At 35.1% G+C, this 71196-nt stretch overlaps 6 protein-coding genes, 1 long non-coding RNA gene, 1 other non-coding gene and 1 pseudogene across 12 annotated transcripts; 5 read left to right on the top strand and 4 right to left on the bottom strand.

Moving 5' to 3' along the window:
• Positions 1–28224: 28224 nt before the first annotated feature.
• LOC126676008 (small nucleolar RNA R71) lies at positions 28225–28331 on the top strand. Its single transcript, XR_007640186.1, has one exon. It is a non-coding gene; the product is annotated as a small nucleolar RNA R71 (small nucleolar RNA).
• A 5907-nt stretch (positions 28332–34238) lies between these two features.
• LOC126675030 (auxin-responsive protein SAUR72-like) lies at positions 34239–35054 on the top strand. The gene has a single exon (XM_050369596.1). The coding sequence runs from the start codon at positions 34364–34366 to the stop codon at positions 34889–34891; it is 528 nt and encodes a 175-aa protein (XP_050225553.1). The 5' UTR covers positions 34239–34363; the 3' UTR covers positions 34892–35054.
• An 8072-nt stretch (positions 35055–43126) lies between these two features.
• Positions 43127–44164, top strand: LOC126671433 (protein SMALL AUXIN UP-REGULATED RNA 51-like). Its single transcript, XM_050365201.2, has one exon. It carries the CDS (start codon positions 43371–43373, stop codon positions 43848–43850), a length of 480 nt encoding a protein of 159 aa, XP_050221158.1. The 5' UTR covers positions 43127–43370; the 3' UTR covers positions 43851–44164.
• A 2893-nt stretch (positions 44165–47057) lies between these two features.
• On the top strand, positions 47058–48079 carry LOC126671432 (auxin-responsive protein SAUR50-like; annotated as a pseudogene).
• A 226-nt stretch (positions 48080–48305) lies between these two features.
• LOC126671431 (omega-hydroxypalmitate O-feruloyl transferase-like) lies at positions 48306–50401 on the bottom strand. The gene is made up of 3 exons (XM_050365200.2): positions 49981–50401; positions 49422–49883; positions 48306–49342 (listed from the first exon to the last, which is right to left on the bottom strand). The coding sequence occupies exons 2-3, from the start codon at positions 49860–49862 to the stop codon at positions 48485–48487; spliced, it is 1299 nt and encodes a 432-aa protein (XP_050221157.1). The 5' UTR covers positions 49863–49883; positions 49981–50401; the 3' UTR covers positions 48306–48484.
• A 1142-nt stretch (positions 50402–51543) lies between these two features.
• On the bottom strand, positions 51544–56946 carry LOC126671430 (DEK domain-containing chromatin-associated protein 1). 2 transcript variants are annotated; one of them, XM_050365197.2, is made up of 11 exons: positions 56204–56946; positions 56070–56103; positions 55142–55221; positions 54857–54916; positions 54587–54700; positions 54422–54502; positions 54254–54325; positions 53000–53540; positions 52248–52345; positions 52126–52156; positions 51544–52041 (listed from the first exon to the last, which is right to left on the bottom strand). In XM_050365197.2, exons 1-11 carry the CDS (start codon positions 56702–56704, stop codon positions 51872–51874), a joined length of 1782 nt encoding a protein of 593 aa, XP_050221154.1. In that variant the 5' UTR covers positions 56705–56946; the 3' UTR covers positions 51544–51871. The 2 variants fall into 2 exon arrangements, with proteins under 2 accessions (XP_050221154.1, XP_050221155.1); XM_050365198.2 differs by having other exon boundaries at positions 54587–54697; positions 56204–56945.
• Positions 56947–57683: 737 nt separating this feature from the next.
• Positions 57684–60797, top strand: LOC126675359 (SWI/SNF complex subunit SWI3A). The gene is made up of 7 exons (XM_050369992.2): positions 57684–57840; positions 57937–58463; positions 58554–59054; positions 59747–59916; positions 60016–60065; positions 60275–60438; positions 60551–60797. Exons 1-7 carry the CDS (start codon positions 57753–57755, stop codon positions 60746–60748), a joined length of 1698 nt encoding a protein of 565 aa, XP_050225949.1. The 5' UTR covers positions 57684–57752; the 3' UTR covers positions 60749–60797.
• Positions 60798–61391: 594 nt separating this feature from the next.
• On the bottom strand, positions 61392–64043 carry LOC126671336 (ACT domain-containing protein ACR4-like). 4 transcript variants are annotated; one of them, XM_050365106.2, is made up of 8 exons: positions 63961–64043; positions 63535–63633; positions 63306–63351; positions 63058–63172; positions 62834–62901; positions 62157–62759; positions 61977–62081; positions 61392–61909 (listed from the first exon to the last, which is right to left on the bottom strand). In XM_050365106.2, the coding sequence occupies exons 2-8, from the start codon at positions 63588–63590 to the stop codon at positions 61568–61570; spliced, it is 1335 nt and encodes a 444-aa protein (XP_050221063.1). In that variant the 5' UTR covers positions 63591–63633; positions 63961–64043; the 3' UTR covers positions 61392–61567. The 4 variants fall into 4 exon arrangements, with proteins under 4 accessions (XP_050221063.1, XP_050221061.1, XP_050221060.1 ...); XM_050365104.1 differs by having other exon boundaries at positions 63858–64007; XM_050365103.2 differs by having other exon boundaries at positions 63769–64005.
• Positions 64044–69730: 5687 nt separating this feature from the next.
• Positions 69731–70693, bottom strand: LOC126674307 (uncharacterized). The gene is made up of 2 exons (XR_007639503.2): positions 70386–70693; positions 69731–70273 (listed from the first exon to the last, which is right to left on the bottom strand). It is a non-coding gene; the product is annotated as an uncharacterized LOC126674307 (long non-coding RNA).
• Positions 70694–71196: the final 503 nt, after the last annotated feature.

Raw genomic sequence — 71196 nt, 5'->3', positions numbered from 1 at the left:
CCGGTGAGTGAACCTGCAAAACAGGGTAGAAGCTAACCGGACGGTGGTTGTCCGATTAACTCTCCGATGCTAAAGTCAGTTTAGAGCTTTGAGCAGCGTTTTGGTTATATGAATGTAATTGTGATTCTAGGCATACCTCGTGCTCTTTTTATAGTAGACGAATATACCTAGTAGAGTTGTATTAGGTAGGTGAATCCTACTTTGTAGGGATTCGGCCGTATCTTGAGGATTCTCCTGATTTGTCGAGATCTACCTTAATCTGATAAGAGTCCTATTTAGGAACGTCTTCCTAAATAGTCTTATCTTCCTAAAGTAGAGCTTATCCTTCCATATGTAGTGTTTGTGTCCAAATAGGACAAGGTTTCCATATTTAGTCGTTTATCCGAATCCCGGACCTGACGCGCTCTTGGCGGATCATGTGGGATTCGGTCTTTATTAGTGTATTACCGAATCTTAGAGATTCGGTATCTCCTTCCTAACTTTCCGTCTTCAGGGGGAGTCCGGTGTCGCCTGAGAGTGGATCTCCTGCAACTCGGCTCCATTATACTTACAGTAGGATTCGGTATCCATCATTAGCCCCCCCGCAAGTGAGCTGAAGTAGTTTGGCATTTATGCCTTAGTGGATTTTAGCTCTTTTGGAGCTGAGTTCTTTTATGCGGGCGAGTCGCTTTGCATTCCGGGCGAGTCGTTTCATATGTTTGTGGGTGACGTTTCTTCTTTAGTAAGATTCTGTGTTGCCACGTGTCGGCATTTAATGATTTAAACGGTTAATGATTCAAAAGCATTTTGTATTTAATCTCTTCGCATTTCTTCTTTTCCCTCTTACTTTGCTTTTCGAATTTACTCTCATTTCTTGTAGCTATTTCCTTTTCGTTCTTCGTTTGATTGTTTGATTCTTCGTGACTTGTTTTCTCCAGATTTTACAGGTATGTTTTCTTTCGTCGTTTGGATGTTAATATGGCTTTCTTCTTTGTATATTCTCCATGCTTTATATTCTGGAAATTTCTTCTGTACTTGTTGTTCTTTGATGTGTTCTTCAACGTGTTCTTCAATATATTTTTTGTTTGATCCTTATTTTGTGTTTATGTTTGTGATTCCCTGTTCTAGGATGCCTCTTAGTCGAGTGGAAGATGCTTGCGCTGCTATGGCTTTTACCCGATCGAAGCTTCGTAGGGATGAAGTCTTAGATATCTATTTTAAGTATAGTTTTCCTTTTGATTATAGGGTAATATTACCCGGTGCCGATATGGCTGCGTCTGACTCTCCCGGATCTTCTTGTAGGGCGGTTCTTTTTGAAGAGCAATTTGCTGCTGGTCTTAGGTTTCCTTTGGATCCCTTTTTAGTAGAAGTGTGTAGGGATTTAAAGGTTGCTCTAGGGCAACTTTACCCTGGTACGATTAGAGTAGTGCTCGCTTTTTCGGAGGCATGTAGGCTCCGGGGCTGTGCCCCTTCTCTCAAAGTGTTATATCATTTTGTAGACTTTAGGAAGTGTGATGGCTGCTTCGTTTTCGCCCTTGGTAGAGAAGGGCGATCTCGTATTTATCTTCCTTGCCTAACCAGTCGCTGGCGAAGGCGCTTCTTTATTGTCTATCATAAATTTGCTTTTCTTCATTTTTCGGATGGTTTTTCTTCTCATCCAGTTCGGAGCTATTCTTCTCCTTTAAGTTTATCCGAGTCAAAGCTTGCTTTTGACATATCTTCCTGTAGTATTGTGTCGCGTCCCCTTTTAGATGTCTTGGTTAATAGTCATCTTCGGAGTCGATGGTTTCCTTTGGAGGATCCTCCTCGAGGCTTGGCGGATCTTTGCTACTCTTTTGTTCAAGGTATATTAATTTGCTTAAGTTCTTTTTAATGTTTCTTTTGTAGGATGTCTTCTTCTTCTGACGATTTCCTTTCCGGATTTCAAGTAGATTTGGACGTTCCGATGGGTGGTTCTGACGTTCCTATCGCCGACGTTATTCCTGGCGACATTGTCGTGGATGGGGCTCCTGTTGATATCCCCCTAGCTCCCGCCGAGGTAGCGTTGCCTGAGGTTATTGTTATAAATGATGATGATGGTGATGACTCGGCTGTTCCAGTCGGCGACGAGGCGATTCCGTCACTACTCCCCCCTCTAGCATCATCTATCGTTTCGGGGGGAGTTGGGGGTGTGGCCTCAGAGGGGCCTGTTGTTGCTGATTCGGGGGAGATTTCTTTAGGTCGAGACCCGGATTCTCCGTCTAGAAAAAGACGTCGAGTTGTCGATGATTTTCCTACGAGGGAGAGTTTTCCTGGAAGCTCTTCTTCTGCTCCAGACTTGGTTCAATGGGTCGAAGGTCAGGATCCTGCCAGTTTGCTGAATCCGAGAGTGCTAGCGGAATATATCCGGACTTTGGCGATTCCTGATGATGTCACGTGGTTTTGTGGTAGGCCGGGTCAGGAGCTTTCCGATCTGGCTTGTTTTCATGGTTTCTCTGTAAGTGCTTTCTTTCTTGAGTATAATATGTTTTTTGTATTCAGTTGCTTTCTTATTTGTTTATTTCTGGTGTGTAGGCCCTTCAATCTGTTCTGGTATTGAACGACCGCCGACAGTGTGCCGAGGAGGAGGTCGAGCGTCTGTCTGCTCTTTTGGCGACTTCCGAGTCTGAAAGGGCGAAGTTGAAGGCCTCTTTGGAAGAGCATGATTCCCTTCTGGCGCAGCTCAAGGCGCAGGATGCGATTAATGATCGCCAAGTGAAAGTGATTGAGAAAAAGACCGATGTCTTGACTCAAGAGATCGAGGAGCTCATTCGGATCAATTCCCTTGTTGGTGGGGAGAGGGATAGTCTTAGAACGGAGGTTGAAGGTCTTCACATCCGTCTGCTAGATACGAAGGCTTTTTACTCTGCTCTGATAAGCGAGTATCGCCTTGCGATTGGGAAGAAGCTTCTGGAGCAGAATCCCAATATTGATCTTTCTGGGGTTAACGGGTTGGATCCCCAGGCCATCGCCCGTGATCTCCTCGTCAAGATTTCTAAAGACCGTGTTTAGTAGTTTTCTTTTGATTGTATTTGCTGATGTATTCGCAATTTTGCTTTTTGTAATTCGCAATTTATGAATATATTTTTTTTTCTTCGAAATGTGCTTTTGCCTTATCTTTATGTACTTGTCTTGCCTCGAGGGTTACTCTAAACCCTGTTCTTGGCGTTGCTTTTTGTAGAGTTAATCTAAACTCTATTTATTTTTGTTTTTGTTTCGAGTTAATCTAAACTCTTTTTTGGCGATTCGCCTTTTCTGAGTTAATCTAAACTCATTTTTAGCCTTTCGTGGCGATTTGCCTGGTTCGGCGATTTTGCTTTGAGTTAATTTAAACTCACTTTCTTGGCTTTTAGCCTTTCGTGGCGATTTGCCTGGTTCGGCGATTTTGCTTTGAGTTAATTTAAACTCATTTTCTTGGCTTTTAGCCTTTCGTGGCGATTTGCCTGGTTCGGCGATTTTGCTTTGAGTTAATTTAAACTCATTTTCTTGGCTTTTAGCTTTTCTTGAGTTTGATCTTTAATTTATTTTTTCTTCTTTCGTCTTTGATTTAATCATTCGTGGCTGTTCTTGATTTTTATTTCTTTATTGGTTCGTCTGGCTAATCAGATGGTAGCGAAATTGAATTTTTATTGATAAAAGATGGCATACAAAGCATTAAAGATAGATTTGACGCCATCTGGTAAGACGGAGAGTCGTTACCGATGATGGGTCGTTTTTCGTTCCTATTCTTCCTTCTTTTCGGTCTTGTTTTCTTGGAGATCCACCACTGATTCATCATAGCACTTCTTGGCTATTCCTTGGTCTCCTCTCAGCGTCACTACTCCCTTTTCAGTCGGTACCTTCATTGCCAGTGCTCTGATGCTGGTTACCGCTGCCGAGTCATGGAGGAAAGGTCTTCCTAGGATGGCATTATATGTCAATTCCATGTCCACTATGTTAAATAGTGACATGATTTTCTTGTTCATTCCTCTTTCCGGGCCGATTATTACTTCCAAGGTAACTGCTCCCAGCGGGGTGATGGAGGGTCCACCGAGTCCTGATAGCGGAATTGGGACTCGGCGTAACCTTGACGCTGTTCCTCCCAACATTTTGTATGCTGCATTCGTCATGAGGTTTACTGCACTTCCTTCGTCGATAAGGATCCGCTCCATGTTCCAATTTTCAATGATAGTAGTCACTACCAAAGCATCGTTGTGAGGTGCTTTGACATGTTCATAGTCTTCTACATCGAAGATCACTGGCGGCATGTGAGTTTCTCGTATGTTCATTACTTCCTTCCTTTGCTTCCTCCTGATCGTGGAGCTACTATGCCCTCCACCATTAATCATGTGTATGGTTCCCAGAATTTTGGATGGGCGCTCGTCTTCCTTTTCTTTTGGCTTGTCTTCTCTGTTTCTTTTTTCTCCCTTGTCATTGCTCTTCTCTTTTCGGGCCACAAATTTCCTCAGTTCGCCTGTGTCGATCATTCTTTCAATCTCGACCTTTAAGTCTCTGCAGCTATCCGTTTCGTGTCCGTAATCGTCGTGAAATTTGCAGTACTTTCTGGTGTCTCTTGCTTCTGCTTTCATTTTGGGTGGCCATACCACGTTTTTGATGTTTTCTTTGATCCACATGAGGACATTAGTTCGGCTGGTGTTTAATGGAGTGAAGTTATTCTCATCATCTCTGGGATCGTATCTCGATTCATATCTTGTCTGGGGGGCGAATCGTCTGCTTTCTTCGGGTCTTCCTCTTCTGTCATCAGGTTTGGACTTGGTTTTTTCTCTGGATCTCTCTTTTGATTCTTTTCCTTTTGCTTCCTTTCCGCGAATCGCCCTTCGCCCTTCGTCTAACTCGAAGTATTTCTGAGCTATGCCCATTAAGTTTGAGAAAGTTGTGGGTTTATTGACTAGCAGCTTGTCCACCAGCTTTCCGAATCGCGTCCCGTCTCGCAATGCTTCTGTCGCCATGTCGACGTTCAGGTTGTCTATCTTCATAGCTTGCTTGTTGAATCGTTCGATGTAGCTTCGCAGGGTTTCTCCTTCTTCTTGGATACAGGCTCTTAGGATACTGGTAGTAGTTTTAGCTGGGATGTTTGTGAGATATCTGTTGAGGAATTCTGTTGAAAGCGAAGCGAAGCTTTTGATCGAGCCTGGTTTTAATTTGTTATACCATCTCTGGGCTGTGCCCGTGAGCGTGGTAGGGAAAACCCTGCAGAGGATGGCGTCTGATACGCTGAGTAGCCCCATGGTTGCTGTGAACCTAGAGGTATGATCTCGGGGGTCTCCTTCCCCATTGAAAATTGGCAAGGTCGGCAGCTTCATGCTGTACGGGATGGTTTCCTCCATGATCTCGGGCGAGAGGGGTGATCCTTTCAACCTGAGGTCCTCTATATCCAATTCTTCAGATTTTAGTTTTTTGAGCGCTTTGGCGATCTTCTCTTCTAGATCTTCTTCCACCACATATGTGGCTTTGCTTTTTTGGGGTGTTTCTGACGATTCGCCCTCGCCTTCTTGGTGTTTTTTCTTATTTTGTTCTTTCCCTGCATCTCTTTCTTGTCGCTTACTCCTTGGTGGGGCATCTTCTTTTTCCTTCTCCCTTCGTTCGTCTCGTTTCGTATTCAGACCGCTTCGGGCGTCCTCCTGGTTGTGCTCATTTCTGGGTGCCTCTGGTGATTCCTCGTTAGATTTTTCTCTGTCAGGACTTTCCTCTTCGCTGGTTTCCTTTTCTCGCTGGTTTCTTGCTTCGTTCCTCTCTTCGTTTCCTCTGGTCCGAGGTTCCTTGCTTTTGTTGTTTTCTGCCCTTGTCTCCCGTCGGCCTGGGTTTGCGTTTCCTGTTCTTTCTCTTCTTCTGGGAGCTGTAGGGCTGAAGTTTTCCCTTAGCATTCTCATAGTTTCTTCGTGCCTGTCGTTTGTTCTTTTGGCCTCATTAGCCAATCTGTCAAGATTTGCCTGCACAGATTCTAGTATCTTTTTCAGCATTTCGCTGTGTGGATCTTGTGTCGCTGCATTTGGTGTTTGTTCTTCAGTGCTTAGGTTGAAAGCAATTGGGATGCTTCCTCTTATTGGATTAGTTTGGTACTGGGGTGTTGAGAAAGAGAGCCCTCCGGTGTTGCTTTTTTCCCCGGAGTTGAGAAGCCCATCTTCCGTCACGTTGATTATCTCCGGAGTGCTTTTTGGGTCCATTGGTTGTTTGTCTTTCAGGTTTACTCTTTCAGAAGTCATCTTCTTCAATGAGATTTGTTTTTGAGTTCAGAAAAGCTCCTTCTTTTGAAGTTTAGTTAAGCTTTTCCCACAGACGGCGCCAATTGATGGAGTCTGCCTTCTGAACCGGTGAGTGAACCTGCAAAACAGGGTAGAAGCTAACCGGACGGTGGTTGTCCGATTAACTCTCCGATGCTAAAGTCAGTTTAGAGCTTTGAGCAGCGTTTTGGTTATATGAATGTAATTGTGATTCTAGGCATACCTCGTGCTCTTTTTATAGTAGACGAATATACCTAGTAGAGTTGTATTAGGTAGGTGAATCCTACTTTGTAGGGATTCGGCCGTATCTTGAGGATTCTCCTGATTTGTCGAGATCTACCTTAATCTGATAAGAGTCCTATTTAGGAACGTCTTCCTAAATAGTCTTATCTTCCTAAAGTAGAGCTTATCCTTCCATATGTAGTGTTTGTGTCCAAATAGGACAAGGTTTCCATATTTAGTCGTTTATCCGAATCCCGGACCTGACGCGCTCTTGGCGGATCATGTGGGATTCGGTCTTTATTAGTGTATTACCGAATCTTAGAGATTCGGTATCTCCTTCCTAACTTTCCGTCTTCAGGGGGAGTCCGGTGTCGCCTGAGAGTGGATCTCCTGCAACTCGGCTCCATTATACTTACAGTAGGATTCGGTATCCATCAATAATCTTCCAAAATGAAGATAATTTTGGCATCATATTAGTGTATGAACAATTATATTTTTATAATGGTTGTATTTGAATTATATATTGTTAGATTAAAATTATTATTTTTATTAAAATACGTATTCCATTCACATGTTATTTGTAAATTTAGTAATTAAAAGGTATCTTTATGTGGACATTTGATTAACTGTTAGTTAACTAATAGTATACTACTTATTATTTAAAAAGATAATAGTATGCTACTTATAATTTAACAAATAATATACTATTATTAGTTAACTAATAGTATACTACTTATCATTTGGTTAACTGTTAGTTAACTAATAGTTCACTATTAGTACACTAATAGTATACTACATATATTATAATCAAATAAAATTATAACATACGTAAAGGTGACAAAATGGTAAACAAAACATAATATACGTTTGATAATAACAAAATGTTTTGAAAATAAAATAAAGGAAAAACAAACTTGCCTACAAATCAGTTACAAAATACCAATTGTTTTCAATTTATAACTAAAAGCAAAACCTAAGAGTTCCAAAACTATAAAGACATCTAATTCTTCCGCCTCCCCCTCAGCTTTGGTTTCAGTTCCACCTCCTCATCGCTGTCAATGTTGCCCGTTTGCTTCATTTTACCATATTAATAAATATGAAAGAAATACGTTCACGATGACTCTCAATGAAAAATGCTGCTGGAATTGGAAGATTCTGGATCAAATGCTCAGCAAAAGGCAATACAAACGCTCCAGAATCACTAAACAAAAATGCAGAATTATAAGTAATAATACATAAAAAAATAAAAAAAATTATGTATTAAAAAACTTACCTATTCTGTTGGGTTGGTAGATCAAAAAAACTTATATTACATGTTTCTGTTTAAAAAACAAATTAGTTAACTATTAGTTACCACATAGTTAACCATTGGTAAATTACGTTTAAGAAAAAAAAAACTATTAACATCATAAAGTCAATTCAGATAAATAATAACCAATAAAACATTAAATAACCATCAGTTAATCAGAATAATGATAATTACTAATTGCAAAATTGATTTTAATACCTATCAAATCAAAAACAGTAGCAGCAAACAGAAAAAAAATGAGAAAAACATATAACATATAGCTAAAAAAACCAGTTAACCAATATATTAACTTTAGTTCTAGATAATATTCAATAATCTTATAAAATATACAAAATCATATCCTTTGCATAATCATTCAAAAACTAAAAACAAATGGCACACACATAAACACCCACAATAACATAAATAATGAGAAATTAATAAACAATAAGAATTAAATAAAAATAAAATATAACTAAAATCACAAATAACTTAACAGAAAGAGGAAGAGGAACCATTGGTTTATTCTTTTCATTGTCTGTGACAGAGAAATCCTCAAAATCACTATTAATGCCCTTAAATTCAATTCAGATAAACAACAACCAAAGAAAAAATAAATAATCTTCAATTAAATATTAAAATATTAATTTTATAATGTCAATTAATATAAACAAAAACCATTATAATATTAAATAACCATCAGTTAACCATTGAATAATCATTAGCTAACAAGTATAGTTGTAAATAATTATTCCAAAATTAATTTAAATACTTATCAAATCAAAAACACTAGTAAACAAATCATCAGTTAACCATTAAATAACCGTTAGTTAACAAGTATATTTGTAAGTAATTATTTCAAAATTACATAAACATGTATCAAATCATAAACACTAGCAACAAACATAAAAAAACTAAAAAAAACATATAATATACCTAAAAACACAATAAATTAACCATTATATTAAATTTATTTCTACATATTATTTAATAATTTGTTAAAATATAGAAATCGTACCCTTTGCATAAACATTCAAAACCAACAAAAAACAGACACACAAACACCTAACAATAACATAAATAATAATAAATTGATAAACAATTAAAATTGAATGTTAAAACTAAATTAATTAAAATTTCAAATACCTTAACAGAGAGAGGAAGAGAAATCACTGTTGTAATACCCCAAAATATTAAATTATCTAATTGGACCACGTGTCCAGTCTGGATTTGCTAGAGTGACAAAATCGGAAAGTTTTCCAATAAATAAGTTTTAGTAGGTCGGTTTTGGAAAGGATTATATGCGAGAAATTTAATAATATATTTCAATTCTAAAGACAGAATTGGAATTGAAAAGAAAAACGTTAAGAAAGTCGCAAAATAAAATACAGGGACTAAAATGGTAATTTAGCCATATAGATTCCAAAGTGAAAATTATTTCGCCAAGGTCCACGAAATGTTTTATAGTATATGTGGTAGAAGTTTCGGGTCAATCGGAGACCTTTTAAAATTTGGACGCGGTTGCGTTATGGGCTAAATTGCAACTTTTGAGAAGTTTATGGGCTAAAGTGTAAATTAGCTAACAAAGTCTCGAGAATAGCAACTAAAAGATTATTAATGGAAAATAATAATTTTGGAGTCGTATTATTTATTTGGGTATAAATAATACGTACGTAATTGAGTTAAAGTAAATAATTAATCGATAAGTTAGTTAATAGAGAATTGGTTTAAGTTAAAGAAATGAAGGATCAAAGTTGTCAATTAGCCAAGATATATAATAAGCTTTCCTTAAGAATAAGGAAAGGAGAGGATGCGCAGAAGGTAACAGAAGGAAATGACGAACGATTACGATTCGTCGTCGTTTCGCCGTTTCTCGTCCAAATCGAGCGTTCTTTATATCGAATTGTTCATAATTCGATTCTCTATCATCGTTAAGCTTCAAATCGAGGTAAGCTTGACGTTTTTGTTACGAGAATTAGTAAATAAGGTTATTTCGTTCTAAACGAATTAAACGGATTGAAATCGCATTTCTAATATCGTTTTGATGAATTTGGAGTTGAGTGCGTGTTAGATTGAGATAGGAGCATGGCGGAATTGCGTTTTACCACGTCGGAATGCCCGGAATTGAATTCCGGGGTGTGTGCGAAAGACCGCACACAAAAGTGTGCGGGGGCACACAATTGTGTGCGACCGCACACAAAAGTGTGCGGGGGCACACAATTGTGTGCGGGGGCACACAATTGTGTGCGGGGGCACACTAAAGTGTGCGGGCGCACACAAAAGTGTGCGGGCGCACACCAGATTGTGCGCGCGCCCAACAGTTCGAGCATTTCCGACATGTTTTAACCTAGATTTCCGACTTTAAGTACGTCGGACATTAAAAAGGAAATACAGACCCCGAAAACGATAAATTTAGATGTCGAACATGACGTATTCGATTAGGGTTTCGAGATATAAGAAACCTATGATTAGAAATCGATGAATAAGAGATATAACAAGTATCTCGCCTAAGTATTAGAACACGATCAAAGTTAAAAGACATAATTAGAATAAGATCGTGTTAACCTAAGTTTATAACTTAGGATTTTAGTATTCAGTTTACGTTTATGAATTAAACGTACGAATAACATGAATAGGTGAGTGACGTACCGACGAGCTACCAGGCTAACGAGCTGGAATAGCTACGAGAACAACGCATGGAGCTTACGCATGCGGGATTATAATAATGCAGTTTTGGATAGCGGTCACGGTGAGTGGCAATTTACTTTCGCGTATTATTAGTATAAAAGTTATTTTCATATATATACGTATATTGTTTTCACGCATCGCATTATATACAATTGATTGGATGTTATATGTTTATTTAATTTCTATATGCGAGAACTAGTATGCGATCCGAGGAAACTAGCTACCTATTGGGTGTCAATAGGCTGTGTGATCACCAGTATCGAGTCAGTCTAGTATGTTTGCATTGAGAAATGACTTGACACAGCTGGGAGCTGTTGATGAATATGAAATTTACGATTGGGTTATGATTTAGATACGCAGAGTGAACTCGGCTACGGTGTAGCCTGGAAGTCCCCGTATCTAGTGGCTGGGCCACCAGCGAGTTGGACTCGCAATTGATATTTATGATTGGGTTGAACGATATATGATTATTCGAGAGATGTGTCGCATGCTAGGATATTAGTTTCGTACGGATCAAATACCTGTTTATATGTTTTTTTATTATTGTTTTCTTGAGATGCGATGTTATATTTTTATATTAATACCGTTAGTAACTTGCAAGCTCACTCAGTATTTCCCAAAATACTGACCCCCTCACAGTGTTTATTTCAGGTGATCGGAGTCGGATCAGACAGACCATCTCCTTTGTGTCGGCAGCCTTTTGGCTTACACAAAGTACGAGTTTTATAGAGCTGCAGTAGTCAGTAGGTGTCAGTATTAGATTTACGATTCAATTTCAAACGGTATTTGAAAAGTAAACTCTGATATAATTTTATAAATGAATTGTTTAGAAAGATAGCGTTTATCCGGTTAAATTTGATACCAATTACCGTGAATGGAATTGGTGATGTTTGTGATCGGAAACAGGGCGGTGCTGGATATGAGATATCGCTCGGTAAGACCCTGGTTTCTAGGAATTGTTTCGCGAATGTTTTCAGAAAAGGAATACGATATTTTTATAATTGAATTTTATTATTTAAAGAAGATTTCTAATAATGTATTATATATAATAAAACGTTTTAATCGCGAAAAATTTATAGTAGTTTTAGGCTTGCTACGGGTTCCGGAGCTACCACTCCCGTTCCCTAGCGCCGGTCGCGGCTTAATAATTTGGGTCGTGACAATTGTGGTATCAGAGCAGTTGGTCCAGTTACCTCTGCTAATATGTGTTTTGTTAGTTAAGTGACCTAGGAACTACTGCAGCTATAGAGTTGAGTTCTGTCTGATCCAAGTAGTTTGCATTGTTGTTTTGCGATAAGCATCATTGATTTGTTGTAAAGTGCTTGTTTGTTTCTGTGACATGCATATATGAGATGCATATGCACATTTTGTTTTTGATAGGATATGCTTATGTGACATGCATATCCAGATGGAATTTCGGGGAGATGCAATGCCCCCTATGACTAGAATATAATCGATGTTACTATGACTCGATAGTAACACGTATGTGGTTGGCATTGAATAACGCCAATATGCTGTCGAATTCGATCGATCGAAGCGTCAAAAAAAAAAAAAAGAGAATGAAGAAGAAATGCAAAGTTATAGAAGTTGAAGAACTTGCTGGATACAGAGTTCAAAGGTTTAGAGAACTTACAAAACTCAAAGTTAACAACTTTTACAAGTTATTTTGTTTAAACGATTTTTAAAGCATAATTGTGCCTAGACCCGTGATAGTCATTGATAAATGCCACGACATTGATAGAAGTGCATCACTACATACACTGCTAATGAAAAGAACAATAAACGAATACATGCATTAATAGTACATGCATCATCTGCATTATGCTCAGACGAAAAGGTGAGCTGTGGCAACTCTTTGGGGATGAGAGACGTCATCACCCTAGTGCACAATTTTGCTAAGATTTAAATAAAATTTCGATTTACATTTCGAAACGAAATGTTTTATTCGAAAGAGTTTTCAAGGAGTTTTGTTTTTAAGTAAGTATACCTAGACCAGAACTCTGTGACGGAAGTGAAATGCTCGCGAGCAAGCTGCGATTAAGGCCATGAGGCAAATGAATACGTATAATTGCAAGAATATAAAAGTTATGCTTCTAGGATATGGACTTAGCCATGAGTTAACGAGCTAGAATATAGATAAAAATCGCAGATGTATTGGAAAGTGACACGTACCAGATTAGTGGTAAGCTAGAAAGTAAGTATCTCTTTGACAGGACGTCAAAGATATTAAACTACGATATAAGGAAAGAAGTATATAAGAAGAATGAAGTTTATATACGAGAAGCGAATGGTAAGATGTATGAGAGTAGCAAAATGTAACTAATCGAACGATGAACTGGGATGTTCCTATCTTTAAACGAAGTGATTAGAGCATCATGCTACCACACCATAGAAGTAAGAAAGAGGATAGTCGAGCATAGAAATAGACTCACAGTTTACACCTTGAAGATAGAAGATTACCCTTATGAAAGGATAATGTGAATATTGCGTAATATTAGAAAGTCGTCAGGTTTAATAAGATCGTGACAACTCTTTATTGAACCGTTGGATCAAGTTGTCACTGGAACACGATGTCCCTAAGACGGTGACCTAAGTGTTAACTATTACGATCGGCAAACCGAGAACGTGAAGTAGATTTCAGAAGAATATCGATAATGGATATATGTCGATAAAGTGACGAGCCAAGTAGACGAGTGACAAGAATATGAAGTACGGAGCATGGAATTAGATCAATTAATTATAGCTAACATCAAGTCCGCATAGAATGTAGTGATTTGAGAAGCATGATAAGAAAGATCAAGAGGTAAACGACAAGAGTTGCAATAAATGAATTAGGAGTTGGAACTTCCACCACAAAGTTACGATTATAAAGTGGATGAAAAGAATAGAACCAGTATAAGTGTGAATGATGTGCGCGAAGCACGGGATCTTAAGTTTTAAGTTCGGCTAATAAGGAGTAGAGTGCATGGTGCGATTGATGTGAAAGATTAATAGTAATCCCTGAATGGTTAGGATGCAATATATAGCATCGAACGTATTTGATACATAGATGAATCTTCGTGCATCGAGGTAAGTGAAAGGATGTGAAGAAGAGACTCAATAACAAACTTGAGCTACATATATTGGATCAGTCAAAATATGACATGAGAGATGAAAGTAAGATACCTATAAGAAGGTATAGGAACTCGAACAATGAAGTTAGTTACGGAAATCGATATAGAGAGAAAAAAAAAAAAAAATTTGCTTGCATACGTTGCAAGAAACTTGATAAGAGTGATCGAGGAAAGGAAAAGAGAAAGTCACACGGAAAATTAACGAGAGGATCCACTAGATTGGAATCTATGTAGTCACGGACACATAACAATGAAAAGAATAAAGAGGACAGAGACATAGGATTGGATCCACTGACAGTTAAGTTGTCAGTAAAAGTACGATAAGACGCAGGTAATCAAGAACGTACCATGTCGAGGAATTCAGACGAAATAGGCTACGATCACCACTCATGCTCGAGGTTGTGAATGTTAAAAGAAGAAGTATATGATGTACAGGATGCAATGAAGAAGAATGCAAGAAATGTAACAAAAGATGATCGAGACACATGATAAGAGCGTGAATACGGAACACAAGAAAGGTAACATAGGGCTATAGCATTACGACTATTAATCCTATTGGTTGATTAGAAACACGAAGTCAAGGAAAAGATATGAAGGAATATACCTACGTTATAGGTAGAAGAGTGAAGTAACAAGTGTAAATAACAAGACTATAGATAATAAGGAATAAACCTCACACCACGCTATGGAAAAGAGGTATAGTTCGGAAATTAAGAGTCAAACTAAGATACGATATCAGAAAAGAAGAATGGAATAGAATAGTGAATCGTGAAGATGAATGCTAAAAGCATCCTTAAGAGTCGTAAGACGATCAACGTTAAGAAGACGACGAAAGAAAGAAGAACTTAGGTAAAATGAAATGAAAAAGTAAATAAGAAGTTAAGGACAAAATAACCAAAGGTTAATACTAAGGTCAACATTTAAGTTTCAAAAGATGGAATACCATGAGGCGGATAGTGAGATACTCACTAAAAGAAGGAAGGATCAACTAATTGAAAGATTAGTGAGAGGTATACGCGATAAATGAAGAGGATAACAGTGACGACACTATTCAAGGCAATACTCGACAACAAAAGTTGAAAGGATCAAGGATCCTTATTAGAAAAGAGTAAACAAGGTACATTGAATAAGTCGGAAGTAAAACTTCAATGTAGCAACAATCGTTGCTCCCCTAGTACGGAGATTGTATACGTAACAGCTGTGCCTGAACCAAGAAGGTTCACAAAGAGATTAAACATCTCTTTCCTACAGGACATCAAGCATTGATGCACATGCAACTGTGGTGTAAAGAGACATAATGTAAGAGGAACAATCTTTAAAAGATAATAGCAAGGATCGTAAGAGGAAGTACATGACATGATAACAAAGACAGTTATCCAAGGTTATAAAGAATGAAAAATAAGACAGATTGATGAAAAGAAAGAAAAGACTAGAAGTTTTAAGAATAGTGCATCACTCTTAAGAAAAGGAAGTAGATCGATGAATATACAATGAGTAAAGGAGTATACGAGAAGTAAAGACGCAAGAAAAAGGTTAAGTAAGCCCTACAAGAAAAGTGAAGACCTCATAAGGATACGTCTTGAGGACTTACCTCATGGATAACCATGATAAGTGACGTTAGCGAAAGAATCTTCCTACGAGAAATGAAGTAATGAGACAAAAGAGGATAACAGATAGTGGAATAAGCTTTTAGCACGACAACAAATATTAATCAGATGACGGCAACAGAGACTACGTAAGTAGTGAAGCACGAGTTGTTTGAGTGTCCACATCACTCAACAAGGAACGATGATAGGATTAAATATGTTGGACAAAAAGAAAAGGATCGAGAACGAAAATGTATGTGGGTACGACTAACATCGTTATAGAAAGAAGACTTGGAGATCAAGATCAAGTCGTAACCACGATCAAACAAAGCAAAAGAATCTAAGAGTACGAACTAATGGATCATCTACATCATTCGATTACGAATGAGTAATCTTAAGAGTGGAGATTATCGTTACTAGTAATCAGACATTACTAGAACAAACTAGTATTGAGTATCAGTATTAAACTGAAAATTCAATTACAAAGATAAAAGCTCATAGTATTGAATGTCAAATAAAGGACAAACACAACGATTGTGTTGTAAAATTAAGAGAAGCAATCAAAGGTAAGAAGTTATAGTACATAAGAAAATGGCTAAAACACTATGAAAGACGGAGACGATATGAAAGGTCGTCAATGACGATTAACATTAATCTACAAGGAGTACAGAAATAGAGTGATGAATGAAGTTCAAAAGGTTAAGGGTTTAAGTTAAGTCAAGGAGTTATATGAAAATTCGAGGACGAATTTTTATAAGGGGGGAAGAATGTAATACCCCAAAATATTAAATTATCTAATTGGACCACGTGTCCAGTCTGGATTTGCTAGAGTGGCAAAATCGGAAAGTTTTCCGATAAATAAGTTTTAGTAGGTCGGTTTTGGAAAGGATTATATGCGAGAAATTTAATAATATATTTCAATTCTAAAGACAGAATTGGAATTGAAAAAAAAAACGTTAAGAAAGTCGCAAAATAAAATACAGGGACTAAAATGGTAATTTAGCCATATAGATTCCAAAGTGAAAATTATTTCGCCAAGGTCCACGAAATGTTTTATAGTATATGTGGTAGAAGTTTCGGGTCAATCGGAGACCTTTTAAAATTTGGACGCGGTTGCGTTATGGGCTAAATTGCAACTTTTGAGAAGTTTATGGGCTAAAGTGTAAATTAGCTAACAAAGTCTCGAGAATAGCAACTAAAAGATTATTAATGGAAAATAATAATTTTGGAGTCGTATTATTTATTTGGGTATAAATAATACGTACGTAATTGAGTTAAAGTAAATAATTAATCGATAAGTTAGTTAATAGAGAATTGGTTTAAGTTAAAGAAATGAAGGATCAAAGTTGTCAATTGGCCAAGATATATAATAAGCTTTCCTTAAGAAAAAGGAAAGGAGAGGATGCGCAGAAGGTAACAGAAGGAAATGACGAACGATTACGATTCGTCGCCGTTTCGCCGTTTCTCGTCCAAATCGAGCGTTCTTTATATCGAATTGTTCATAATTCGATTCTCTATCATCGTTAAGCTTCAAATCGAGGTAAGCTTGACGTTTTTGTTACGAGAATTAGTAAATAAGGTTATTTCGTTTTAAACGAATTAAACGGATTGAAATCGCATTTCTAATATCGTTTTGATGAATTTGGAGTTGAGTGCGTGTTAGATTGAGATAGGAGCATGGCGGAATTGCGTTTTACCACGTCGGAATGCCCGGAATTGAATTCCGGGGTGTGTGCGAAAGACCGCACACAAAAGTGTGCGGGGGCACACAATTGTGTGCGGGGGCACACAATTGTGTGCGGGCGCACACAAAAGTGTGCGGGGGCACACAATTGTGTGCGGGGGCACACTAAAGTGTGCGGGCGCACACTAATGTGTGCGGGCGCACACAAAAGTGTGCGGGCGCACACCAGATTGTGCGCGCGCCCAACAGTTCGAGCATTTCCGACCTGTTTTAACCTAGATTTCCGACTTTAAGTACGTCGGACATTAAAAAGGAAATACAGACCCCGAAAACGATAAATTTAGATGTCGAACATGACGTATTCGATTAGGGTTTCGAGATATAAGAAACCTATGATTAGAAATCGATGAATAAGAGATATAACAAGTATCTCGCCTAAGTATTAGAACACGATCAAAGTTAAAAGACATAATTAGAATAAGATCGTGTTAACCTAAGTTTATAACTTAGGATTTTAGTATTCAGTTTACGTTTATGAATTAAACGTACGAATAACATGAATAGGTGAGTGACGTACCGACGAGCTACCAGGCTAACGAGCTGGAATAGCTACGAGAACAACGCATGGAGCTTACGCATGCGGGATTATAATAATGCAGTTTTGGATAGCGGTCACGGTGAGTGGCAATTTACTTTCGCGTATTATTAGTATAAAAGTTATTTTCATATATATACGTATATTGTTTTCACGCATCGCATTATATACAATTGATTGGATGTTATATGTTTATTTAATTTCTATATGCGAGAACTAGTATGCGATCCGAGGAAACTAGCTACCTATTGGGTGTCAATAGGCTGTGTGATCACCAGTATCGAGTCAGTCTAGTATGTTTGCATTGAGAAATGACTTGACACAGCTGGGAGCTGTTGATGAATATGAAATTTACGATTGGGTTATGATTTAGATACGCAGAGTGAACTCGGCTACGGTGTAGCCTGGAAGTCCCCGTATCTAGTGGCTGGGCCACCAGCGAGTTGGACTCGCAATTGATATTTATGATTGGGTTGAACGATATATGATTATTCGAGAGATGTGTCGCATGCTAGGATATTAGTTTCGTACGGATCAAATACCTGTTTATATGTTTTTTTATTATTGTTTTCTTGAGATGCGATGTTATATTTTTATATTAATACCGTTAGTAACTTGCAAGCTCACTCAGTATTTCCCAAAATACTGACCCCCTTGTTGAGCAAAAACCCAACTCGTAATACTCGGTAAATACGAGGTCGAACCCACAAGGAGTGAATTTAGGAGTAAATTGATGAGAATGAATTTTAGTTATGATTCAATTCGTTTAGCGACACAAATAGTTGAAGGTTCAAGTATCCAATTACTAACTAAGAATTAAACTAACGTGAAATTGCGATTTAAACAAGTAAAGAGAATTAATTATCAAGAATCTAATTCAATAAAAGGGGAATGTCAAGGAGTTAGCAATCCAACCTAGGTTATGCAATCATGATTGGTCAAAGTGTAAACTACTAAGGACCGAGCGAGGCCTAAAACGTCATTCCCGCTCTCTCGAGCCTCAAGGAATGCCAAAACCGCTATCTAGCCATTCAATCACACCAAGCTCACTCTCGTGTTACAAGGCAAACTAAATTAACATCAAACGATTAATCAATCCGCTCCAAGGTCACCTAGGTTCAAGCCCACTCTCGTGGAGCTCTAAAATCTAGGTTTTCTAACCTAAAGGTCGATCTAATCAACCACCTCTCGGTGCGTCAATCAAACTATGACAATGATTAAGGTAGCTAATCCTAATCAAGCAATGAATAATAGGAAAGAAACATGAGCATACAACACTAAGGACCAACCAATCAATCAAACCCCTAAGTTATCATACTAACCCCCTAACAAGGGGAATTTAGCTACTCATATGTAGATTAACACAAACAATCAAGTAGTGAGAAAAGTAGAACATTAAAGTAAGAAGAATTACCTTGATTAAATAAGTAGAACAAACAACCATAAAGATAATGAAGATTCACAATAAGTAGCTTGTAATAAAAATGAAGATCTTGTTCTCATAAAGCAAATAAAACTTTCATCAAGCTCCAACAATGGAGGAATCTCCAAGGAGAAGATGGCTAATCTAAAAGAGGTAAAAACTAGAGAATAATCCCCAATGTCTACAACTTGTTTTTGTACCCTAAAAAAGATAATGTGCTATTTATATGGGTTACAAATGAGGTAAACAAAGGACACCCTTCTAAGGAGTGTTGGGCCTAAAATAGAAATTGAGCCCTTGAGTTTTGTCTTGTCTCGAAATTCAAATTCTGAGCTTCTTTTTAAGGGGCTCGATCGAGCCATCCACTTAAGAGTGAGGGCTCGATCGAGCCTTATGCCTTGAAGAAACTTCTGGACAGCTTTGTTCATCGGGCTCGATCGAGCCTTCCTTCATAAGTGAAGGGCTCGATCGAGCCCCTCCTTTAAATGCCCATATCTTGCTCGTTTCTTCGCTCTTTCAACTCGCTCCTATTCCGATACTTGATTTCTTCATTCTTTAAGCCCAAAACACTTCGCATTGCTTCATTTTACCTGAAACGCTAATACACAAAATAAGCACACCAATACGGGGAAAAAGCGCTTCAAAGTATACTAAAAACAAGCGAAAACAACTCCTAAACATAGGTGTAAAATGCACCTATCAAACCTCCTCACACTTACCCTTTGCTTGTCCCCAAGCAAGAAATGAATCTCACTATCAAAACAACATTAACAACCTTGGCGATTATGAACTCATGTCAACAACCGAACTCCCAATCAATGAAGATACAAGTACAATCATCTAGTATTATCAACCACAAGCGATGCAAACAAATGAGGAATGCAATTATAATGACATAGTCCAATGACATTGAGAATACTATCGATATGGCATCATGTCAAGCAATCTCGAAGTTACAATCATCTACGGGACATGCACACATTGGTCCACGAGAAATGGCAATTCATGGCATATTGTTCATAGACATCAAGCAAAAGCAATTTAATTCTCACAAGATGGCACTCCAACACTCGAGTGTTTCGGGTAAACAATTAGGCTCACTACATGCGAAATTTCACCATAAGCTTGCTCTTAGTCCCGAACTCCACTACTTGATTCGGTAATCAACAACTATCATATGGACTTGTGTAGGGGTTGTAGCTTGGCTAGGGGTTAGGGGTAGGAAAATTTGGATAATTGGCTAAAACTTGACTTGAACAACTAACTTACGATGCACTTTTTGACCTAACTCGGATTTTCAACACTTGTAAATTTTTTTTTTTTTGAATTTTTCTATTGCCTTTGTTTATTCTTTCTTTCTTTTCTTTTTCTTCATTTTCCTCTTTTTTTTTTTTTTATTTTCTTTTTCTTCTTGATATTGTTTTTATTCTTTCTTTCTTTTGATTTTCTTTTTCTCGAGGCAAATTCCTATTTTTAGAGCACTTTCACATTTTCTTCCTAATCATCAAGCTAGTGTCACAACTTTTCAAAATTAAGTTATTCAAATCAAATTTGGGTGTTTAAGAGGTAAAATGTTGAAGGATAATGGTGTATAATTGGTGTGTATCAAGGAAGGGTTTAGGCTCAAATGGTGAATTCTAAGGGTAAAGGGTAGGCTTTTAAAGTGGTCTTATTCGAAAATGGGGTTAGTCCTAATGCCATACTCATTTAGCTATTGACACTCAACCATATAGTCTCGAACGGACACCAAGCAAGTTCTAGGAATTAGCAAGCAAACGACACTCATCAAAAATAATTAGGCTCAATCAAGCACTCAAATAAAGGTGGTGTCATGCCAATTACTTAATTCCTAAGAACACATGCCAATCATGCTATTAAATTTCAAAATGGCACCAATTTTTACAATTTAAAGCACATATCATGCATCCGCATTAAGTAGCTCCGAAAATTGCCAAAATCACAACAAACAACTTTGAATTCACCTTAATCACATTGAAAAATGTCAAACAAATTGCATTTCATTAAGCAAGCATCAACATTTGATTGATTAAACTAGAAAACACACTTGATGACTTCATTGATCGGGAAATACATTAGTTGACAAATTCCAAAAATACACCAAGGCCACTAATCATGCTTTCAACAAACTAAAGCCAAAGATTTCGTGCTTAAGGCGACTCAAAACAACCCAAAATAAATAGCACAAACACTAAAAACAACTTAAAATAAACGAAAGCATAAAACATAAGAAAAACATAAAAGCAAGATGCAATTTCACAACCAACCCTCCTCACACTATTTCTAGCTTAGTCCCGAAGCATGAAATAGAGAAAAAATAAAGCGTGAAATTGAATAAGAAAGAGTTGGAGAAATCAAATCTTGCTAATCGAATGCCGGGGGTTCCGGAGATGGTGTGGGCGATGGGTAGCGTGGCCCGCCTTGGGCGTTGAGATAATCCCTCAATTTCTCCTCTTGCCTTCTTTGCCTAGCCCGAAGGTATTTCATCATATACCTTTGTTCCTTCATGAATTGGCGTTGTTCCGCCTCAAAGTCGCTCGGGGCTTGATGATGACTAGCTTGGGCCCCTTGGAACTCGGTTTCGGGCCAATTCTCCCATTCGGCACCTTGCTCTTCTCCTTGAGCGCTAGTCTCCGCTACACCCTTGTCTCTCCTCCGCACTTGTTCTTTTTGAGGCCTTTGCCTCGGCGCCTCAACTTCTTGCTCTTGTTCTTGCTCGGTGTCTTCCTCTTCATCACTCGGTGATGGAGGTCGAGCACCATGTCGACTCACATAAGCGGCTCTTCGATAGTAAGGCACAATTTCTCCTTTTTTGACATATGAAGCCGCCCGCAAGTGCTCCATGTTGATCATTTTCGGCTTTTCCCACTTGTAGTCACCGAATTCCAACGTCTCACTCTTTGCTAGCATAGTGACAAACCACCCAAAACCAATCTTTTTCGTACTTAGCTCGGGTATTTCACCAATATTGCGCATGAGCCTATACGCCGAATTAACTCGGTATGCTTCCACCTCCGGGTGTAACATGGCGTTGAAAGCCAAAAGATCCTCCTTAGCCAACTTGCTATATTCGTTTCGACCACAAAAAGTGTGACCGTACCATTTGAGGACTACCACATGTGCGGTATCCATCACTTCGTTGGTCTTGGAGGTGTTGGAGTTGTAATGATCCAACCCGGAGAGTTCCTTCCAAATGGCGTGCTCATCAAAACCGACCCCCGGAATGCATTTCAAACCTTCATTGCTCATTTTGAAATCCCATGTCAACTCATCCAATTCATAATGAGCTTGCCTTCCACCCAATCGAAACTCAAACTCGGTAAGCGATTCTCCACTTGTTTTCAAAGTTGTGAAAAACTCATAAACGAGAGCTTCACAATAGTCATGAGGGAGTTGTGCCAATTCAAGCAAGTCTAAGCGCCAAAGAAGCTTCTTCACCATAGCTTCAATTCCTAATTTCTTCATGGTTTCCCAATCAATTTGGAATGGCTTTGTAATACCTCTTGCTTTGAGTTTCTCATAGAGCAAGCCTTCCTCTTCGGAACGGATTTGAAAAGGTGCGTTGAAACGTCTTGTGAGAGATGCCGGAGTGTTAACCCCTACTTCTCTTGCTCCGGAGGCGGTAGTTTTCCGGCGAGAACGAATGGTGGTGGTGCGTGGAGCTTGTTCTTGAGGTGGTGGATTTTTAGCGGACTTGGATGATTGCCCGGATTTTCCCATTAGAAGAGTAAGGAAAAGGGTGTTTGAAAGTGTGGTTAGATTTAAGGATCGCCGGAGGATGGTGGGGGTAAGGTGGTGGCCGAATTTTTGAAGAAGAGGAGGAAAGCTATGGAGTTTTCTAAATGGGGTAAAAAGAATGAGGAAGAAGATGAATGAATGTGGACATTTATGGCAAAAATGAGGGGGAAACACCTTTGATTTTGAATTTTGAATTTGAAAGCTTAAGATGAAGCCACCTCACCCATCCATGTGATTTGTGTTTTCTTTTAATGGCTTGAGATCATGCCACATCATCAATTCAAACCTCCACCTTTGAACCAATCAAATTAAAACAATCCATGTCTTCTTTAAATGGCTTGGCTCAATCGAGCCCTTGAATTTTAGTGAAGGGCTCGATCGAGCCCTATGTGGGAAAAATTCCCTGCTTCCATTTACAAAGGGGGCTCGATCGAGCCCTTCACTTAAGAAGGAAGGCTCGATCGAGCCCTATGTGTAAAAGGGGGCAGAAATTTTTTTCTTTCCACTTGATTCCTACACACCAAAAACGAAACATACCCGGCATCAAATCGAACATAAATAACAAAAAGATTAACACAAAAACACAAGATTAAAAGCTAAGAACATAAAATAAAAGGAAGAAAATCGAACCTCTCGGGAATGCCTCCCGAGTGCGCTTGTTTAAAGTCGAAAGCTCGACTATCTCGCGGTGAATTCAAGTAGGAGTGGTGAAAGAAACTTCATCTTCCACCCGATTGGTCAATGGGCCAAGATATGGCTTGCATCTTTGTCCGTTGACCTTGAAGGTCTCACCCTTAGAATTCTCCAATTCTACCGCACCGTGATTTGCCACGTTTCGGATTTTAAACGGGCCACTCCAACGGGACTTAAGCTTTCCCGGAAACAACCGCAAACGAGAGTTATAGAGAAGGACAAATGAACCAACCTCTAGCACCTTGGGGGCAATATGGGCGTCATGCCATTGCTTCGTTTTTTCTTTGTAAAGCTTGGCATTTTCATATGCCATGAATCGGAATTCATCCAACTCATTCAATTGAAGCAATCTCTTTTCCCCCGCCTTCTTGAAGTCAAAGTTTAACTTCTTAATAGCCCAATACGCTCTATGCTCAAGCTCTAGAGGAAGATGACACGCCTTCCCATAAACAATACGGAATGGTGACATACCGAGTGGAGTCTTGTAGGCCGTCCGATATGCCCACAATGCGTCATCCAACTTCAAGGACCAATCTTTCCGGGATCCATTCACCGTCTTCTCGAGAATTCTTTTCAACTCACGGTTCGAAACCTCAACTTGACCACTCGTTTGGGGGTGATAAGGTGTGGCGACCCGGTGATGCACATTATACTTCCTCATAAGAGCTTGAAATTGCCGATTGCAAAAATGCGAACCACCGTCACTAATAACCACTCTAGGAGTCCCAAACCGATTCACTAGCCGCTTAAGAAAACTCAACACCACTTTAGCATCATTAGTGGGCAAAGCCTCCGCTTCTACCCATTTCGAAACATAATCCACACATACCAAAATGTATTGGTTTTTGAATGAAACCGGAAAAGGCCCCATGAAATCTATACCCCATACATCAAATATTTCCACTTCTTGAACCGAAGTCAAAGGCATCTCATCTCTCTTCGAGATGTTGCCTACACGTTGGCACCGATCACAATGGTCAACAAACTCCTTGGCATCACGAAACAAAGTTGGCCAAAAGAACCCGCTCTCAAGCACTCTAGCGGCGGTTCTTGCCGAACCATAATGTCCGGTCTCATGACATGAACTCAAAATGGGCATCATTTCTCCCAAAGCCACACATCGTCTCAACATCCCATCCCCACATATTTTAAACAAGAAAGGTTCATCCCACAAGTACCTTTTAACATCGGATAAGAATTTCTTCTTTTTGTGAGATGTCAAATCCGGAGGCATGACTCCCGAGGAGAGGTAGTTTGCAAAATCGGCATACCATGGTGTCTCCACTTCCCGAATCATCATAAGCGTTTCGTCCGGAAACCGCTCATTAATCTCCACACCAATAGGAATTGGTTCCAGATTCTCGAATCTCGAAAGGTGATCCGCCACCACATTCTCCGTACCCTTCTTATCTCGGATTTCTACATCGAACTCTTGCATGAGAAGAATCCACCGAATAAGCCTAGGCTTTGCGTCTTGCTTAGTGAATAGATACCGTAAAGCGGCATGATCGGTGTATATGATGCATTTCGACCCAAGCAAGTATTGTCTAAACTTATCGAGAGCAAAGACAACCGCCAACATCTCCTTTTCGGTAGTGGTATAGTTGAGTTGTGCTCCCGCCATAGTTCTACTAGCGTAATAGATCACATGCACCCGCTTGTCCTTTCTTTGCCCCAACACGCAACCCAATGCTTGGTCACTAGCATCACACATTAGCTCAAAAGGCAAACTCCAATCCGGAGATGAAATAATGGGAGCGGTCACAAGTGCCGACTTTAGCTTCTCAAAAGCATCTTGACAATCCCTTGTGAAGTCAAACGACGCATCTTTTACTAGCAAACTTGTCAAAGGTCGAGCAATCGACGAAAAATCTTTAATGAAGCGCCGGTAAAAACCCGCGTGGCCCAAAAATGCCCGAACTCCCTTGACCGTAGTCGGAGCGACTAATTTTTCAATAACCGCCGTTTTTGCCCTATCCACTTCAATTCCCGCCTCCGATATCCTATGCCCGAGTACAATGCCTTCATCCACCATGAAGTGGCACTTTTCCCAATTTAGCACTAAATTTGACTCCACACATCGTGCTAAAACCCGCCTTAGATTCGCTAAACAACCATCGAACGAATCGCCAAATACGGAGAAGTCATCCATGAACACCTCCATAATATCTTCAATCATATCGTTGAAGATTGAGGTCATACACCTTTGAAATATGGCGGGTGCGTTGCATAGTCCGAAGGGCATTCGCCGGTATGCAAAGGTACCGTAGGGACATGTGAAGGTCGTCTTCTCTTGATCTTCCGGGAGGATTAATATTTGATTGTAACCGGAATACCCATCAAGGAAACAATAAAACTTGTGTCCCGCTACCCTTTCTAACATTTGATCGATAAATGGTAGCGGAAAATGATCTTTTCGGGTTACCTCATTGAGCTTCCGATAATCGATGCATACACGCCAACCGGTTACCGTCCTTGTGGAAATTTGCTCTCCTTTTTCACTCTCCACCATCGTCATACCGCCCTTTTTAGGAACACATTGAATGGGACTAACCCACTCACTATCCGAAATCGGGTAGATTATTCCGGCGTCGAGGAGCTTGACGATCTCTTTGTGCACTACCTCCTTCATATTCGGATTCAATCTTCGTTGCCTTTGAGCCGACTTCTTTGACTCGTCTTCGAGATTAATCTTATGCATCACAATTTGAGGACTTATTCCTCGAATGTCAGAGATTTGCCAACCCATTGCTAACATGTGCTCTTTCACCACTTGCACAACCTTCCTTTCTTGATCCTTAGAGAGCTTGTTCGAGATGATTATCGGCAAGGTCTCGTTCTCCCCAATAAAAGTATACCGGAGGTGTGGCGGAAGCGGCTTCATTTCCACTTTCGGGGGCAATTCCGAAGATGGTGGAGTCACACCATTGCTCTTGTTTAAACTTTCCGGCTTCGGTTCATCCTCTCTAGTATACTCATCATCCCCCGACTCGGAATGAAACGAAACTTGAGAAATGCGTTGAGAAAAATTTTCTGCCCCCTTTAACTCATGGGGCTCGATCGAGCCTTTCATTAAAAGGGAGGGCTCGATCGAGCCCTTAGTGTTAAAGGAAGCAGAGATTTTTTCCTTTGAGAAGCTTGCCAACTCAAAATTTTCAGAAATTTCCCCCTTTGCTTGATTCAACACTTGCACATTTTCTTGAAGTTGTTCTTGCACAATCTCATCAATCAAGTCTATCCTCATGCAATCCTCCTCCTCGATGGCATTCCGCATCACTCTCTTCATATCAAACTCCACACTTTCCTCATCAATTCTCAAGGTGAGCTTGCCGGCATGAACATCGATGAGAGCACGCCCGGTGTTCATAAAAGGGCGACCAAGGATCATAGGACATTCTTTATCCACCGCATAGTCTAAGATCACAAAATCCACCGGAAAGATAAATTTATCCACTTTAACAAGTACGTCTTCCACTATCCCATACGGCTTTTTGAGAGAGTGATCGGCAAGTTGCAATACCATCGAGGTGCGCTTTACCGGTTGATCACCAAACAAAGACCTAAAAAGAAACAATGGCATCAAGTTAATACTTGCCCCAAGATCACACAAGCAATTTATAGCATTCATATTTCCTATGGTGCAAGGTATAGAAAAACTCCCTGGATCCTTAAGCTTTGTTGGTAGGTTGCTTTGGATTATGGAACTACAATTTTCCGTGAGCGGTATTGTCCCACCTTGCTCCCAACTACGCTTGTTCATAATTATGTCTTTCAAGAATTTTGCATATTGGGGCATCTCCCGAAGTGCATCCGCCAAGCTTAGATTGATTTGCAATTTCTTGAAAATCTCAAGGAACTTGTGAAATTTTTCGTTCCCTTGAGCTTTCCTTAACCGGCTTGGGAACGGAACCGGTGGTACAAACGGTGGCGGCGGCGGTGGCCTCACATAAGGCTCTTCCACCTCGATAACCACCTCCTCACATTCCTTTGGCAACTCTTGACTTGAACTTGCTATGTCAATCACAACTTGAGGCTCATCCTCCTCAACAACTTGTCTCTTTCCATTGGCTTTCTCAAGGTTTCTCCCGCTTCGGAGCTCGACCGCCTTAACATGCTCTCTAGGGTTGTTCTCCGTAGTAGATGGCAATCCCCCTTGTTGTCTACCTTGAATCGAAATCGCCATTTGAGAAATTTGAGTTTCCAAATGATGGATAGTAGAAGCTTGATTCTTCTCCCTTTGCTCCATTTTCTCTAACTTCTCTAGCACCTTGGAAAGCACATTTCCCTCATCCGTATTCTTTTGTGGTTGGAATCCCGGAGGGTGTTGAGGTCTACCACCATAGTTGTTTCCTTGCCCTTGATGGTTAGGATAAGGGCCTTGATAAGGACCTTGTTGTTGGGGCCTATTTCCTCCTTGGAAGCTAGGACCCGCTTGTTGATTTGCTTGCACATTGCCTTGGCCCTCTTGATTCCTCCATCCGAAGTTAGGATGGTTTCTCCACCCCGGATTATAGGTGTTCGAATAAGGATCATTCCCTTGGCGTTGACCTCCCACATAATTCACTTGTTCGCTCCAAGTTTGACCCATGGCATAGCACTCATTACTTCCATGATTGAAATCTCCGCAATGCTCACACCCTACTTGGACATATGCAACCGGAGCATTCCGTGGACCCACTTGCTTCTTCAAGGCATCAACTTGACTTTGTAAAGAGGCATTCATGGCTTTCATCGCTTCAAACTCCTTGGATTGGTCAAGTGTCATTAATGCCTTTTGAGCCGGTGGTCTTCTCCTTTCCGAGGACCAAGTGCTACTCACCATAGCCAATTTTTCAATCAACTCATTAGCCTCATCAAGCGTCTTTTGCATCAAAGAACCTCCCGCGGCCGAATCAATGGTAGATCTTGTGATCTCACCCAAACCATTATAGAATATTTGAAGCACATGTTCCCTTACAAGCCGATGATGAGGTACGTGCCTTTGGAGATCCTTGAACCTCTCCCAAGTTTCATAGAGAGATTCCCCCTCATATTGGTAATAATCAATGATGTCCTTTGTCAACTTCGCGGTTCATTCAAAGCCACAAGCTAGCCTTGTCTCTTAGTGAGAACGGAAACATCCGAAGCTTGATTTGATCGGAGGTGACATTATGGAGCTTGAATGTGTCCAACACTCCCAAGAACTTGGCTATGTGTTCATTTGGATCCTCACTTGGTAACCCAAAGAATTGGCACCGATTCTCTAGGAGTTGAATCGTGCTAGGCTTGATCTCAAAAGTAGCCGCGGTGACCGGTCTTGCAAAGCACCCATAGGTAGCATTATCTACATCCGGGAGGAAGAAATCCCCCAAAGTTTGTCTTTGTGCTTGATGGCCTTGAACTTGAGGGTGATTGTCCCCTTGTTGCTCTTGCCGATTCCTCTCATCGAGTGGAGGGGGCGGATGTTGCCTCACTCCATCGTTTTGAGGGTGATAATGCTCCTCCTCATAGTTATCATCCCCATGTTCCATGATAACGGGTGTACGATTCTCCCTTCTCACACTTCTTTCAAATCTCCCGAGGTTGTCTTGAAACGGTTCTAGCGGAAGATTGGCCCTTCGTGTATTGTGCATACACTATAGTTGATCTCCTACACAAACAACAACAAGCAAACCACGCGTAAATCCGGAAAGAAGCAAAAACAACAAAAGTGATAAAACAGAAAATAAAGCTAACTCGACCGAACAATAACTAATTTCAATCAATCAATAAACACTCGTCACTCCCCGGCAACGGCGCCAAAAACTTGTTGAGCAAAAACCCAACTCGTAATACTCGGTAAATACGAGGTCGAACCCACAAGGAGTGAATTTAGGAGTAAATTGATGAGAATGAATTTTAGTTATGATTCAATTCGTTTAGCGACACAAATAGTTGAAGGTTCAAGTATCCAATTACTAACTAAGAATTAAACTAACGTGAAATTGCGATTTAAACAAGTAAAGAGAATTAATTATCAAGAATCTAATTCAATAAAAGGGGAATGTCAAGGAGTTAGCAATCCAACCTAGGTTATGCAATCATGATTGGTCAAAGTGTAAACTACTAAGGACCGAGCGAGGCCTAAAACGTCATTCCCGCTCTCTCGAGCCTCAAGGAATGCCAAAACCGCTATCTAGCCATTCAATCACACCAAGCTCACTCTCGTGTTACAAGGCAAACTAAATTAACATCAAACGATTAATCAATCCGCTCCAAGGTCACCTAGGTTCAAGCCCACTCTCGTGGAGCTCTAAAATCTAGGTTTTCTAACCTAAAGGTCGATCTAATCAACCACCTCTCGGTGCGTCAATCAAACTATGACAATGATTAAGGTAGCTAATCCTAATCAAGCAATGAATAATAGGAAAGAAACATGAGCATACAACACTAAGGACCAACCAATCAATCAAACCCCTAAGTTATCATACTAACCCCCTAACAAGGGGAATTTAGCTACTCATATGTAGATTAACACAAACAATCAAGTAGTGAGAAAAGTAGAACATTAAAGTAAGAAGAATTACCTTGATTAAATAAGTAGAACAAACAACCATAAAGATAATGAAGATTCACAATAAGTAGCTTGTAATAAAAATGAAGATCTTGTTCTCATAAAGCAAATAAAACTTTCATCAAGCTCCAACAATGGAGGAATCTCCAAGGAGAAGATGGCTAATCTAAAAGAGGTAAAAACTAGAGAATAATCCCCAATGTCTACAACTTGTTTTTGTACCCTAAAAAAGATAATGTGCTATTTATATGGGTTACAAATGAGGTAAACAAAGGACACCCTTCTAAGGAGTGTTGGGCCTAAAATAGAAATTGAGCCCTTGAGTTTTGTCTTGTCTCGAAATTCAAATTCTGAGCTTCTTTTTAAGGGGCTCGATCGAGCCATCCACTTAAGAGTGAGGGCTCGATCGAGCCTTATGCCTTGAAGAAACTTCTGGACAGCTTTGTTCATAGGGCTCGATCGAGCCTTCCTTCATAAGTGAAGGGCTCGATCGAGCCCCTCCTTTAAATGCCCATATCTTGCTCGTTTCTTCGCTCTTTCAACTCGCTCCTATTCCGATACTTGATTTCTTCATTCTTTAAGCCCAAAACACTTCTCATTGCTTCATTTTACCTGAAACGCTAATACACAAAATAAGCACACCAATACGGGGAAAAAGCGCTTCAAAGTATACTAAAAAAAAGCGAAAACAACTCCTAAACATAGGTGTAAAATGCACCTATCAAACCCCCTCACAGTGTTTATTTCAGGTGATCGGAGTCGGATCAGACAGACCATCTCCTTTGTGTCGGCAGCCTTTTGGCTTACACAAAGTACGAGTTTTATAGAGCTGCAGTAGTCAGTAGGTGTCAGTATTAGATTTACGATTCAATTTCAAACGGTATTTGAAAAGTAAACTCTGATATAATTTTATAAATGAATTCTTTAGAAAGATAGCGTTTATCCGGTTAAATTTGATACCAATTACCGTGAATGGAATTGGTGATGTTTGTGATCGGAAACAGGGCGGTGCTGGATATGAGATATCGCTCGGTAAGACCCTGGTTTCTAGAAATTGTTTCGCGAATGTTTTCAGAAAAGGAATACGATATTTTTATAATTGAATTTTATTATTTAAAGAAGATTTCTAATAATGTATTATATATAATAAAACGTTTTAATCGCGAAAAATTTATAGTAGTTTTAGGCTTGCTACGGGTTCCGGAGCTACCACTCCCGTTCCCTAGCGCCGGTCGCGGCTTAATAATTTGGGTCGTGACAACTGTTTTGTTCTTCTCATCGTCGGTGACCGTGAAAGCCTCGAAATCACTACTACTGTCTTCTTTATTAGTAAGAACTCTACGGTTCTTACTCGAAGATGGAGGCTCAGTGAATTCTACCTTCCGTTTGCTAGCAACCCTCTTCGATTTAGTCATTGAGATTTTCTTGGTTTGGGATTTTTCAGAAGGAGTTTGATTTGAGTAAGATTTAGTATTCAGCATTTCAATTTTTTTTCAATCAACAAACAAAATAAAATGGGAAAGATTTTGTGAATGAGAAAGATGAGTTAATTAGGAAGAGAATCTAGGAAATATCAATGATAAACGGATACATGCAATTGAAGAGGGAGGATACCATTTATGTTACTAGTGTTTTGCTAATTTGAAAAGTATCTTTTTGCAAATCAAAAATATAAAATTGAAATTATAAAAATGAAAACCGTAAAAGTCAATTTGAATTTTTGCTCCCGTAATATTCATATTAATTTAGCCATAGCCAGTACCTAAGCTAATTTTCTCATATCTTTTCCCTCCAAAAATTACATGTTTACTAAAAAAGGCCAAAATATTACAATAAATACGCACTATTTGACTAAGTCAACGCGCGTCAGTGCGCGCTGACGTCACATCGCGCGTCAGAAGCGCAGGCCTTCTGACGCTTTATCTAGTGCACCAGCTTTGCTGGTGCACTAGATATAGCTGACCTGTTTTGAATTTGAACAATGTGAACAATTCAAAAGCACACAGGTCTTTTGAATTGTTCAAATTTGGACAATTCAAAAGCCATTAAATATATATTTTTTATTTTATTAAATATATTATTTATATATTTCTTTTCATAAATAATTATTTATGTATTTATTTATTTAAATTATGCTAAAAATTAATTTGTTTTGAATAAATTTTAAAAAATATTAACTATAATTTAAATTTGAAAAATATAAATAATTGAATTAATTAAAATATATTAATTTTTTTAAATTTTGGATCAAGAAGCGAATTAGATGTAGTAATTTAAAAATTGAATTAATTTAATTAATTAAAAAATTAAATTGCTATTTTTTTATCAATTTAATTGAATCAACCGATATATATTTGGTTTTTAAAAATTATATTCGATGAATCACCAATACATATTTGATACATTTCCGATAACTATTCAAAACATTTCCAATACATATTCGTTTTTCGAAACCTTTTCTTTATTTTTATGTCTTTTTTTAAATTCCATTACCTAATATTTTTATACATATCAAAGACTTGTTGAAAATTTAATTGAATCAACCGATGTATATTTGATACATACAAATGGTATTTGTAAAATATATTAATGAATTTCTGATACATGTTTGATACATCTACGATAAATATCAGATACATATTTGATACATATTCGTTGTTTGAAACTTTTTCTTTTATTTTTATGTCTTTTTTTAGGTGTTGTTACTGATATTTTTATACATCCCAGAAACTTGTCAAAAAATTTAATACATGTTTTTTTACATATATATATATTTCGTATACATATCTGATACACCTCCGATACATATTTAATCAATACATATCTAATACATAACTTATATAGAATAAATATATTTTTAAAATGTATTAAATAGATAAATCGTTAATACATCATTCATATATGATATATATATATACACACACGCACACTTAAAACATACATAATTTATACATAATAGAATCATGAGGGTACTTTGATAATTTTATCTTTAATTAATAATAAATGTGCCTATTTTTATTTTATTTTATTTTTATATGACAACAAAAGTGTATGTTTTTCTATTTTTATGAGGCGGAAAAAATATTTTTTGTATATTTTATATTTTTAAAAATTAATATATTTATATTTTTAAAATTAAAATTAAAATTAAATAAGTAAATAAATATTTGTATTTTGAAATTTATTAAGATATTAGTATTTTAAAATTTAAATAAATAAATAGGTGAGATGAAAAAAAAAACTATTTATTTTAAATGTGAGTTAAAATTTATATATTAATAAGTAAATTTTATTTGATTTAAGGGAAAAGGGTCATATATGCCGTTAACGTTTGACTCGAGGATCAAGTAAGCCCTTAACGTCCGGAAAGGTTCTAATATGCCCCTAACGTCTTAAAAATTGGACAAGCAGGCCCTCCGATTTTGTCAATTAGGCCCCCAACGTCTCATTTATAAGTTAAAATAGGGGTCTGGTTGTTCACTTTTTAAGATGTTTGGGGCATAATTGAACCTTTCCGGTCGTTAGGGGCTCACTTGGTCCTGTAAACAAACCTTAGGGGTATAAATGATCCTTTTCCCTTGATTTAATAAAAAAGATAAAAATAAATAAATAGCTAGTTGACCCGCGCGTCACCTGCGGGTCAGTGGAGCATGTGCACCAGCACAACTGGTGCACATGTTCATGCGTCAGTAGGACTGACGCGCACGTCAGGCCTACTGACACAAAGTAGGTATAACATGTAATATTTTAATAAAAAGATGTACCACATGTTATTTAAACTAAAAATAATTGTACCGCATGAAATAATTTGTATTTTTTTTGTATACATCTGTAAGTAACCCTTTATTAAATCCATTTTAAAATTGATCCAGAATTCTCATTCTAATATTACTTTTTTTTTTCTAAACACGATATCAATAGATCAAAATAAAAATGATTATTATATTGCATAATACTTAGTGTAATGTCATAATAACATTATGGAACAAAAAAAAAGTCATAATATACACCAAATTCCCTGTCCTAGCTAATTAACGACGCTAAATAAAAAATAAAAATATTTTTTAATATTAACAACATGGTTATATACTTAAACTGAAACAAATTCGATGAATTTATATCATTTCAATGTAAAACTTACATTAAAATATTAATTTTGGAGACGGCTCAATATATAGAAGCCAAATTGTTTTTCCTCAGTTAAACTTCTTTCTCAATCAATAAGAATTAATTATTTACATTATTGCAATGACACTATTAATTATTGACATAAAATATTCAAAATAATTTTAGCAGTCTACGCTTTATCCCAAATTTAGTAGCTTTTGCGCATGCTATTTGCAGTCATTTAATAATAAAAAATCACCCAAGGAAACAATGTGCCTCTTTCATTTTTGTCATATTCAAATTAGTACTCATTTTTTTCAAAATTCTCAAGCTCTTAGTGCCGTTGACAAATCCCATTATCTCAGCCTTTTAAGTCCCTAATGCAAAACATTACCTTGTTCATCATCAATCAGATTCTTGCAGAGAATCCGTTTCTTTTTAGGGTTTTGATTTAAAGAATGGATAGTCAAATCAGGGCTAAATTGAAAAGAAACTTGTTATCCAAGGCATGGGAAAGATATAAATCTTTAGGCTCTAATCCTACCAAAAAACCTTCAAGAAATGCTCCAAATTCTCTAACAAAGAGCAAATCATGGCACTATACTACAAAATTAAGATCATCATCGTCGTCGTCAAGAGCGCCACACGGGTGTTTTCCGGTATATGTAGGAGAAGAGAGGCAAAGATTTGTGATCAAGGCTAAATATGCTAACCATCCATTGTTTAAAATGTTACTTGAAGATGCAGAGTTGGAATACGGGTTTAATAGCGACGGTCCGTTGTTGATTCCGTGTGATGTTGATTTATTTTATAAAGTTTTAGCTGAGATGGATTGTTGTGGAGATGATGAGATTAGTACAAGAATTAGCTGTAACGGTTCTTTGTTAGTTCTTTGTAGTCCTATGCAGAGTTCGGTTATGAAGAGGTATGGTTCTTATAAGATGCTCAGTTCATCCAAAATGTTGAAGTTGAATGCAACAGTATGACTGTTTATAAGTGTTCAAAATTCAAACTTTTCCTTTCAGTGATGTTTTAGGTAATATTGTCCCTAAATGACCAAAAGGTCAATTCACCATTCAACTTGGCACAAAATATATATAAAAAAATCAATTTTAGGAAATCGATCAAAAAACCCAAAATTTTGCTAAACTGAATCGTTTTTATTCCTCTAGAAAAAGAGAGTGTGGGACAACTAATTTATCCTTATTAAATCTAATTAAAATTCTTTTTTTTTTCTGGTTAAAATCATCCACCATCCTTCACTTTAGAGCCTCCAATCACGAATGTTCCTAAGTTCAATTTTCAGTTACAAAACCTCTTGAACTTTCATTTCAAAATCACGAATGTCAAAATGACTAAAAAAAACCCCCCAACCATGTGTAAAATCAAGACGAAGAAATATATAATTCGGTCCAATCCAACAAAATCTATAATCACCTAATCAAACCTAAAATCATCTAATCAAATTTAAAATTGACACTGCCACCCATCCGCCGGAAACCACCTCGAACAACTGTCGGCATCCTCCCACTGTCCAAAAAAAATCTGGCGGTCCGAGCTCCTCGGAGTCTGTGGCGGATATACGAGAAAATTTTGAGCGATGGATGAGTGGCGGCAGATATTCGAGATGCTTTCCGGTGAGTGTGTGGCGGTAGGTTAGTGGGTATCGATTTTAAGCTTGGTCGGATAATTTTAGGTTTAATTAGGTGTTTCTGGATATTTGGTTTTGTTTGGTTGGACCAAGTATATTTTTTTTTGGCTTTACACATGGTTAGGGGCATTTTAGTCATTTTCAAAAGGACATTCGTGATTCTGAAATCAAAGTTCAGGGGATTTTGACTGAAAATTGAATTTAAGGACATTCGTGATTGGAGGCTCTGAAGTTAAGGACTATGAGTGATTTTAAATCTTTTTGTTTTACAAATAAAAAAAAAACGTTTGTAGAAAAAATTAAACTCATGACTCACGATCTAATAATTTACTCTTCTTCAATTTTATACTATTTCAATTATATCTCATTGTTACTTAATTTAAATTCTAATTAACGTTAATCCATTAAAATTTTAATTAATTATAATTAACCCTAATTAAATATAATTTAATGCTAATGCAGAAATCATTATTGTTGGACCTCTATCGTTCGTCGTTCGGAACCCTGAAATCATCACAATCGGAGAACAACGACAACAATAGTGAAATCCGGCGAGAAAGGATTACTGCAACGGTGATGGATTATTACTATCGTTGTTAAAAGAACGGGGAAGCAAATGGATGAATGTTATTTGTTGATGGATGGGTGAATTGTTGGTGGCGGTGTGCGGTGGTGAGGGAGAGAAAGAAGAAGTGAGATGGTGATGATGACCATCAAAGCGAAGAAGGGTTAAATGTGAAAATGAAAAAAACATAAAAATTTACTAAACATTTTTAGTTAATTTAATATAGTTCATAAACTTTTAAAGATATGAAGGACATAATTGTATTATAAAAAATAAGTAAATATTCACGATCATTTTAAACTTATTAAGCATTTTTTTATAATAAGTATTAAATGGTAATTTGACGAATGAAATAAATATTAAAATTATTTTAATTTTTTTGTTATATCGTAATGAACCGTATATTTCACATATGAAGGTACAACTGGGAAAGGGAATTTAATACGGTTTAGCATATTTTTAATTTTTTTTACCGATTTTCTTGAAAACAATCTTTGTGATTTTTTATGTCAAGTTAAAGGGGTGAATTGATCTTTTGCTCGTCACAAAATATAGGTATATACATTTATCTAGGGTTGATTGTGCATATACAAAAGCACTGAAAGTTTCAAAAACACACATTGTCAGGTAAATAATATTGTTCTCAATAAAATTATCATTCGGACTCTACCACAAAATAAAAACAATTTTAGGAAGGACTTTTCTTTGAAATTTGAGTATTTTTATTTTATTTGAAGCAATGGCTTTATATAGCCGTCCAATTTTATAACTTTTTTTTTATGATTTAATGGCTTAAATAAATTCCAATTTTTCATCCCTTTTCCAATCCTACCATGACGTTAAAAATTTATCAATTTCATCCTATTTTGTATTTTTTTTCATTTTAATTGTATCTTAAAATATAAAATTGACCTTTATTTATTTGACAAAAGTTCAAAAAAATCCTTAAAAATTGTTAATTTAATATAAAAAATTAATTTAATGCAAAAAGGGTCAATTTAGAGATTTTTTTTGAACTTTTACCAAATAAAAAAAGTCAATTTTATATTTTATAGTACAATTAAAATGAAAACAAATGCAAAATATGATAAAATTGACTGATTTTAAACGCCAGGGTAGGATTGAAAATAAGATAAAAGATCAGAATTTTTTTTAAGACATTAGGCTTTTTTTATTATATTTAATGAAAAGAAAGTTGTAAAAAGTTTAACCGGCTGTTATGAAATTTGAAAAGACAACTAAACAAAACTTGTACAAAGCTGGTAATTATATCACTACATTTGTTTAGGCCAAGCTCAAGTCCAATATCTCTTAAGGTCAGTCAATTTATTTATTAGCCCACAAGTTCACTAAAGTTCTTTTATTGAATAACAATTTACTAGCTTATAATTAAGCAAATGAACAATTTAATATGAATCGTTTTAACTCCAGTTTTCCAACTAATGTAAAAATAAATGATTTAAAAAAAAATCTTTTAGATATATAATCTCTTGAACATCAATTTTTATTCGTCATTTAACCATTTTGAGCATAAAAATATACGGATTTTATCTTCTTGCGGTAGAGAACACAAAATCACCAATATCTAACACTTTTGAATAGTGAATGTCACTCAAATATAAACATAAAAAATGACAAATAATCATATCATTCATATATAACATTTCCTAACAACTGTGGAGTTTTAAACAACATTATAAATTGAAAATGTTATTTAAAAGAATAGATACGTAAGATAGTAATATTTTATAGTCATAATTGAAAATGTTATTTAAAAGAATAGATACGTAAGATAGTAATATTTTATAGTCATATATATATATTCTACAAATTGCATGCAGTTTTGTATTTACTTTTGGGATCTTGGAAAACAAAAGAGATTGGATATAGGATTTCAATTGGATTGTTAAACTCAAATTACATGTATACTTGCATTAAATAAAACAAAAATTCTATATTTATAGAACCATTTCTATTAAACAGTGGGAGAAATATCATATGATTAAGGTTAGAATTCGTTTTGCATAAATTTAATTTATATATATATATATATATATATCACTTAATTTTCTAAATTTATTTAATATAATTATATCTATAACACCCATTCTTAAGATTATATCTACCGATGAGCTATAAATCAAATGGTATTAACGGAGGGCAGCAAATTGCTAGTTCGTAAATTCAATTCTTCCCACAAATAATTTCTCATATCCAATTATATAAGGAAAGGTTAGAACATAATTTTAGTACACAAAGTAAACATTGCGTTTTCAAAATAAATAACACGAAAATTCAGTTAGTCATCATAAAACATTATTAAAAACTAGAATTGCAACGTCTGATTTCTCGAAATATTAAATTGTGGCTTAAAATCATCCACAGTCTTTGATTTTGGAACCTTCTATCACCATTGTCTTTGAGCTTCAATTTCAGTTTAGAATTCTCCTAAACTTTATGTCGGCGCTCATACAATTTCTTCTGCCCAAAAATTGACTAACATACCTCTAAAAAGTTATAGTTAATTAAAAAATAATAAATCTAACCAAACCAAACCAAATTCTAATCAACCAAATCTAATACCAACCAACAAATCTAAAACCACCAAAATTTTATAGCCATAATTTTATTATAAATGATGACGAAATGCATCATTTAATTTTTAAAATATTAATATTCTCAACTTTTTATAAATCTATGAAAAGTCATTAAAATATTAAATTTATCTCAATTTAATTATTTCATTAAAAATCTATTAAAATATTTTCATATTGTTAAAGTAACACAAATATAAAAAATTCATAAGTGTGAGGGTTCAACCACTTATCAACTAATACTAGTTATTAGCCTATGTTTCGAGCCCCAAGTTGTAAAAAGACCCATATTTATAAGGACATTTGTAAAGTTATCTAAAAATCAAAAATTTAATCCTCAAACTGAATGTTTTTAGTCGTACTTCAAAATTTTCGAATATTAACTTTTTTACTTCGCAGTTTCAAACAGTTTGAAATGGTTTCTAAAAAACACAATTTCAAGACAGTTTCTAATGGAGTTCCTGAAATCCCAAATGCTACCTTTGGGGGCAGAGGGGTGGGGGATAAGGTATTTTAAAAATTAAAGAGGTTTAGAGAGAAGGAAGACACAAATAATTTAGAGTGGTTCGGATCACAACTCGATCCTAATCCACTACTCAATTAAAAATTGAGCTTTTGATAATTCACTAAAATATATATTTTAAAGTTAAACACTAACTAATACAAAGAGATTTTCTAGAGTTAATCTCAAACTCACAAAGTGATTTTTTAAAGCTAATCACAAACCCATAACACTTAATGATTAATCAAAAGATTGACAATTAACAAAAGAAGAGGAAAGCAATCAATGTAAATTGATACACAATAAATGTTTTTGGAAATAAAAATTGAATGCTTGTAATTTTTGGTTGTTGATAAAGTGTCTAACCAAATAAATGTGGTAAAGAAGAGATATTTATAACCCCAACAACCTTCCCATAAAGCTTCCAGATCAAAGTACAAAATTATGTTGAGAAAAGCCCTGTCGCGCCCGTGATATTTAAACTTTAGGGAATATTTCAATGGGTTCATGCCAAGTGTCAATCATTGGTTGGGGAGCTCAGAAATAGCCGTTGGACCTCCAACGGTCATATTCATCGCGCCCGTGATGCTTGTGTAGCACCCGAGATATAAGTCAAAACCCTAAAGGGTTTTTGGATGACCATTTGTCGCGCCCGTGATCTGGAGTATCACGCCCGAGATTGGTGTATCACGCCCGCAATGTTAAAGGCATCTCGGGCGCGATATGCTACTGGAACTTGACGAAAATTAGATTTTTCAATTCTCGCTAGAAAGCTCCGATTCGACCCGGAATTGTTTCTATATGTTCCTGTACGCTAATAAACATGATTAGACTCTTTAAATTGATTGTCAAACTCAAAATTTGGATTCAAATGGGACTTGGTCCAACAGTTCCAAACAGTTTATAAAAAAATAATTTGAACTTAAAAACACCGTTTCTAAATACAGTTTTAAAATGTTTCAAATAGTTTCTAAATTTACATTTTTGAAACTGTTTATAAAGCAGTTTCAAACAGTTTCTTAAAAAAACATAATACTTTTATAAATTTTCAAATTGAAAAATAGATTTGCAAAAAAAGAGTAATTTTTTTCTAACCCAGAGTATGTTTAGCAAATATTTTAAAAAATAGAATATTTTTGACAAATATAAAAGGTCTATTAAAAAATTATATGTTTTGTTGTATTTTTTAAAATATATATATTTATGGGTCATTTTAATAGTAGATGGAAGCATTTTTATTTGAATAATTAACCAGACCCTTTAATAATTAGAAAATTAATTTTAAAAGGCTCCATTTTTATATTTATATGAGGTTCTTTAAAATCATTTACAACCTTTTAAAAAAATTGCTTATAGTCTCATTTCTTCTGAGATCGTTCATTAGGTTATAGTTTAAGTTAAACATATTTATATACATGTGGATTATTACATTCTAACCTATCTATTATGATTTAATAAGAAACTATTAATAGATAATATTTATAATATTATTAGATTTGGCTTGAATTCTAAATTTTCCAGTTAACCGTCTAGATGTTAATTTCCAGCGGTATGATCTGATGCTATATATTTCAAGATTCAAATGACAAACAGAAGTCCAGTCCCGAATGCATTTATGGATAAGTGTTAATATAATCGCACATAATAATATAAATATTAATGACCTATTAACTAGTACTAATTATCAGGTCATGATTAAATCTAAGCATGTTAATATGTATGTGGATTATTACATACAAACTCATTTATAATCAAATACTCCTATCTATTATTCAATAATATTTTTAATAAAATTTATTCAATTTTTTTCAATGTATTTAAATGTGCCAATTTTTCATCTCAATACCATATACTCATTTGATTCTTTTTGTGTTTATTTTAAGCTTCATTTTTTTATTTCAACTACACAAAAGTCAAAAGTCAAAAATTTACAATTTGGTTTTGCAATTGTTTGTGAATTTTATTGAATTACAAGCTAAACTTTACAATAATAAAAAATAAATTTTACTACAAAGGAATATGTATAGAAATTTAACTAAAATTTAGAACTAAATTAATTATAACAAAACTAAATAGATTTACTGCCAAATATTAAAAATTTGAATAACTTTATAAGTTTTGGTTGTCCATATTATAGAGAAGAAAACTTTGTTGTAGACCATTTAACTTCTTCCACTGACGATAGTTTATTTCAATTTATAATTCACGATCTGTCCTCCGGGTGTCACTGTGGCTCATGTATGAAATGTAGTTTTCAGTATTTTTATCAGAGATAAACATAACCTATACTAGATCTAATTTGTGGATTCATGTTGAAGATAAGGCTTGAAGTTTCACGGATAGAGCGGCTTCAAGATCGTATTTTTAACGTTGGAACCATAAATGTATCGAGTGACTCATTTGGTGGTTTGAAAAGCCCTAATCGATGACTGTATTTACAGCTGTATTTACAGCACTCATCATTATTGTATAATAATTCTTTCAATCTGTTGAAGAACCGTTCATTTATTGTATTTTTATTATTATTAATGGAAATTTAACCTATGACAAAAAAAACATAACCTATACTAGTTATTAGCAGATATCAGCCAAAATTAATTATTATTATATTAATTTTTTTTAAAACTAGAGAAACTATATCCTACGAGAATTAGGGTCGAACCTTCCAGCTTTAGGTGTACAAATGAGAGCCCTTAAGTACATTTTAGTCTCGTAGTTTGTAAGTTTGATTAGGCGATTTCCTCTTTATCCTGTAAAAAAAAAGTAGAAAAAGTGTGAAGTTATTGAAACATTAAACCTAGAGTTTTTGTTGTCTCCAACAATGACCATACAAGTTAACACCACACAGCAAAAAGATTAATATAATCAAATCAATAAAATACAAAACTTTCACCGCATTAAAATCATGCCAAAATTAATTCCATTTCTCCCTTTTATTTTATTGAGTAGTTTACTAATCCACACATGATACAAAAATAGATAAATTGTGCGATTTTTAAGGTGGTGATGCACTATAACTACCCCAACACTCCATGGTTAGACCAAACATCTCACAAGTCATTTCCAAATGGAGCCACAATATTTTTATGTTACTTTCTTCTTAAATAGAACGCCATTTATTGAGTCAAAATAAAAGAAGTCATCAAAATTTTAGTGTAGTTTAATATTAACAGAAATTTATAATTTTATTAATTTAAATAACTTGTCAAATTTTTATAATTTGACACATCAAATAATTTTTCGATAAAAATACTAATAGAGACGCGGAAACCGTAATATGATAATATATATTTTAGCGTCTACATAAATATTGTTTATCAAAAAATTATTTGATGGTCAAAATTGCATAAAATTTATTGTTTGTGTTGTAAACTGGAAAAAACTAAAAATCCGTACTAATATTAAAAAATAGGCCAATTATTAGTATTAATTTATGTTGTAATTAATAAATAAAAATTATTATTATACCTTGTCATATTTATCCTAACATTATAACACCATCAAATACAGGAATAATAATAGTTAAAAAATCAAATGTATTTTTTGACATTAAAAGTACTGCAATATATAGATATAAGATATTGAAATAAATTTAATGGATTTAAACTATTTTAATTTTTTTTTGCCAAAAACTAATTTTAGTATTGGAGATGGCTCTTTTGTAACAAAAAATATATTGGAGATGGCTCAAGTAGAAAAAATTTTATTTTCCTCAATCAAACTTCTTTCTCAATCAATAAAGTATTAATTATTTATATTTTATAGTAGTATTATAATAACACTATATTTATTGACATAAGTTATTCAGAATATACTCCAACTCTTCCCTTTATCTTAATTTCATTAGCTTTTGCGCATGGCAAGCAGACGTTTTTAATAATAAAATCACGAAAAGGAAACGATGAACCTCGTTCATTTTTGTCATATTCAGATTTATTGTGTTAGACCATATGAATTTCAATTTTCTATTCTTTTTTTCTTTTCAAAATCCTCAAGCTGTTAGTGCCGTTGACAATCCTATTATCCCAACCTTATAAGTCTATGCAAAACGTTACACATTTCTTAAGTGGCCGGGTCTAATTCTCTCTTCCTCTTCTTCCCCGGCTCTGTTCATCAACTTAATCAGATTCTTTTTTGGGTTTTAGTGTAAAGAATGGATAGTCAAATGAGGACTAAATTGAAAAGAAACTTGATTATCAAGGCATGGGAAAGATGTAAATCTTTAGGCCCTAATCCCAACAAAAAATATTCAAGAAACGTTGGCAATTCTTTAACAAAGAGCAAATCATGGCACTGCACTACAAGAGCTCCACAAGGGTGTTTTTCAGTGTATGTAGGAGAAGAGAGACAGAGATTTGTGGTCAAGGCAAAATTTGCTAATCATCCGTTGTTTAAAATGCTGCTCGAAGATGCAGAATCGGTATACGGGTTTAATAGCGACGGTCCGTTGTTGATTCCGTGTGATATTGATTTGTTTTATAAAGTTTTAGCTGAGATGAATTGTACTAAACTTAGCTGTAACGATTCTTTATCAGTTCTTTGCAGTCCTTTGCAAAATTCGGTTACGAAGAGGTATGGTTCGTATAAGATGCTCAATTCATCCAAAATGTTGAAGTTGAATGCGACAGTATGACTCTATAAATTTGTGTTCAAAATTCAAACTTCTATTTTGTGGTGTTTTAGGTAAGTAATATTGTTACACGATATAGGTATATAAATTGATTGTTTTCAGTTGATTGTTTAAATTGTACAAATTTTGTTCTTCTTCAAAACAGAGTAGTTTTTGCATTTTCAAAAGTTTCGTATCGGAGTCTACAAAGAAACGATCCAATTGATCAAGGTTTCGAGTGAATGGATACTCGGAGATCGAACGAGAAAAATTGAATTTGCTTGATATGAAATTTTTGTTATATGCTATTGAAACTAATGAAGCCAAATTCAATCTTATTCTGTTTACTTTTTGGCCGTTAGCCAGAAAAATTCGACCTTTTTCCGATTCATATAAATCTAACCGAAGCTTTTATGACATTGTAATGTTAGTTAATTCTCCCCAATTGATATCGAATCCCACATGGCATCTACGCTATTTAGTTCTGTTTAATTAAAACATTCCAGCCCTTCATGCAATCTTAAAAGACTTGCAGCTCATAATTATTCCCCAGTCCTCAACGCATAATTACAAGACAACCAGCATTTGTATTTCATTTTCTGTGCAGCTGATAAAGTACTTCTACCAGACTCATTGTGTTTGCTTATGCATCAATCTGTTTTTGTTTTAATCAATTATGGTAAATATAGCGTTTGTAATTGGTTGCTTAAACAAAAATGAAAGTTGTTGATGAGTTTAATTTTAGTTTTTCTTCTAAATTCATTAATTCTTGTAAAAGAACTAAATGACTTCTGTGTTGCATGACCAATTGTAAACAGTAAATACTAATGTGCATTTGTATTGCCTCAGATGAATTTTTGCTATTGAAGGTGTTTTAGTGAGGTAGTTTTGATCCGAGAGTGGATAAGTTCTTAGGTAGACTCAGTGTACTACGTCATTCGTGGATTAAGCCTATTATATTATGACACGTCATTAAAATGATAGTAATTTTATAATATTACTATCAGAAAGAGGCTATTCAACAAAAAAAGATAAAATAAGGGTCCCACCTCTCTTAGAGAGGGAATGAATAATCTTTTTTAAGGGTTTCTAAGGTTCTTCATAAGTGTATAAATAAGTAACGAACAAATTTACAAGATTACTATCATTTTAATGACGTGTCATAATATGATAGGCTTACTTCACGAAGCACGTGGTGGACTGACTCTACTTTTTTTTTTTTTTCCGAGAGTGTTTATAAAATTTCTGTTTTTTCAATGCGCTGTTAATGGTAGAATCAAATAGGTTAATTATTCAGTTGAGCCTTTGCATTGAAGGGACTAAAATGTTTAATTAATAAGAACTACATAAGTTAATTGATTAATGACTAAAGTATTTAATTTGTCTATTTATAATAAATAAAGGGCTGTGTGGCGGCGTCCTTGGAGAGTGCCACACACATAGTTGCCTGCCGCCTAAAGCAACAACAAATTTTATTGTTTGTGTTAAACGACTATAATCACCCATAGATTCTAACCTTTATCAAATCTATCAGTAAATTTTATGACCTTCAAAAATGATTAATAAAGTGGACTATTATTTACCGCCCAAAATTACTACCCACCGCCCAACTTTATACCAAAATACCCCTAAACCATTTTCAGTTTTTTTAAAAAAAATTTAATTCTCTCAATTCAATTAAAAACCAACAAATATCCAAGTGAATCTACAATAAAAATATCAAAATCGACTAAAAATAAAAGACGGAACCTCCGATAAATAATCGGTTTTTATTTATTTAATTTTTTTAATTTTTTAATTTTTTTTTATATTTTTAATGGGCCATCGCCCTCAAATGGCGATGGCCCGTAGGAGCCATCGCCTTGATTTGACGATGGCCCCACAGGGCCATCGCCATGATTTGGCAATGGCCCTATGGGGCCATCGCCAAATCAAGGCGATAGTCCATAGGGTCCATCGCCAAATCAAGACGATGACCCATTAAAAAATTAAAAAAAAAATAAAAAATTTTAAAAACGAAAAAATTAAAAACTGATTAATTCTGAGAGGTTACTGCCTTCAATTTTTCGGTGATTTTAATATTTTTATTATAAATTTGCTCGGTTATTTGTCGGGTTTTTAGTTGAGTTGAGAGAATTGAGTTTTTTTTTTCAACTGAAAATGCCTTAGGGATATTTTGGTAAAAAGTTGGGCGGTGGGTAGTAATTTTGGGCGGCGAATAGTAATACCCTTAATAAACCACTTGACTTTTGTGGTTGTGCTCATTTAGGTATGAATAAAAAAAATGGAGGCGCTACGTCATCTGATACGTCATCAAAATACTCTAAAAGTCAAAACACCCCTAAAACTATTGAAATTTAATTAAAAAAAATCCAACCCAACAACCCATCCACCACCAATCGCCGAAATTTTTTCCCATCTGGTAATCTTTTCCGACTTGTTTTTCAGAGAACGTACCTCTATTCTTCGAAGAACAGAAATCTGTTCACGGAGAATATTCTTTATGTTGTAACTAATAAATACAAATTATTTTTATACGTATCATAATTACTATTACAACACCATCAAATACAGTAATAATAATAGAAAATAAATTAACTGTAATTTTTTGTTAGAAGTACTGAAATATGTAAATATGACTTAATGTCTAAAAAAACCTCAACCTTTTAACCCGTTTCCAACTTCACTATGACGTTGTAAATCGTCAATTATATTCAAATCCACACTTTTGGGTTTCAGTTGTACCCAATTTTATAAATTAGACTCTTTTCCATTCAGAAAGACACTTATAAATTATTTATTTGGACTATTTTTTCATTTAAAAAAATTAAAATGAATGACTTATCTGAACCTTTTTCAATAAAAACGATATCAATTTAGTATTTGCGAGTACAATTGAAAGTGAAAGCTGTGGATTTGGATACAATTTGCGATTTTACAATGTTGAGGTGAAATTGAAAAAAGGGCTAAAAAGTTCGAAGTTTTTTGAAACATTAGGCCTCTAAATATATATTGATATAAATTTGATGGATTTAAACTATTTTAAATTTTAATATTGGAGATGGCTCAAGTAGAAAACACATTGTTTTTACTCAATCAAACTGCATTCTCATTCAATAAGTATTAATTATTTATATTTTATAGTACTATTATAATGACACTATATTTGTTGACATAAATTATTCAGAATAACACTTTACCTTAATTTCATTAGCTTTTGCGCATGGCAAGCAGACGCCTTCTAATAATAAACTCACAAAAAGGAAACGATGAACCTCGTTCATTTTTGTCATATTCAGATTTATTGCGTTAGACCATATGAATTTCAATTTTCTATTCTTTTTTTTTTCCTTCAAAATCCTCGAGCTGTTAGTGCCGTTGACAATTCTATATATTATAGAAACCTTCATCAACCGCTCTGTTCATCATTTATCTTCAGCTAAAGAATCTGTTTCTTTTTCGGGTTTTGGTTTGAAGAATGGATAGTCAAATAAGGACTAAATTGAAAAGAAACGTGATCATCAAGGCATGGGAAAGATGTAAATCTTTAGGTTCTAATTCTAACAAAAAAAATTCAAGAAACTTCAGCAATTCTTTTACTAAGAGCCAGTCATGGCACTGCACTACCAAAACAAGATCATCATCATCATCGAGAGCGCCACACGGGTGTTTTTCTGTATATGTAGGAGAAGAGAGACAAAGATTTGTGGTCAAGGCAAAATATGCTAATCATCCATTGTTTAAAATGTTACTTGAAGATACAGAATTGGAATACGGGTTTAATAGCGACGGTCCGTTGTTGATTCCTTGTGATGTTGATTTGTTCTATAAAGTTTTAGCTGAGATGAATTGTACAACCAGAGAAGAAGACATTAGTACTGGAATTAGCTGTAACGGTTCTTTATCTGTTCTTTGCAGTCCTCAAAATTCTGTTTCGAAGAGGTATGGTTCGTAGAAGATGCTCAGTTCATCCAAAATGTTGAAGTTGAATGCGACAGTATGACTGTGTATATTTGTGTTCAAGATTCAAACTTCTTTTTTGTGATGTTTTAGGTTAGTTATGTTGTCATATACTAAATAGGTGTATAAATTGATTGTTTTGTGTTGATTATGGATATGCAAAAGCAGTTATGAGTTTAAAATGTACAAAATTTTGTTCTTCTTCAAAACATAATAGTTTTTGCATTTTTTGATGTGAAATATTGAGTTTTTGTTATATGCCATTACAATTAATGAAGCCAAATTCAGTGTTATTCTGTTTAAATTTCGCACTTTATGTAGTATTATGTTCGCAACTATTTTAATCAATTCTCCCCATCCGGGGTTCAAACTCACTTGGCGAATCGACTAAAATAGTTTGAGCCATGTGAGATTGAGCATATGCTACTAAATCTACTGGGGAATATTGGTTAAAATCGCTGCAAATGTTCGAAATTGGACTAAAATTGCAAAGTTCAAAAGCTTTAATAAGAATTGCTATAAGTCGAAAGAATTTGATTTTACTGATCCGTTAAGCTTCATATTTATTTGGGTACATACTATAATTGATGAAAACATAATACAAATAATCCATTGAACTAATACAGCAGAAGATCAAAGTGTTGAATTAAGTATTACAAACACACAACAACAAAAAAACAGATGTTTTTGATTGCTCATCAAATGTCCACTAGTTCTTGAAAGATTTTCATGGCAGAAGCTGGCAAACCCAGAAGAACATTGATGCTTCTCCTCTCTTTTCCATGAGAAAGAAATAAAATTACTTCCTTCTCAGGCAAGGCAACAGGCCCTGATAAAACAGGCTCTCCCCACCCAAAATCACTAGTATGAAAAGATAGCCTAGACCATGTTGTGATTAAAAGTGTTGCAGCAAGAGAAGGTCTGGTTCTTGTAACTTCAAAATAGTCTACTGCTGATCTCATATAGCTGTCACCAACCATATTAACTGCCTCCTGAACTCGCTTTACTCCGAATGACAGATTGTTTTCGGATAACTCGCCGGCTTTACAGAGAGAATTAGTTAAGACAATTGCATTACCAAAGTAGCCATCAGGAATTGGTGGCATGAATCTAGACCGTCCATCGACAGCGAATAACAGTTTTGTCTGTTGATCAGGTAGCATTCTGAGTGCCTGGCATCTAGCTCTCCATACAAATGCTGAAAGAGCTTCGAAAGTACTGCACTTAGAAATGGATCCATCTTCCATAGCTTTTTTCTTGAGATGTTGAAGCTTCTCAGGATCGAAACAGAAGGATCTGTAAAGCATTTCTTCTTCATAAAGCTGGCTGGTGTTTGATATATCTTCAATCTCAGCAAATTCATGATGTGGAAACTCTATCTTGGGCGGGTTACGAGGTTTCAGTATGCTTCTGTCTGTAAATGGAGGTACCTTCAGAGGCAAGCCTCTTGCAGATTCACCCCATGAATTCACAAATTCCATTGCACCTATTCCGTCGAACATACAATGGTTCATACACAGTCCTAGAACAAATCCCCCACATTTGAATCTAGTCACCTGAAATGCAATATCAGAATTTTAAAATCTCCGAAAAAGTAAATTACCCCAATTAACCAAATCAAGTAATATTATAAACCTGAGCGACCAAAGGAGGTATCTGCAATATGTTTTCCGCACCAGGAATGTCGTAAACCAACTTCCCGAGCGTGACAGGGTCGGGTTTCGTAGTGTCGCCTATCTCCATTAAAGCGCAATTCGCTTCAGCTTCGACAAGAACAGCACCTTCTCCAGTGCAATCCACTATAAGCTTCCCTTCCGAGCTAATCGTTAACCGCCCGGCAAGAGGATAGTAAGGAACAAGAACTTTTGATAAAGCATTTTTAATAACTTCCATAGCATCCTCATTTCCTCTAACATCAGACTTAAAGCAGTAAATAGTCCGAACTATTACAGCAATGTTTTGGTCAAGGTTAGACAGGAAATATAAACCCTTTTCCGTCTCCTCTGCAGGTGGCACCAAAGTTGGTTCATTGTGCTTAACACTAAGTTGAAAAGTACTGCCACTAACATCAGCCATTGAACACACTTTTTCAAGAACCTGAGAGACCAAAGAAATAAAAAACTCAACAATGCACAAGATTGGCCAACTTTCTTGAATAAAGCAAACAGAAATTATAAAAAGAAGATTAACATACCAGAAATTTGAGACAAATGGGCTGTAGTAGAACTTCTTTTTGTATTTTTTTCGTTGGAAATGGCTCTGAGAGTATTATATAGGAAAAAGTGGAGCAGAAATTTGACAATTTGTGAGTTTTGGTTAACAAAATGCTACGACATGACAGAGACAGGTTTATATGTCATTGTAATGTGAAGAGATTAAACAAGAAGCTTAGAGCTGCAAAATTGTGGAAAAAGGTCAGAAGGGGTTGTGGTAGGCTACTTGCCAAGGAACCAAAATATTACCAGCAAGCAATGCTGGCGTTAGAAAGAAGACCGACCTTTTAATAAGTTGGTGGGGTTGGCGTCCGCATATTGATTATTTGGCATAATTTAAGACTTATTTAACCCAATTGGTTTCTTCTTATTTTGTAATTTACTGAATGAATTGTGTCGCTTTAATCCCTCTTGTTTTGGATATTTATCGTAATATATTGAAAAAATCTACTTGCACCTATTGAGTAATACATTGACTGAAGTTTTTAACAAGATATGAACCAAGGCTAACACCACAAAGCCCAGAGTGCATAATTAGTACAAAAAAGAAGCAACTTTAGGCATGCATATATGGTTCGGAAAAGAGACAGACCAATTATTTTTGCACATTGCAAATTCATCAGGAAATTTTACTCTGACAACTGCATGACTAGAAATATGCGGGTAGAGTAGAGAAAACACTTTTGCAAAACTTTTTCCAGGAAATGCCTTAGCAATTTCCTTCACCCTTAATTTCTCTAATCGATACCAATACTGGATATTGTAATAGAAGCTAAGGATGTGTAAATACATAAAACTGAAAATTCTCACTTGTTCACACTTCTAATTGGGGGTACAATTCACCTTTTACTAGCAAACAAGAGCAATCATGAGCTAGATGTTTCTTCACCAATCTGAAAATTAAGGCATTAATGCATTTTACATCAACATTGTATGTTGTATGCAAACACATCCTTCATGAGCAAACAACAGTACTCATGCCAACAAAATGGGAACTGAGTGTTAATCATGAAAAAATTGAGGTCATTACCGTGCCTACTAATCATCATGACCATGCAACACAAGTTCCAATAGCTGCCAGAAAAGAATGAATCCCATACTAACGTGAAAATAATAGTACCTATAAATTGAGTTAACAGTACCTAAAATTTCTCAATAGGAGTCTTCAGATTCTAATCAAAATTAGTCATGCGGTAAATGAATCAAACAAATAAAAGCAGATACAACCAAACACCTGAATAGAATGACAAGTCAACAATTTTCCAAAACAATCATATTAGACTCCATGGAGAAAATGAAACCCACCTGCAGCATGTTCTCTACCTCAAACATGCTTCTCTTACATCAGCCAGGAGCTCCAAATATTCAGGCAATGCCAGTATACATAACCTGTTTAATGGCACATATACTCGTACAGCTATATATAATAATGAGACAATACCCATAAGTCCAATCATATACTAAGAGTGCAGACTGCTGAGCTATTTATCTGCTATTATTAACTTTCAAGACATAAATCAAAAATTTATAAGGCCACCTCTAGCTGATCAGCATAGAAAGTTATCATTTAAATAAATAAAGAAAATCATTCACAGCTAATTTGCAGAAGCATTCCTAAATACCTTTAAAAAGGCCTGTAAAAGGGAAACACTAAAAATTACATTATCCTCAAGACTAAAGAGTTACAAATGCATATGGTACAAATTAGACCAGCAGGTTATCTGCATCAGGAAACAGTTGTGCCATAAATATTGCAATGGCAGGTTACCATTTGTAGCTATTGAAAGCCCCTCCAGGGATGTGATTCCCTAAGAGAACACCACATACCTCATTTTCCAGAATGCTCAGGTTAATCACCCACAATGAAGTGAACTAAGCATCATCATCCCCATCTTCATCCTTGACAGATTCATCAACAGCCTCAGTATTGTCTTCAACTTCCTCCTCTTCATCCTCCTCATCAGACATCATGTTTATCACCTCTGTAATAATGTCCTTCACCTCTGCTTTTCTATGCATTAGATCTACACCAAAGTGGGTACCTAATGAAAAACAGTACATGTACCGTTAGTAGTGTTGAATTACAAGACCAATAATTTTAACTGATGACGGAAGAGGAAAAGTACCAAGCTGCCGGAGAATATCAGATAAAGTTGCCTGGAAATTGACATTAGCAGAAACTTTAGAAATGACATAACTAATAAAATTAAGTATCTAGTATTCAACAACAAAAGAAGACCATGCTTACAGTATTAAAATCCACTTCCTTCAGAATTTCTACTACAACTGCGTGCATATCTTCTCTAGTGGGCTGTTTCTTAACCTTCTTGCTGGATTTTGGTTTGCCTACATTTCAATAATGCAAACAATGACTCAATTAACAGGTCTACACAATTATGTAAATTTCATTACAGAAAAAGCAGAAAAACACTGTAAATGCAGAAAGAAAAAAGAACAATAATAATTATTAAACAACACAACTGAACACAGAAATGCAATTACAATAGCTTTACAATAGGTACAACAATCTACTAGAGGCTTGTCCAAAAAAGTATCTATGCATCACAGCTAAACAAAACTGCTGGAATCTTTATAATGCCATGATGCCCAAGAAACTCTTCTCTAAACTCTCCTATCCCTTAAAGAAACAATTTTCTTACTCTTTGCAACTTCCCAATGTAACAACAGCTCACTCCTTAACACTTGAGATAAGAGTTCACCTCATTTTCACTTCAATTAGTTAAGCAGATATACAACAAATATACAACTTTTGTTGCTAACACGGTCAAGTTACCTCTCCTAACAGGTTGCTAATTTGCTATATAGCTTTTAGTTCATCTTCTAAGGGTCAATTACAGTCATCCAAAATGCATGCAAAACATTAAGTATGTAGCAATTACAGTACATATATAAGCTACCAAATCAATAAAAGAAAGATGCAAACAGACTGATAAGAAAACAAAAACTTCACAAATCAAGAATAAACAGAAAATACTGCACCTTGATCCTTTGCAGAAGCCTTTTCTGTCAATTTGGTTGCCTGTTTCTTGCTTGAGCCTTTGTCCTTGTTAGGAATACTTTTGTCTTTTGGACTTTCCTTTTCAACTTTCTGTTTCTTAGATGAAGAAACCTTAGATTTGGAATGTGAACCAGTTTCATCAGTGTCTTTTGCAACTTGCTTTGATGATGATCCAGAGGACTTTTTTGTAGATTTTGAAGGACTTTTGATAGGCTTTGTGGTGCTCTTTTTTGAAGATGTGGCTTTATCTTTACTTTTATCCCCTGAACTTTCCTTCACAACTTTCTTAGATGTCTGTGGAGTGGGTGTCTTCTCCTTTGCACCATCCTCTTCTTCATCTGATTTGCTCTCCTCATTATCGCTCTCTTGTTTTGGCGTGCTATTGTTTTCATCATCATCATCTTGCGAGTCATCATTAGCATCCTTATCGTTCTGTGATTCAACTTTATCCTCATCTTCATCATCCTCGCCCTTTGAGGAATGCTTCCGTTTTTCACCAGATTCAGATGTTCCCTTTCGCTTCTGTGGATCAGAAAGAAAAAGAGTATTGATTATCTTCACCAAAGAAATTGCAGTTAAAAAAATTAATAACTCATCCAGAAACCACTTGACTAATCTATACAGTTCAACAGATATGAGATAGATTTTCAAAGAACAAGCCTATTTTTCAAATAAGAGACCCATATACCAGTTGAAATGGGTGTGTAATAAAATTTCTCCATCCTAAGATTCAGCAGAGACCTTAATAAATGTACATAAAATCCTAAAAGATATAGCAACAAAATAAGATCTATTCAATCATCCCAAATATCTATAAGCTGTCTCTAAATGCATGTGAACTCGTGCAATTTGAAATGGTAAACAATTTTGCATACATTCAACAAGGCAACAATACTATAAAAAAGACAATTTGCCAAATACTTAACATGAAACTACAGAAAGGCAATACAGTCTGTCCCAAGAGGCAGCACCCAAATAATTCGCAAGAAGGACCATTTTTCCCATGCTTTTGATTTACAACAACAAATCAAACTGATATTAGATTACATGTAAACAAGATAATATATGAAAAAAAGATTTTCACCAAAGCAAACAGTTTACTTCACAATTTCCACATAATAAAACCAATGATCAGCATCAGAAATCAATTCACATAAACAAGACATGCCCATTAAACAGTTTATAAGAAAGAACAGCAGTATCAGACATTTTAAGCAGTACTGCCATATACAAACCTTAGCTGGTGTAGCTGATGCTTCTCCAGGGCTTGTATTTTTTCCAGTGGTGACCTTACGCTTCTTTCCTTTCTGAAATGGAAATAAGCAGCAAATTTAATTATTTCACTTGAAATTGACGTATATCATAACATTCCAGAATAAGCAAAATTATTCAATTCACAATACCTGTTCCTTATCAGCAAGCAGAACATCAGTAGTAGAATGTGGGGACTCCAAAAATTCCAATAATTTTACATTGAGTTCTTCCTGAAAAAATAGCCCAGAAAAGCAACATAATTTAACTGAATCTTTAAATTGCAAAACAGTAACTTTTGGAGAAGCATTACAAACCTTTTTCCTAGCATTCTTATTGATTGGAATATTGAGCAAATCACAAAAATCTATCAACTTTTCTTTAACACACTTGTCAAGTTTTTCCCTTAATTTTGCTTTATGTCTTTCCTGCTAAATAAAGAGAACCAATCAATTGAAACATTTCCTAGAGCAAATAATCATTTAACCATGTATAAAATTGGTTAAACTATGAATATTTTTCTGGCCCTGGAGAAAGATTCTGCCAGCTAGTATACATCAAAGTTAATGAAATTAAACGTTGGTTACCTCATTCTCAGCCCAAACAAAGCCAGAAAACTGGCCTATATTTTTCTTTAGATTGTATGCCTGAAACAATCAAACAACCAAAATGACAATGTTGAATAACAATCAATAAAAGCAGGAGCAAAATAGCTACATCAGAAGATAATAGGTGATCTATTTCCACATAGCATGAATTTGCAATCATGAAGGGTGAGTTGAAGCCCGCAATCTATATATACTGTATATGTACAGGATCAATACACACTTTGCTTCTAAATAGAAGCAACTGAGAATAAGTTAAATGAGCACCTTTGCTTTCTTGCCAAAAAGTATTAGGTGAAGCATATGCAGATTGTCATCCGGTTTTCTCTTGGACAACTTGAAAGCCACTGAAAAAATTCACAATATTAGATAAAACAGAGAGGCCGTTTTGCTACAACAATGAAGTGGAGTAAAAGTCAAAAACTTCATCAGGACAATTACTTTGGTTTATGTTACCAAGTTAAGAACAACTCTGTCAAGCCAAGAATTTTTTTACATCAAGTATCATATGAAATGAAACAAGGAGTATATTGAGTGCCTATCCCAATAATGAAATTCTCTCAGAAAAACTAGCTTCAAATTCACCAAGAACAAATAATTGAAGATGTCATCTACTTGTAAATGGAATTTAAATTCCACCAGAACAGTTATATCATTGGAGATTTAAACTCCCTAAGCTTCATCATGTATTATTGCCACCTAACAATCTAGATTGAGGTCAAGATCTTTGTTTCACCTTTTAACATTCTTAAATAGAAAACATTTCTATGGTACGAGACAAAAGAGAACGTCCATAAAATTATGGATACTAATATCCAAAGTCTGCCTACCTACCACATATGAAAGACCTAGATTCACGACACTGCTAAGAATTTTTCAGCAAATGGCAGTGTAAATTACTAGCAAGAAGTCCATTCCACTGCTTTGATAAAACCAACTATATAAAAAAGTGATATTTTACAAATTTTACTACACTTAACACCCTAGATCTAGCAAACAATGTGATTACAACACTTAAAGCAGATAATTCTAACAAACTAACTTCACATCAACTTCCAGAGTAAGTAAATGAATTGTCTAACCACAGTTGTAGACAAGCAAAATCTAGGTCTACCTATATATACTGCCATCATTCAACCCTTAAAGAAGTAAACCACTAACTGGAAATACATTAGAGTAAAATACAAATGCATACCATTGGGGATATCTTTGAGCTGAGTACCGCGTCCCTGCAACCAATAGAAAACACAACCAAGAATTCGATCAAAAACCCCTAATTTTAACAGAAAAAATATTAAATAAGAACAAAAACAAAACTCGAAAGTTTACCTTCTCAATAGAAACCGGTTTGGTAGCTGATCTAGGAGGTTCAGGTATAGAATACCTCTCCACCATCTTCCTTTCTCTAGTCGGCCTATCGCTACTCGGAGTCACCGACTCTTTTTTCTCTACAGTTTCTTTACTCTGTTTCTTCTCACTCCGCTTCTTCGACTCTCTCTGTTCTTTTTTCGCAGAGCCTCCCTTCTTTTTCTTCGAATTCAGGTCCTCTTCTTCATCCTCGTCGTCCTCCTCTTCGTCTTCTTCTTCCTTCTCCTCTTTATCCACGTCAGCTTCTTCCTTCTCCTCTGTATCCACGTCAGCTTCTTCTTTTTCCTCTTCGTCCTCGTCACCGTTTTTCTCTAATTCTGGTTTCTCTTTGAGCTCCTTGTCATCTTCTTTTTCCTTAGGTTCTATCTCCATCTCTTGTTTTTCTTGTTGCTTGGGATCCTCTGTTCCTTCAACGGGAGCTTCCTCCTCTGATTTCTTCTCCTCTAGGGTTTCACTCGCCATGGTCACCTCTCAAATCAAAATTAAACCCTAAATACAGATCGGAGAGACGGGAATTTGGTGTGGGGAATAGAGTAAAGAAGAGGAGTAGTGGAGAGTGTTCGTGTGTGATTTTAGGGATTGGGAATTTTATTTTAGCGGGCTGGGAATATAGAAAAATGAAAGAGAAAGGGCGGGGATCTGAATTTTTTTGGATGAAAAACTAAAATGAAAGCGGGCTTTTGTTTTGGGAGTTAGATCTCGGGGCGGGCATTGCCCAAATTTTTTAGTTTTGGAGGCAAACTAATGTATTGTCTTTTTTTCAGTACCTTAATAACCCTCTTCTGTCTTACTATCACTTAAATAAAAAGGTTACATATACTTAAATTTCAATTTTTTTTATGAATAGTTTAAAAAAATTAATTATTTTAAAAGAAAACAGTCTATTTGTGGTCAATAATATTATGAACTTGTTATTATATTATATTTAGTTTCTATCACTTAGGTTATATAATTCACATTGGTGAAGGATATTTCTCAGATTAAGTTATGTTTTCATTTATAGACAAGTAAATATGTTAAGCTCATAGTGTTGCAAGCTCCCTGTCTGTTGTGTTGGATTTAGACTTCAGGTAATAAAATTTGAGTTTCCCTTGTAAAAAGAAAAAAGAAACACATTGGTTAGACAAATCTAAATATACAATTGGATATTTTTGATTCAAAACAGAACTTACATTTTCATATTCTATTGAGAATATTTGGGCCTACATTTTCGTTATATGGGCTTTGTGAAAAGTGCATGAGAACGCGTAGATGGGCCTCTACTCGGATGAGATGGGGCTTGAAATCTGTTAACCCTAGCCTAGGCCTACAGTTGTTGACACACACATGGCGAACGTTATTATGAGATTGAATTTTTTAAGTTGATTCTATTAGCTCAAAACAAATTTTTCAAAGCGAATACGACGACGTTTTGGTTTTATGTATACAAACCGCCTAGAACCCTCGATTACAGCCAGACTAAAATATCGAAAAAAAATTACTCTACGCACGCACAACTCAAGCTCCCAATATGGAGACAACGCATCACGACCCGGATCTTAAGCCGACCCGACTAAACGAACCAGAGTTCGACCTCTACACCATCCCCAGCCACTCCAGTAAGTCACTCTCTTATAAAATACTGTTTGTTTCCCTAGAAAATAAAATTGTTTTTTCTCAGAAAATCCTATTAACTTTTGCCCTCCAACTCCCAGGTTGGTTTGCGTGGGACAATATCCACGAGACAGAACGAGCAGCACTTAAAGACTTCTTCAATGGAACCTCTATTACAAGAACACCCAAAATCTACAAAGAATACAGAGATTTTATCATCAATAAGTACCGCGAAGATCCTTCTAGAAGGCTCACGTTCACCGAGATCCGAAAATCGCTTGTCGGCGATGTTTCCTTGCTCAACAAAGTGTTCAAATTCTTGGACAATTGCGGATTGATAAACTTCGGCGCTGATTCGAGTCGGTTTATCGATTCGGAGACGGAGGAAATCGGTAATTTTAGGGTTGAGGATGGGCCTCCGAATGGCATACGCGTTGTTGCTATGCCTAATTCGTTGAAGCCGCTTGCCGCTCCGGCTCGATATTCGGAGAATGTGGAGAATTCGTCGAAATTGCCGCCTTTGAGCTCACATTCTGATGTTTTTAGTGTGTCGAGGAAGTTAAAGGAAATTGTGTGTGGTAATTGCGGTGAAAAATGTAATTCCGTAGGGCGGTATGAGTACACTAAGGTAGTAATTGCTAAACATTTTGTTTGTTTTATTTAGTAATCCAAATTTAATTGCTTAATTGGAATCTTTTATGATGGTTATGTTGAGCAGGGTGATTATATATTGTGTTCGAAATGCTTTGTTAGTAGAAATTATGGTGAAGGCAGGTTGAAGGATGATTTTAAGTTTGATGAGAATGATGTGGGTAGAAATGGGGGACAGGGAGCTGTTTGGAGTGAGGCAGAGACTTTACTTCTGTTAGAATCTGTACTGAAGCATGGGGATAACTGGGATCTTGTTGTTCAGGATGTTCAAAGCAAGAGCAAACTTGATTGTATTTCTAAGCTACTTGAGTTGCCATTTGGGGATGTTATTTTGAGCTCTAGAGGCTGGAATGGCAATTCTAGTGGATTGAGTGTGAGTGTAAACGATTCTAAACAACTTTCGGTGCCTTCGTTGGAGAACCGGGACATAGTGGAGAATAATGAGGATCAATTGCATGAGCAGAATAGTACGAGTGAGCAAAATGGAGATGCTGCAGAGGAAGGCCCTCCATTAAAAAGAAAATGTATTTCTTCTCTTTCGGATGCTGGAAATTCTTTGATGAAACAGGTAGGTATATTTGCCTGTGACCACTATCTATTGAAATTTTAAGCCTGTGAGGATGTTAGAATAGTTCTTGTTGGAATTGAGACACCTTTTCCTTGAATGAAACAGTTAAAAATGAGTTAAATATAGAAGACCGTATTTATGTACTTAGCCCTTCTGATGTTTATTGTTTGATATCTTTTAATTTTGATTTGTTCTTAATGGAAAAAGTCCTTGCATTTGACTAGATCAGATGGTGCTTCTGTACCTAGAGATAATCTTTGCCGAGTCCCGACTAAGTATATGTAATATAGTTCAAGATCATCGAAATTCCATTTTGTAACTTCAGTAGCTCAATGTGAGATTAGAAATTAAAAATGTTTCTGTTCTCTTTTTTTTTTTTTTTATCAACTCCTGCTGTCCTTGTTCTCCTCGAAACCCACTTATTTCAACTCCTTTCCTAACATTAGGATTGCCATTGTGCCATTGCTTCTGAATGAAAGAAGAAGGTTTCCAATGTGCTTGAAGAAAGAAATTTGTGTGAATCAAATAATCTCGAATAGGCATGTGGAGAAATAGTTTATGTGTGTGCTGCCATTTGTAACATAAAAGTAGGTGTATCTCTATAATATCAGGATGTGTTTATGGTTGCTGCTTTCTCATAATAATGTTTAGCCACCTTGTTTTATTATATGTAACTTGCTGTTTTTCTTTAGGTCGCTCTTATCTCAACCTTTGCTGGCCCAGATATTACATCTGCTGCGGCTAAGGCTGCTCTTGGAGCACTTTGTGATGAAACCTTATGCCCAAGGGAGATTTTTGATGGAAAGGAGGATTTTCCAGCTAAAATCTTATGGTCTCCTACTGGAGATTCCAAGCCAGAGAGGTAGTCTGTTTATATAAATTTGATGTTCTCTTTCTCTTAATAATATGCTTTTAGCTCTTTCTCTGTTACTAAATATTTTACTTCCAATATTTTGTTTAGAACCCATGAGGTCGGAGATTCAGAGATAATTAAGAGGCCCACTGATTCAGGTAAATGCAGTTTCCAAATGTTCCTCTTGATTTGTACTAATCTCATTATAGATGATTCTTCTTCCTTGATGATATTGTTTAGCAAGTCTTGTTTTACATATCCTAAGATATCAATCCAATTAATTGCTTCTTCAAGATGTTTTTTAGCCGTTCCATTTCATTGCTTTGAGTATGTATTTCTTTTATCATGCGTAATCCTTTTACTCCAGAAACGGAGGAGACATATATGGGGCATAACGACGTGCCTTTGACTTTGCGGCTGAGAACAGCAATTGCAACTGCTCTTGGAGCTGCTGCTGCTCATGCCAAATTATTGGCCGATGAGGAAGATCGAGAAATTGAAAATTTAGTTACAACCGTACTCGAGGCACAGGTTGGTCAAAGTTTACTGTTTCTTTTTCTTTTATATTGTGTGAAAATTTTCCATCTTTGAGGCATGCAGTGGCTGATGTATTTTTTTTCCCTTTAAATGAATGGGACAATAGTTTAAAAAATTGCAGTACAAAATGAAGAATTTTGACAATCTGGAAGTGATAATGGAGAAGGAACATGCTGAACTAGAGGATCTGAAGGAATCATTAATGGAGGAGCGGATTGATGTTGTACAGAAAGCAATTGCTGCTGGCCTATCTAAATGGAGGGAACATTCTTTTAGTAAACCTCAGACTGGGAGTGTAATTTGATATCAAAATGCTATGAGATAGTGGTAGAATAGACTAGATTTAACATGAATCTTATTGTTTCGCCTTTTGACAGGTTTGTCAAAGACAAATTACCTTTCCTAACCAACAGCAACCCCATTTGCAATTAGGCCTCTTGAGCATGAACCTTTTTTTTTTATGAATCACAATATTGTTGTCAACCTGCTAAGATCAAGCTTCTAGGTATTAATATAGAGTACAAGTTATGTCGGAAATAGTCGTCGAACATAAAACATGCTATCCAGTTTGATGGTTGAGTGGTTTGATTGTTGGATTCCTGCATCATTTGCTAGTTTTATATTAAATTTGATTTTTAGTACACCAATCTCCCATAAATTTTCAATTCATTTTCAAGTGTTGAACCCAAGACCCCAGGGAGTATTTTGGCTGCCGATCACTATTTCTGATACCATTTGTATGTCAACTTTCTATTATCTTGAAGAAGAAAAAACTACAAAATAACCTACTGTCTGTCAAAATATTTAAATATATATATACTCTATTATTTTCACTTTATACTTAAAAAAAATCACTCAATGTAGAAATGTATTTTAGATAGTTTTGTGGTTTTCCCTTTTTATTTGCATCTGTATAGTACTGCCTGTAGCAGGCATCATGTGCAACATAGTAAAAGATCAGTTTTCATTTCTCTTAAAAGATAAAAAGAACTTTGTACAATCTCAGCACTTCTTTAATCTGTACAATTCCAAATTCAAGTTATATCAAGCCAAGTGAAGGTAGAAAATTGAAATAATCTGCAGCCTAGTCTGTTGATTTAAATGATGCTAAAGTAGGAAACTATCATGAGTAGGATTTAACGAGTCCAAAATTTTGGAAACTTCGACCTTTGAAGAAGCTCCCAAATAGGAAACTTCTAGTTCTAGGTGCCTTCTCTGGAAATATTGTTACATTCAGTTTTCTCACATGTAATACATTCTGTCCTACTTGTTGCTGAATAAAATTGACAGTTTTGGAGTCTACAGAGCTCCCTGAAACATCTGTGACAAAGAAACTATTTTTCGCTTTTCCTTGATTCGTTGTAACTTCCGCTCTTGTGATATTCAATCCGTTTTCGCGAAGTACCCTTGTAATATCAGAAAGGAGTCCAACTCGGTCATCTGTGTATAGCTCCAGTTCTAGTCCCTTCAAGAAAATTACATTTCTGTCAATAAATGATAAGGAGAAAACATATAACTGCAATGCTATATACCTCTGATGCTCGTCTCTCGATGGCTGCCTCAAGACACTCTGCGACTCGCTGTCGCTCAGCTTCCGAACTGACAGGGAGTCCATCAATATGCCTAATATAGAATTCCTACAAAATGGAAACCCCGAAATGAAACACGACTAAATAACATTTTTTCTAAGAATTGATCATAAATATAATTACCTGATAAGCTTCTTTTCCAGCAGTTATGACAGTTCCATGGAAAACTGCATACTGCATATCTGTCAGAGCGAAAACGGCATCGAACAATAACTTTGGCCGGTCTCTACACCTTACAATAACGACTGTGTAATCTCTATCAGCACAATCAGAAACAATAACATAAGGTTCTACTCTATTCTTCGTTTCGCTCTCAAGCCTTTCAAAGTCTCTATCAGCAAACATCATTTGGTGCAATCTTCTTCCTGTGTGTATTTTTTCCTCAGGGGCAGAAATGCATATTCTTGGTCTTCTAAAATTTCCATTGCCATTGCCTTTTAAGACATTAGAAAGTAATTGCTCGATTAAAGAAAGCCGATTTTGCTCTTCGACAGCAGACCCAGTTGACTGTTCTGTGATGTGCATTACAGCTGCTGCTCTAGCATTGTGTGTCCATATCTCAGCATCTACTACATTGCAACCGAGATCCATCAATACTGCAGATACTTCTGACAGTAAACCCGGCCTATCGGTTCCCGATAGTTCAATCAAAGTATGCTCTTTAGAAGGCAGCATGTTAATAGAGTTTTTTATTGAATTAACCACATATGTATCTGTTTCAAGAGCCTGAAAAATATAGTTAGCAAATTATTTTCAACGAGTAATCACCAATCAACAGAGTAACCATAACATCAAAATACCTTCTGTATGTAATTGAGAATGCCTTCATCTTTCACCTTGTTTCCATCACTGTCAGTGACGTAAAACACTGAAAAAATAAAATTGAAATAAGCGGTCAGCTTTGTTGCAGGGAAAATTTCTCGAGTTCTACATTTCAACAGTTCGTTTCTGCTTTGAAAAATGTCCTGTTTTCAGTATTTTTAGAAAATAGTACTACTCTTCAAGAAACAGACTACAAACTTACCCTCCATGAACCACACTCCATCAGAAGATATGTATGCCTTTGTTATCACAAGATTCAGGTCCGTGAGAGCTTGAACAACAGCAAGTAGAGTACCATGGCTGTTGACAGTATCCACCTAAACCAAATGATCACACAGTATAATTTTTTTACAAAAACAGTATTAGTATATTCATGATCGAGTCACTCTAATAAACATGTATCCAAGCCAACTTCATACATTATATAACAACCAAAGACTCGAAGTTTACCTGTATTATTGTGGCGTGCGCACAACTATCATTATCAATCAAAACCCTGCAAAAAAAAAAGTAGAAGTGAACAAAAATTATCATCAAACAACTAACAGGAACTGAGTTTAAACTAGAAACAACTATGACAAAACATAATCTGAATAACGGATAAACAACAAACACTTTGCCTGCAGAATTTAAATTTTTCCAATTAATTACAAACAATGCAAAAGTTGAGAGAAATTACTTGGGAGAGTTCATTCTTCTGACAAGCTTTGCATACTCATCAATCTCATCGCCCATTTTTAACTTTCAAGAATCTCAAGAGTCTTGCAAAAACACCCAGCTTTAAATTTCAAGAACAGCCCACAAAAACAAAAATTGTTAGAACTTGGAACTTGAACTTAAAACTATAGCTATTTATATAAAACAAGAAACCTGAAAAGCAAATGATAAAAGGCAGCAAAGGCGGTTGATTTACCCGCAAGCTAGCTAACGTACAATGCTAAGTATATTGACTGGTTGGAATTGAAAGAATGCAATTAATGAAGAGTTAAGACGTGACCTTACTTATCTACACATGCAGAGTAATTATAAAGTTGTTCAGTAGAGATCTTGTTGGTGAAATTTCTCGATTTCCAATATATTTTTATTCTCAGATTGGAGACCGTACCTTTAGGATTATAGCACATGCATTATCCTTTTGCTCAGCCGCTATATTCTAACTTTTCTTATGTACACGTTGTTAAATACTCCCTACTTTCCTCAATTAAGAAGTTTAACACGTACTTTCAAAGTATATTAATTCGTATAGTTTAGCCTTAATCATAGAAAAATACCTTTGTTTTTTTATTTTTTTTCGTTTATAGCTTAAACTTTCAAAATAATCAATTTTAACCCATTTTTTAATTTTTAATTTTAATTATAGTCATTTGTTTAAATTAAAGTGGAAAAGGTTCAAATATACCCTTCATATTTGGATTTCTTTTTAGTGAAAAGGTGAATTAGAACAATTTGAAATGCATTTTAAATTCTTTTCCTCTCTAGTTTGAAAAAATAGCTCCCATTGAAACGAAAAATTGAAAAATGGGTTTAAATTAATAGTTACATCATAAACGAAAAAGATTGAAAAGGTGGGATATTTTTTACAATTAAGCCTATAGTTTATGAATTCATAAAAAAGGCCTATAGTTTATGACTTTTATGTGACATTTTGTAGATGTATTTGATGAAAAAGTATATGAGAAATTGAATATATTAAAATTAATTTGTATAGATTTGCGTTTACTCCTTGTTCTGTTCTAAAGTAATGGAAGCATATGAGTGACAGAATCAAATCAATTAAGGTTAGGATTTTTATTTTAAGATAAAAATGAAAATTTATATATCATAACTATATTGAAATTAATTATTGAATAAAAAAATTGGAAGTTCGGTTCATCAATTTTACTTTTTGATTTAATTTATTGAAGCATCAAATAAAAAAATGAATAAGGACCTAATTTAGAAAAAAGCTAATTACTTAAAAAAAACCCACCTTGTAACATTTATTCGTTTATACCCTGTCTTAGAAAAAAGTTCATTTGTATACTTTTTTTGATTTTTCATTTTCGTCTCTACCCTAAAGAGCTAATTTGACCTCTTTTCATTTAGAAAAATATTCAAAATGATCCTTTATATTTAGTTTATATTCTAACTAAACATTAATATTATTAATCATTTATAATATTTTCATCCTTTAATTAATTTAATTGTCAAAAATTTAAACTTTAGGGTAGAGATGAAAACGAAAAATCAAAATAAAGGGTACAAATGAACTTTTTCCTACGTGAGGGTATAATCGAAAAAATGTTATAAGATGGGATTTTTTTTAAGTAATTAGGCCTTTAGAAAACAATAAAATATAATTTGTAATGATTAGTTAGTCCATTTATTTTTTACAATAACATCAAAATTCATTAAAAATTGATAACAACATAAAAGATTGTGAGAAAATTTGATAGATGATTTTTTAATTTTTTATGGGATATATTTCAATTTGTTATTTTTTTATTTTATAACAAAAAAATTAAATACATAAAATATAATAACATTTTCCACTAAACTCGAGTTGAGTTTAGAATGTTGTTTGAAATTGAGTTGAGAGTTTAATCTCGTTCGAATTCGATCTCGGTATAAAACTTATGGAGTATAATATCAACTCAAGCTCAATTTGACATAATTTAAACTTTTGGTGGATAAGGTAATGGATAGAATGTTTAAGGTAATGAGAAGGCAACCAAGGATTGAAAGGGATGAAGAGCAAGACAATGATGGTTGAACTCATTTGAAGACATCAGTTGGAAGAAATCACTTCTCGTTTCATATATTGTCATTAATCATAGGAAAAAGAAAAGAAGACGATCGATGGAGAAACAATGAGCGTGGCGCTATTGGGCAGTGACAGTTTTTCATACCCTACACACGACAATCTATCAATTCTCCAACTCTTCTATTCATATGACAGTACTCGCTAGTCTCAGGACAGACAGTTTGGTTTCCTATATCCCACCTTCCATAAATGATAAAACAATGATTAGTTTATTAAATCTTTAAAATTGCTAAGAAGTTTCGTTTATGAACTGTATTTACCTATTTAGGTTTATTATAAACAAAAATTCAATAATTAATTCATTTATGCACACATGAATACATGACAACCACTAAATTATTATGAGCGTCTATTCCTTGTTAAATGAAGGCCGAACGTACAAAAAAACTCCTGAACTTTCCGAGAAAGTACAATACAGCTCTTTTACTTTTTCCTTGCTCAAATCGACCCCTCAATTTTTTTTCGAACAAAAAACCCCTTCTGTCTAAAATCTCCGTTAAATGATGACGTGGCACATAAGAAAAAAGTTTAAAAACATCCTTAATGTTTAAAAGACTTACCAATTTTATACTTATGAACTTTTTAATCATTTTCACCCTCTTCTTCACTTAAAAACCTCTAAAAAAAACCTACTTAATTTTCATCCTAAATAATTCTAATAAAACACTAATAAAACTTAATTAAAAAAACGAATTAATTTTAATATCGTCGTCAACTACCAAATCCATCGCCGGAACCCACCGGAACAGTCCCATTCAATTTTTTTTTTAAATTTTTTTTCAATTCATCCTCAAAAGAGGATGAGCAGATCTTGTTCATCCTCTTTTGAGGATGAACAGGTCGTGTTCATCCTCAAAAGAGGATGAACAGGTCTTGTTCATCCTCTTTAGGATGAACTTCATCCTCTTTGAGAGGATGAACACTGTTCATCCTCTCAAAGAGGATTATTTTAAAAAAAAAATTCAATTTTTTTGTTAAGATTTAAAAAAAAATTAGTTGAATTCCGATTAAATTTTGCGTGTCTAATTAAATTTTTATTGGTTTAAATGGACTTTGATGTGTTTAATTAGATTTTTAATTGTGTTTTGTAGTGTTTAATTAAGTTTCAATGTATTTAATTAGATTTCTATTTGTTTTAATTGTGTTTCAAAGTGTTTAATTAAGTTTCGATTGATTTAATTGAGTTTTAAGTGGTTTTAACTTATAATTTTATTTAATTATAGATATTTAAAAGAAAAAAATGATGAAATGTGTTAAAAAAATTATAAGTATAAATTTGGTAAGTTTTTCAAACATTAAGGCTGTTTTTAAACCTTTTTCATATGTGCCACGTCATCATTTAACAGATATTTTGGACGGAAAGGGTCTTTTGTTCGAGAAAAAAAATTGAGGGGTCGTTTTGGACCCAAACAAAATAAAAGGGCTGTCTTGTACTTTCTCGAAAAGTTCAGGGGTTTTCTTGTACCTTCGGCCTTAAATGAAATTGAGAAATAAGCCATCTGAATTGAGCCGCAGACGTTTATATTCAACTTGTTACATGAATGCGGTGTTTATTTTAATTCAATCTCACTTGAAGCTTTAAGTATTGAATTCGATTCGATTTATTAAATTTTTATAGTATTCATGTTTAGTCGGAACTTCACCTGTGCCTTATATTTAGATGATAAACATGACGAGTTTGAATTCGTTCCTTTAGATGAGTTTGGCAGACCAAACTCGACCGATTAACTACCTAACATAAACCAGTGTTTGAACTCGTTCATTTGAACTAACAAACAAGTTCGAGCTGGGCCCTCTTCGAGCGGAGCTCTCATCAAGCTAGCTGCTTGGTTCAGTTACAGCCTTAAAACCAAGTTATTTATCAATAGTACAATTCAATCTTAGTGTATGTGTATGTTAAGTAGCATTCTTTAGGTAATTGACTTAATTTTTGAAACTTTATTTAAAAGCAACTCCCACATCATTTAAATTATATTCAGCAGTTAGATGGTGATTCACCATGGTTAAAAAATAGTACATACTAATAATCATAATCTTTATAACCCACCAATTACGCGGCATCAAATAAATAAAATAGTATATTAATATTGCTGCTGTCCTCCAAAATGATGGGGGAGGCAATTCTTGAATGCAAATTTAAGAGGCTTGAAGAGCATTACCTCCAATTTTGGGGTACAACACACGTTTTAAATTACATTATAGGTACTACCTGTTTGGTATGGTTGGTTCGACTCATTCCCAATGGCGGAGCCACATGGTGGATAAAAGGGGCATTTGTCCCTCTTATTTTTATAAAAATACAAATTTATTAAGTAATTTCTTTTAACATTTGTATTGTTATTTAGACGATTATTATATATTGACCCTCTTAGTTATCAATAAATTTTAAATTTTGTATATTATATAAATTTTTTCAATTTTACCCTTCTTAATTTCGATTCCTGGCCTGCTCATTCCTTGCTCAGTAGAATGAGCCATATTTGTTTATCCACGTCTCTTGCCAGTTGGTTGTTACTAATTTTAGGAGTTGAGCAGTAATAATTAGCCTCTCAGAATTAATTAAAAGAACCATATTTTAGTTATGCAATGAGACAGAACAACATAGTAACCACGTACATGATGATCTGGGTTTGGGCAGTAGGGTTGGTGAATGGTGATGAGTCTCTTTCTATGTAGTTTGCAAATATAGAGTCTTTTTAAGTGATTGACATATAGTCCTCACTTTAAAGCCACATGATCATTCCTAAATTGAAATATATAATAAATTGTATAAAATTATTCATGTAATCAAAAATTTATACTAATTTACCATAAATATAGTTCAAATTACCGATTTTTATCTTACTTTAATCAAATTTTTTTAAATATACTTATTCAATAAAATTGAATCCAAACATCAAACTGTTACTACTTTTTATTTAGAATATAATGTAAATTTGTTATAACTACGGATATGTATTAATTCATTTTGTTTAAAATAGATAACATCCTTGTTGTCAGATATTCACTCAACATTTCGAATAGTTCATGCTCTAAGCTGAAGCTCTTATATAATCATCACTATCTCTAACATTCTACACAATTGTCTATTGAATTTGAAATATGAATAATTACACGCATAATTTATCTTCTGTATATTTAATTAATAAAGCAAGAAGGTCGCTAAGAATTGATTTTTAGATTTTCAATCGTAAAAATTCTAAGGTGTAATGGCATAAAAAACCCAAATTTTTACGACTTTTTGCAATTCTATCCAAATTTTTTAATTTTTGCAATAATAGCCAAATTGCATTTTTTATGTGAATGTTTTTGAGTTTTTGTTTCATTTCTTGGGACTTTTACTATATTATTATACATCAAAAAATAATAATAGCTTAATATCTTAATTGAAAACAATAAGTTTAACCATCAATTTGGCTATTATTGCAACAGAAAAAAATACAATTTGGATATTATTCAAAAATTAAAAGTTTGGATAAAATTGCAACAAGTCATAAAGATTTTTTTTTTTTTTTTACCATTAGGCCAAATTCTAATACCATATAAAATACTCCAATAACTCAAACTGTTAGGACTTAGGTGATGCTCACATATTTATTATTGTTATCTCTAATATTTGTGGCTTTTATTTATAATTTGAATTGATCTAATTGATTGTTGTTGGATGGTTAATAATGAAATGGTAGAACAGAGAAATTTATTTCATTTAGCTGGGTTTGTTACCGTAATTGAATTGTGATGGCACACACCAACCTGTAGCCATCCTTCTTAAGTAAAGCTACAGCTCAATGCTCAACTAATATTTAAAGGCTTAATGGCGAAAAAAAGTCAAAACATTTACAATTTGTTTTTAATTTTTATAATAATAGTTAATTGTTTTTTTTTTGGTAATAATAGTCAAATTATTTTTTTTTGCAAGTTTGGCTATTATCGTAAATAAAAAAAACAATTTGGCTATAACTACAAAAATTAAAAAATTAGTTTAAAATGCAACAATTCGTAAATGTTTGACTTTTTTTCGCCATCAAGCCACATTTGAAACAATACCTAATGAAATAAACTACAACAAGTATAATACACACAATCTCCAAAGATTTAACAGATTAATCTACTAGTGACAATACAATAAAATTAATTATTGTAATCATCACTTGAGATAGAAATATAAATACAGATATCACATTACATATACATATTTTTCTTAATAAACTAGTAGAACAATATAAAATTACAATAAGTAGGGGAAATAATGTGACCTTTGAGTGCTTAATTAAACCCAATAACAAACCTATAGATCTTTTAACATCACATAGCAAGAAAAAAAACTTCAATACAGAAACTAATAATTGTGTGAATTTATCATCAACCTAGACAGATACAGAACTTTCCTGGAGTCCCATTAGCACAAGTTGCACTAAGATACTTCTCATGCAGAGCTTTTTTGCACTCAGCGACACACTGAGCAACTGTGCACGGGTTGAGTTGGATGCCAAATGAACCCTCCACAACATTTCCACACAAAACCACCACAACCGCCGCAACCACCGCCACAACCGCCACCGTACCCAACAAGCCCCATTTGCATTCCATCTCGCTTTCTATTATTGTTTGTGTCCTGCAAAGGGACAGTACGTACCAAACTTATTTATAGTGTTAAAAGATTCCCGCATTAGCATACAAAATGATTTGTTAAATGAATAGAGATTACACAAAATATTAGCATATACCAAATGTTGTGATCTGAATAGCTATGCAACTTTAGTGTTCTGTGCTTACTTCTGCATCCACCCAAGCACAAAATATAACTTCATTAATTGGCCAATTTTCTCCAAGATAAGTGAACATGGACCAATTAGAAATCAACACGCAGAAAAGGTATAGCTTTAGTTTATTCCACCATAGATATTGTTAGATTTTCAGGTTTCATTGGCCAATCGCTGGTTATGAATCTTTCTGAATTAGATATGCGAGGGCCAAGGCTATGGTGACATGTATCAGTCACTTTCCCAATGAATTATAACTTAACTTAGCGCAGGCGATGATTGTCGTCACTGAGATACTTCGTTTATTCCATTGAGACATTTGTAAATAGTAATACTAACTAATTAATCTAAGGTTTGGATTATAGTAATGATTTGTGGTATGTTTATTTATGCAGTGAATTATGTTATTTTTTTGCCGACAAGTCATAGTGGAGTTCTGAATGGGACTTTAACCGTGCAATAAGTGAGGTACCAAACTACATTTGTTGCCTATAGAAGCGAAATTAAAAGGAATGCAGGTGAATTGGACTACCTTTTAAGTATCCGAAATTGGATAAAAGAAATTGAAATCAACTCGGAATAAATTCAAAATCAACTTGAATTTGAGGTCACGCAACTCGAGTTTAATCTCAAGCCCAAATCAAATAGTTTGAAATAAATAGATATGTGGCGAATTTTAAACGAGTCTAGATAAACTTTTTACCCAAATGAAATAATACTTCATCCGTCTTAATTAGTTTGATCTTATTTTAAATATAAAATGCTGACACATAAA

This window comes from Mercurialis annua, linkage group LG3 (genome assembly GCF_937616625.2).
Source record: "Mercurialis annua linkage group LG3, ddMerAnnu1.2, whole genome shotgun sequence".
Lineage (NCBI taxonomy): Eukaryota > Viridiplantae > Streptophyta > Magnoliopsida > Malpighiales > Euphorbiaceae > Mercurialis > Mercurialis annua.
Note: the sequence above shows the minus strand (reverse complement) of the source record. Positions and strands in the feature narration are given on the sequence as shown.

Excerpts from the sequence above, each read along its gene's own strand:
- LOC126675359 (XM_050369992.2), top strand. The coding sequence starts at position 57,753 with ATGGAGACAACGCATCACGACCCGGATCTTAAGCCGACCCGACTAAAC. Across the intron at positions 60,066-60,274 it reads TAAGAGGCCCACTGATTCAG|AAACGGAGGAGACATATATG; the intron begins GTAAATGCAGTT and ends CTTTTACTCCAG. Across the intron at positions 60,439-60,550 it reads CAACCGTACTCGAGGCACAG|TTTAAAAAATTGCAGTACAA; the intron begins GTTGGTCAAAGT and ends ATGGGACAATAG.
- LOC126671431 (XM_050365200.2), bottom strand. The coding sequence starts at position 49,862 with ATGGCTGATGTTAGTGGCAGTACTTTTCAACTTAGTGTTAAGCACAAT. Across the intron at positions 49,343-49,421 it reads TACCTCCTTTGGTCGCTCAG|GTGACTAGATTCAAATGTGG; the intron begins GTTTATAATATT and ends ATTGCATTTCAG.
- LOC126671430 (XM_050365197.2), bottom strand. The coding sequence starts at position 56,704 with ATGGCGAGTGAAACCCTAGAGGAGAAGAAATCAGAGGAGGAAGCTCCC. Across the intron at positions 55,222-56,069 it reads GCTCAAAGATATCCCCAATG|TGGCTTTCAAGTTGTCCAAG; the intron begins GTATGCATTTGT and ends GAATTTTTTCAG. Across the intron at positions 54,326-54,421 it reads TGCTTGCTGATAAGGAACAG|AAAGGAAAGAAGCGTAAGGT; the intron begins GTATTGTGAATT and ends TTTCCATTTCAG.
- LOC126671433 (XM_050365201.2), top strand. The coding sequence starts at position 43,371 with ATGGATAGTCAAATGAGGACTAAATTGAAAAGAAACTTGATTATCAAG.
- LOC126671336 (XM_050365106.2), bottom strand. The coding sequence starts at position 63,590 with ATGGGCGATGAGATTGATGAGTATGCAAAGCTTGTCAGAAGAATGAAC. Across the intron at positions 62,082-62,156 it reads CTGGAAAAGAAGCTTATCAG|GAATTCTATATTAGGCATAT; the intron begins GTAATTATATTT and ends TCCATTTTGTAG. Across the intron at positions 61,910-61,976 it reads TCGAGAGACGAGCATCAGAG|GGACTAGAACTGGAGCTATA; the intron begins GTATATAGCATT and ends ATTTTCTTGAAG.
- LOC126675030 (XM_050369596.1), top strand. The coding sequence starts at position 34,364 with ATGGATAGTCAAATCAGGGCTAAATTGAAAAGAAACTTGTTATCCAAG.